The following is a 71,085-nucleotide window of genomic DNA, read 5'->3' as shown; positions in this document are numbered from 1 at the left end:
TGTGTGTGTGTGTGCGTGTGTGTGTGTGTAAGTGTGTCTGTGGTTTTTTTTTTGGTAGTCCTCTGCTTCGGCGACCCTTTAAAAAACAAACAAAAAAAAAAAAAAAAAAAACCCAAAAAACACCTAAAGCCGATCACGCAACATCGCGGCCAAGCGAGAGCGTCTTAATTCAGTCACATGATCGGAATCAATAACACAGCAAAACACGCAACGGTCTCGCAACACGATTTAAAAGCCCGGTGAGTGCCGCCTGCCTCGGAAATACTGTTAAACCCTCGGGGAGACGTGTGTGCGTGCGTGCGTGCGTGCGAGCGTGTACGCGGGCGCGCGTGTGTGTGCGTGCGTGCGTGAGGAACGGAGCAGAGCCACTAGACTGCTACGGGATCGTGTTGCTGCTCGCAGTGCAAACAGTGTTTTTCTTAAGTAAATATGTTCTAAAACGCGATTTTAAATATGGCCCTGGAGAACAATTATATAAGTGTATTTTTTTTTTTTTTGTTGAAACAAAAAAAGAAAATTAAAGGTGTGTCACGTCCACAGTTTAAGGTAAACTATCGTATAAATATTGTATCAAAAAAAAAAAAAACACAAGTCGAAAACAACACTATGCATGCCTTTTATTTTAACTACAGAACTTGCACTATAAACTTTTTTCAGTTGGATTATACTGTCATCTGGTGGTGGAGCCCTGCAACTACAAGCATTCTGGAGCTGAAGGTAGTGCGTTTAAACCAGTGGTTTTCAACGTTGGGGTCCGGGGGCCCCCGAGTAGAGGTTCCAGGGGGTACCAATCAAAAGGATTAGTAGTTAAACTTCCCAATTATGTAATTTACAAGACGCGAGCACCAATAAAGAATGCACAATAATAATAGACGGTGCCATGCTATTGTTCTGACGACACCTTGACCCTCACCTACTCTTACCTTACACATAAATATAATCATCTCCAAATTGACATTTTTCGGACTATTTGGGTTTCGAAATAGTAGGGCATCAGAACAATGGCGTGGCACGTCTACACTATAGCTGTTATAGTTCTATTATTGTCCAATGGCTCAAACGGTGCAGACAGGTATGTAAGTTTGGAATAACTCATACCTAATAATAACAACCTTCTCAGATTGGAGTCTCATCAAACCGTGTCCATCGTCCATCCCATATCAAACGAAGGCATAATGAAAAATATGTGAGAAAAAAAAGGTTGAGAATCACCGTTTTAAACGGCGCCGGGCCGCCCATTAATCCCCATCGTCGAACGTCCCGTGTGCATTTTTGTCCGTCGCCACGAGCAAGGAACACGTTTTGATCTCGAATCTTCCTCGAGTTCTTCCTACGCCGCGACGGGAGTGGCCGCCTGACCTGACGTTTCCACAGCAGCCTTTTATGCGGCCGGGCAGAAACCGACCGCCGGAGAAGCTTTGAGAGGAGCCCGTGTTGGACTGTTGAATCATGAATGAATATAAATATCTGTATAAAAATACGAATTAATTATTATATTTTAATATGTATCGTGGAGAGATTCACAATGGAAACGTGAGTCATCCGTCTTTAAGGACAGGAAAACAAGGCGAGCTGATCCATGGCAATCTACATTTCACACATATTCAGAGCCCTTGACCCCTTTCCTTTTTTATTTTTATTTTCATTTTCATATTTTTTTTTTATTTTATTTTATTTTATTTTTTTACATTCCAATACTCTGAGTAATAATAAAGTAAGTGACTTTGATTCGGGTTGCATTTACTATATTTTTAGTCGTGTACGGTCATTTCACAAGAGCTGCATTTTCTGCTCAACTAGCACACACACACACATGCACACGCACACTCACACACACACACACACACACACGCACACGCACACGCACACGCACACTCACACACACACACACACACACACACACACACACACACACACACACACACACACACACACACACACACACACACACCTGTAGGGACAGTGCGGGAGGAAAGGCACGATTCCCCCGAGTCATCCAGACTGTGTGTCTCTTGTGAGGGCCAAACTGAGGTTATTTTTGGGAGCAGCCCCTCCATTGCCCTGGCGCTCCCTTTTTCTGTGGCGGTTATTCATTTCCTTCATAGGTTTGAAAAAAGGAGACTTCTCCCTGAGGGAAGGCATACTTCAGCCATGAGTGGAATCCCGGCCTAATCCACAAAAGGTCACCCAGCTACCAACAGCCTGATGGAGTGGACACAAGTTTAGCCCTGCTGCGAAAAAAAGGCGCACGACACACACACACACACACACACACACACACACACACACACACACACACACACACACACCGTGGAGGTTTTCTTTTCATTGTCGCGTGCGCGATACGACAGCTTTCTGCGCCGACGCCGCGATCCGGACCGGTCGGATTTCCACCGCGCCGCCTTTCCACCGCGCCGCCTTTCCGTGGGAGTCGTTTTAAAAGGTCTCTCCGAGGCGCGGCCCATTTCCAACCCGGCCCGCAGGAACGCCCCTGGCGCTCCGGAGCGGACGGACTAGCGTCCGTTCCTCAGTGGTTTAAACCCAAGCGGACACCGCGGCGTATTTTTTCCGCCGACGAAATTGTGTTCTGATAGTGTCCTCTGCGTCTTTGTAGAGCGTAGGCTCCTTGACCAAACATAGCCGCGACATAACCCGCGTATATATTTCACTCACCCCAACCCATATTTTCCCATGTCATTTTGGAATGACACATCAATAGGGTGTCCGAAGGGGCCGCTGTGAGCAGCTGTCAAGGCGCTCGGGGAGCCAGAGGGAGGAGGCGGGGTGGCGCCCCTCCCCCTTGTGCCTCAGGAGGGTGTAGACAGGTGTGGATGGAGGTGGAGGGATGAGCCGGGGCACCCGGGAGCCGCGACCTCCCAGCTATCACTGTGGAATTTCGGAGGAGCCAGGCACAAAAGCGCAGGAGGGGAAGGGAGCAAAACAAAAAACAAAAAAGAGACGCAGGCCAGCGCACGCCCAGCCCCGGCGTCACGCCGCCATTTCTGATTTTTTGGTTTTATTTAGGGGCGTCTCCGGGCGCTCCCTCCCGTTTGTTCGCCGGCAGGGGTTCTCCGCTTCCAATTTGTCCGCATCCGACCCAAGGGCGTTAACTTCGGGAGCAACGTCGGGGGGTGGGGTGCGGGCCTCCACCCTGGGCTCTGGGGTGCCAACCCAGGGTTAAATGACGGTTTCTCCAGGATTTTATGAGGAAGAGCCCGAAACACCCCCATCCACGCGCCCCGGCTCCCGCGGCGGCCGAAACATGACATCATTCACTCGAGATACACTCGTAACCCGTCATTGCGTGGTTCTCCTGTTTGTGTTCGTGGCCGTGTGTCATGAGGCAAGTAAACTAAGATGGTTTGTTTTTTTTCTCATTTCCACACACCCCCCTCACCTCCACCTCCACCTCCACCAGCACCATCATCGTTTCTGCCTACTCTGGTATTTTCACCCCAGCTCTGCTCCCTCGCCGCTTTTACCTTTTGTCCTCTGACCGCGCGGCCTGGACCAGCTGTTTCCTAAGCCCCCGTCCCCCAGATCACACGCCCCGTGTTGCCGTTGCCTAATATCGGCTTAACAGTCAATTTCCTGCGAAATGGCTTTTTTAGGGACGCGCGGACAGATGTTTTCACTCACTGCTGTTACGGATTTGGATTTCTTTTGGACAAAGGTTTTGTAATAAGGGTAAAGAATGTTATTGATTTTTTTCCATTTTATTTATATGAATGATTTTACAAGTCACACGGTGCAATTCGGCACAAATATTGAGACAATGGATTTTTTTCGCGGTGAAAAAAAAACACGAAAAGCAAACCGGAAATTGCTTAAACTGTTGTTTCATATACAGTAGATTCTATATTTAGATCCGGCAGTTCCTTACTCATGTCTTGTTGTATTCTTTATTTTCATCATGTCTTTTATCTTTTAAACGTTGTTGAGAAAGGTGCAATGTCTTAGATAAAATAAGTTTATATTTTACTAAACTATTATTAATTATTATTAAGTGAGCTGAAACACTCACTTATTATTATTATTATTATTATTATTATTATTATTATTATTATTATTATTATTATTATTATTATTATTATTATATACTGTTGGTATTATTTATCTGATTATTTTTATTTCAAAATTATTACTTTTTTTTTTATACCAAGTGTTGTGTTACCACCATCTTAGTGAATGCTCAGGCCTTCCCCGTGGTGTCACCGGGACGCTCTGGATCGCAGACAGGCTCCAGCCGATGCCGCTGGAGGGACAGACTCTGGCTTTGTGTGAAAAGCCCAGAGGACTGGAATGTTTGCTGCAGGTCAGGAGTGGCGCTTTCCACTCTTTTGTGCGCAGTCTGCTGAGGAGGTGTGGAATGCAAACCTCTCCTTCGAACAGAAGAACAGAGGGAGGGGGATGAAGCACGGACAGACAGAGAGAAAGAAGCAAAGGAAGGAAGAAAGGAAGAAAGAAAGGACGGAAGAAAGAAAGGAAGGAAGGAGGGAAGGAAGAAAGAAAGAAAGGGAGAAAGGAGTGTTAAAAGACTATGGGAGTGAATGCAAAAGGGTGAGGAGGGAGGGTGCTGAAAAGAGAACATTTCCAGGGTCCCAGTTCCAGGGACACTGTTATTAAGAGAAAGTACTGCGTAATAAAGTAGCAGCAAATTGGATGCTGAGGAGCCTTTGGCCCCGGTGTCGTGTTGCGGCGAACCAGCGGGTTGAATGCATTTAAATACGCATTAATCACACACGACTTTATTTGGCTTCTGCCTCCGAAAAATGACCGCCAGCCTGCACGAGGATATTATATTCTCAAGGCGTTGCAGATATATTGTAATATTGGAATATATTGGAAGCGAGAGGAGGAGCGGCCCCGCCCCTGCACCGTGGGAAGGTTTTGGCGCGGGCCGCCCCACAACCCCGCGCCGCAGAAATGGCTTTCGCGAAAACCCCCCCGGGCGGGCAGGGCACGCAGACGGTCACCTGGGAGACGCCGTCGCCCTCCCGCCGCCGCGGCGCAGCGCCGGGGCGCCGCTTCAAAACCAGATCCCCCGATCCATCCCACCCCGGCGGAGAGTGTCTGGGTTCGCCCCGTTTCTTGTTAGATCTTTTAATCAGATTGAGGCTACTGATGTGGGAGCCTACAACAGTGAAAAAAACAACAAAAAAAACCCCAATTCCAGTCCCGTTTTGTTGCCGACACGTGTTTGAGTTTAACGTCAGCCCCGCTGTAAATACTGGCAGTCACTTAATTGCTCTGTTTTTTTTTTTTGTCTCTGTTTTTGTATTCTCGAGGATCAAAACACAATCACGGGGCGTTTTTTTATTGAACCGTTTCCCCAGCGGCGGAGCACCTCGCCGGAGCGGGAGCGGGGGCCCGATGTTTTTCAGCCGAGGCTTGTTTGGCTTGTTTTGTTTGAACAGCTTATTTGACAGACGTGGTCCTTAGATGTGAATGAGCTTAGTCTCCGCTCTTCTCTAATTATTATAATTATCGCCAGACTGCCAACTCTCCTGACGGGCGCTGCTCGGATGGAAAATCACTGCCCGGTTTTTTCTCACTCGCGGAGGTTCGAACGCGGCGGCGCCATTTGTTGGGTCGCGAGACGACTCGAGTCTTGCGCTGACTCCGGCCCCGTCTTTTTTTACCCTCGCTCCACCTTGAGGTCGGAGAAAGGAGGAGAAAAAAAAAAAATGCTCTTTCGTGCGTTTGTTGTTTATAGGTGTGTGTGGGTGCGGGTGTGGGTGGGTGGGTGTGGGTGTGGGTGGGTGGGTGGTTGTGTGTGGGGGTGGGTGAGCGAGAGAAAAACAAAGATGAAGCGATGGTGTTTATGTTGGCATGTGTGGGACAGAGAGCGCGAGTGATGGAGAGGGAGTGACAGAGACAGAAGGAGAGAGAGAGAAAATGCTGATGGAGGTGATGGAACACTGAGCTGTCGCTCAGCTCTGATGGGATGGATTTATATTCGCAGTGCGCGGTATGAGGACAGTCTGGTACACTGAGGCAACATTGGAGCAGTAAGTGGGCGGTGCAGCCATCTCTCTTCAGGGAGTGTGTGTGTGTGTGTGTGTGTGTGTGTGTGGGGTGTGTACACTTGTGCGTGTGTGTGTGTGTGTGTGTGTGTGTGTGTGTGTGTGAGTGTGTGTGTGTGTGGGGTGTGTACACTTGTGTGTGTGTGTGTGTGTGTGTGTGTGTGGGGTGTGTACACTTGTGCGTGTGTGTGTGTGTTAGTCTCTCAAAGCACTGGTACACCCCCTGATGTGTCATCCGCTGCAGACAGATGTTGCCAATTTCCTAAAATCTAATCGTGAAGAACAAACGGTGTTGTCTTATCTCTCGCATAGAACTGCAATACACACCGATCACTCACAGCATTAAAACCACTGACAGGTGAAGTGAACGACATTGCTCATTTGGTTCCAGTGTCACCCGTCAAGGGCTGGGATATATGAGGCAGCAAGTGAACAGTCAGTTCTTGAAGTTGATGTGTGGGAAGCAGGAAAAATGGGCAAGCGTAAGGATCTGAGCCACTTTGACATGGGACAAATAGTGATGGCTGGACGACTGGGTCAGAGGATCTCCGAAACCACAGGTCTTGTGGGATGTTCCTGGTATGCGGTGGTTAGTACCTACCAAAAGTGGTCCAAGGAAGGACAACCGGTGAACCGGTGACAGGGTCATGGACGCCCCAGGCTCATTGATGCGCGTCGGGAGCGCAGTCCAGCCCGTCTGGTTCGATCCCACAGAAGAGCTTCTGTAGCACAAATTGGTGAAAAAGTTAATGCTGCTATGATAGAAAGGTGTCACAACACACAGTGCATCACAGCTTGCTGCGAAAGGGGGTTCGTAGCCGCAGACCGGTCAGAGTGTCCACCGCTGAAAGCGCCTACAACGGGCACGTGAGCGTCAGAACTGGACCACGGAGCAATGTGAGAAGGTGGCCCGGTCTGATGAATCACGTTTTCTTCGACATCACGGTGATGGACGGGGTTAGGGTCCGATCCGATGGAGCATCTGTGGGATGTGCTGGAACAACAAGCCCGATCCATGGGGGCCCCACCTCGCAACTTCCAGGACTTAAAGGATCTGCTGCTAACGTCTTGGTGCCAGATACCACAGGACACCTTCAGAGGTCTGGTGGAGTCCAGGCCTCCACGGGTCAGAGCTGCTTTGGTGGCACATGGGGGGGCTACACCGTATTAGTGGTTATTAGTGCTGGTTTTTAATGTTGTGGCTGATCGGTGTATAATCAAGAACAAACCCTAATATCAACAACAAGTCTCCAAACTTACCTAATACGAATAACAAGAATAATAACATATGAAATATGTTCTTGAATAAAGCTCCTTGTGGAATACATCATATTCATAGTGACCTTTTAGAACTGTGCTAGACCCGAGATGCTTCGGTTTTTAAATTGACCGTGCACTACAACGGCATGACATCACAGGCTTATTAAACCGGTCTTATAAGTGTCGACGTAATGTGCAACGTGATTATGTCATGGCGGCTGCATTGAAAAAAATTAAATAAAATAAAAGCCCATCAACATAGCTTTGATTTTCCCTCCTCAAACACACATAAATCACAATTTGGCAAACGCAAAAAGGCTCTTTTGATCTGCAGACGCTCGGCCGGCGCTCGTGCCGGGGCACGTTCCGCGTCGCAGAGGGGCCGACCCCGGCGCGGTGAGGGCGGGCGGGGATCCCAAACCCTTTCATCCCAGGCCTCCTGAGGATTAATATCACAGTTAGGGTTTCACTCTGGCGGCGTGGGGCGATTCGTCAATTGCACCTCCACACCCTCAGCCCCTTCTGGAAAAGGATGAAGTGATAAGCAATGTTTGTCGACGCCAACCTCTCACACGGCCAATTAGACGAGGGAGCGGAGGAAATGTGTTCCCCGGTTCCGCTCTGCGGCGACGTGCCCTCAAAGGAGTTTGAAAAAATTATTTTACGCCGAAACTTGTCGTTTGTATTATTCAGACGGATCAGACACATTGATATTGATGGGAGATCCCTCAGTATCACACAGCATTCACAAGTCTCATTTATTACTTCACTCTTCACTCACATCCCCCCCCTCCTTGTCAAATGGTGCATTCATAAATCCCTCTTGTTTTCTAAATGGGGCAAGCGTAGGCAGAATAAAGGCATTCCGCCACTTTCTGCTGATTAATGCACTTTTAAGGGAATTAGCAAAATATTTGGCTTTCTGCGCCTTGAGAAGTTTGTTTTTAGTGATGTGCTCATTTCCATTTCTATTTTGTCCTTTTTCTCTCACACATGAGAGACCTTGAATTAGACCATTCCTGCACGGCATTGCCCCTTTGTGGATAATAATAATAATAATAATACTACTACTACTCCTAATAATAATAATAATAATAATAATAATAATAATAATGATAATAATAATAATAATAATAATAATAATAATAATATTACTTCTACTACTACTACTACTACTACTACTAATAATAATAATAATAATAATAATTATACTACTACTACTACTGCTACTACCACTACTACTACTACTACTACTACTACCAATAATAATAATAATAATAATAATAATAATAATAATAATAATAATAATAATAATAATAATAATAATAATAATAACATGTTTATATCACTTATATATATCACTACAAAGTGCTGCTCGCTATTATTTTGATTGTCGTTATATGATTATTTTCCAGTCTTTCCAAGGGTATTAAGCTTATGGGAACATTTGATTATTTTGTATGTTATTTTGGAGCGTATCACCTCTGACCTGAGGTGATGTCGTTGTGCTCCCCAGTCTGTGTAAAATGCAGATGTAGTCACTTCGGGGTAGTCACTTCTCTATAGTCAGAGCCAAATGCAAAACAAAAACCTCAGCCGTGAGTGCTTTGATGAGAACTAATCATCATGATGTTGATCGATGGGATGGGATATAGAATACATAGAATATGCTCTTTAAGTAGTTCTCACCCAGAGCTCAGACTACCCGCTCCCTTAGTAACTATCTGCTAAAAGCTGCTTGGAATGCGGCCCTGAACCGGGGCGGCGAAGCCAGTACCGAGGTGCAGCGAGAAAGGCGGTCGGGTGAGGCGAGGCGAGGCGAGGTGGGGGCGGGGGCGGGGGCGGGTCCCTTGTTTACCTTTGGGATCGACCTTAATCTGTCCAGCTATCTGGGCGTTGCTGTGGAGCCCTTTCCGCCCCTCGCTCGCCAGCCCTGACCTATCGCTCTCCTCCATAGCGTGACGGAGACCGATCTTCTCCCAGGCCCGGGGTCATGCTAATACCAGACACCGAATCCCTCCCCGTCGTCCTGTGATTGAAAAAGAAAAATCCCTATGGCTCTGTTTGCCGCTAATAAGTCACACTATGTATTTTGAGAATCAAAGCGCCACCTCCTCCGGAGCCTTTCAGTCCTCTGGAGTTGTAATCAGGCGTCCACCGTCGGATGATAATGAGTAGAATCAGTGGATGAACAATGGAGCTGTGGCTTCTGGACGGACTCTCTCCTGTCCGTCCGTCCGTCCGTCTCTCCGTGCGGTTGCAGTGCAATCCTCTCCTCCGAGCCCCTCTTAAGCCCCTCATCGCCAAGTGCATTCAGGGGGCTTCTTTTCTGGCACTTGTCTCTCACGGAGGCCGGTCACAGCCAGGATTCCAGCAGTGTTATCGTTGTTAATTTTCATATGAGACGAGCGCCCAACCCCCCCGCCGCTCCCGGAGCGTGTCTGAGCCGAAAAAAATCAAGACAGCCCCGATAATGGGATTCTTAGTTATTGGCACGACGATAACCTCTTTGTAAGATTTAGGGATTCAGACACAGATGGAGATAAGGGAAAAATCAGACGTGCTGGGGATTGAGTGGTCTGTTGTGTGAACTTGCCTGAACATACCGCAAGTTGTCCTCATGTTCGTTTTTTTGAAAATAAAAACCAAACTCTTTGCACAATAGAGATTCACTTAAAGCCACTGTTTCCATACGAGACCGACACAGACACTTTGTATGAGGTTATCACTGAAACAGAAAAGTGATTGGATTCAGTTGCAAAAAAAAAAAATGTGTGTGAGGCGTGCGCGCACCTTTAAGGTTTGCCCAACTTAAAATTGGGAAACTGAGGTGAAGATTTGAGATTGACAAAAAAAAAAAAACCCAAAAAAACCCCACAGGTTTAACAAATGAAAGCATTTTTGATTGCTCCAATGACTCCAATTAGCTAAGATGAGATAAGGATAATTTATTAAACCCCGAAGGGAAATTCCAGTGTTGCAGCGGCAGTGACACCCATGGCAAAACACACATCATCTACGATTACATATAAATACAATCTTATTCTAGCTGTATTATTATTAGTATTATTTTTATATTCGGTGTAGAAAACGTAACTACCGCCAACTCTAAGGTACCTTACAAGGTGGGCTGCTCCGTACAATCAAACAAACGTCAGGCTGCACAACGCTGATTATAGAGCGGTCGCTTTTAAAGACGAGGTGAGCAATCCTGTCACCCAGGGAGCTCTTCAGGGTGAGTCCTAAACTGATTAGAGCCAGCGACCTCTGACCCCAGGCCAGGCAGCTCCCGGCCCTTAGACCAGTCACGCCGCTGCTTGCACAAGTGTTCCAGAAGCATCGGCTGATGGTGGAGATAGCGGGGGACGCGGGGGTACGGCCCCGCCGAGATAGTGCGCCGTCTTTCAAATGCATTCCGCCGACATAATTTAATCTCCAGAAAGGTGGCTCGGCCTCCGTTTCCCGCCGTCGCCGCAATTAGAATCTCCCTAAGTGACTTAGCGGTGTGGGCAAATGATTTGTTCAAATTGAATAGTACCGGGGTGCAGCCCGTGAGTCCACCAATGCCGGCCTCAAATTCACATACTTTATTATTATTAAAGGCTTTGTTACATCGGGGCTCTGCATATAGTGGTATAGTAGTAGTATACCACTTTACTTTATAACCCATAACATCGTTTGGACCAAGAACTCCAGTCAAAAAGGCAAGGTTTGTTGTTCCAACATCTGAATTCCCCCTCGTCCTCGCTCCAGGAGGGTTAAATGTGCTTTTTTTTTCTTTCCTCGGTCACTTTTTTCCCTCGGAGGGAGCTGCTCTTATTTGCTAACCAACGCTGCCTACGATGCTTCAGGATGGTCCGGGACCTGGTCGTCGCATTCCTGCCGGGAAATGTTAAACAGCATTCCAAGTAGAGCAATGCAAACGTAACACAAATTGAATGACTGTTTCTTGAAAAATGCCACCTAAAAAAAAAAAAAAATATATATATATATATATATATATATATATATATATATATATATATATATATACATACAGTATTATTGCAAAATAATTATACAGATTATCATTTTAAGTACTTTTAAGTACCCTGTCTTGTTTTTCTATCTACCCTGTCTTGTTTGTTTTTTGTTTTTCCATCGTAAAGTGTCCCTGGGTTCCTGAAAGGCGCTATATAAATCCCAGTTATTATTATTATCATCATTATTATTATTATTATTATTATTATTATTTTTTTTTTTTTTATGAGCAATTACTTGATATAGAGGCTATTTAAGTAAAACAATTATTTCAATGCGGTGCTCTCACTTTTTACCAGTGTAAGCCTGTGAAAATAACAGTTGTGCTCTCAAGGTTTTCAGCGGTAAGAGGAAGGCGCCAGGGGAGAGCTGTGACCCGCGATGGAGCCTCCGCGCAGCCTCCTCTCATCCAGACACCGCCCTGTGGGAGAGGAGAGGGAGGAGAGGGGAGGAGAGGGAGGAGAGGGGAGGAGAGGGAGGAGAGGGGAGGGAGAGATTGAATGAGAAGGACAGAGAAGTTGAGAGAAACATAAAACTTCTCGAACGTCCAGCAAGGTGGAACTACAGACCGTGCAGTTCCTCCTCCCTCTCTCTCTCTCTCTCTCTCTCTCTCCATCTCTCCCTCCCTCCCTCCCTCCCTCTCTCCCTCTCTCTCTCCGCATGGCCGCTTAGCTCCCCCGAAACTTTTTTTTTTTTAACTTTCGTTTGTTTCCTCATTTCCAAGTTGTGCAGCGGCGGAGGCGAGAGCTCGCTCCCCCCCGCGCCCGACGATGGACCGAGCGGCGAGGAGGGCGCCGCTCTTCTTGCTCCACATCGTCCTGCTCCACGCCGGTAAAGTATCCCCTCGCACCTGCGGAGAAAAACCAAAAAACAAACCAAAAAAAAAAAAAAAACACAAAAAAAACCCCAAAAAACAAAACACAACGCGCACCGACGCGACGTCGGCGGACGTCGCGTCGGTGCGGCTCGGCGCACGATTTTGCAACGCAACGATGCACGTCCCCCTCCCCCTTTTTTAAAATTATTATTATTATTTTTATTTTTATTTTTCCTGCTCAAACTTACGGCCGTTTCCGTCCCGTGTTTGTCGCGAGCGGTGTGAGTTGGCGTTCGGCCTCCCAAATTATTATAAGGAATTTAAAAAAAACGGGCTTTATTTGTGTGTGTGTGTGTGTGTGTGTGTGTGTGTGTGTGTGTGTGTGTGTGTGTGTGTTGGCCCTGCTTGTAAACCCCCGCGTCGGGGTGATACCTCCCTCTGCGGATCTTCGGGGATATTCTGGGATGCTGCCGGTTCCAACTTGCCCGGTCAGGATTAAAAAGTGAGCTCAGGCTCAAATTACTTTTTTTTTTCTTTTTTATGCTGAAGTTGTCGGAACTTGTCAAATGTGTGTAATGACACTTTGGGTTGTTGATACAGAGGTTTATGGCTTTTTTGTTTCCACTTTTTTTCACATTCATTTTTTATTGTTTACTGTACATTTTCTGCTTCATTGTTTGTTTCCAATTTTAATGTAGTCTGTTCATCTATTTATCTATCTATCTATCTATCTGTCTATCTATCTGTCTGTCTGTCTGTCTGTCTGTCTGTCTGTCTGTCTGTCTGTCTGTCTGTCTGTCTGTCTGTCTGTCTGTCTGTCTGTCTATCTATCTGTCTGTCTGTCTTTCTGTCACTCTATCTATCTGTCTATCTGTCTGTCTATCTATCTATCAATCTATCTATCTATTGATGTCTGTCTGTCTGTCTGCTGGTCTGTCTGTCTATCTATCCATCTATCTATCTATCTGCCAATCTGTCAATCGGTCTGTCTGTGTATCAGTCTATCTGTCTATCTATTATCTATCGATCTATCTATCTGTCTCTGTCTGTCTGTCTGTGTCTGTCTGTCTGTCTATCTATCTATGTCTGTCTGTCTGCCGCTCTGTCTGTCTGTCTGTCTGTATCTATCTATCTATCTATCTATTTATTGATGTCTGTCTGTCTGTCTGTCTGCCCGTCTATCTATCTATCTATCTATCTATCTATCTATCTATCTATCTATCTATCTATCAGTCTGTCTGTCTGTCTGTCTGTCTGTCTGTCTGTCTGTCTGTCTGTCTGTCTATCTACCAAATGACTCAATGTAGGCTGAATTTCTACACAGAGCATGATATAGAAGTGCATTTTGCCATTGTTTTAAATGGTGCCGATACATTTTTTTCCCTTTGAATACAATGTAAATGACGACGTCAGGCCGCCCCGCCCCCCTCGGGTCTCTGCGTCAGGTGCGCGGGGCGTGCGTGCCGCCGGGGGCTTCCTCCCCTGTGTGAATCGGTGACGTCATGCTTGAGTGTGCTCGTGACCACTGTCGGTTTACCGTGAAGAGGTTTAGCGTGGGTTCGAGAAGGAGGCTGAACGGCTGAACACTGAGCCCAAGTGAGCAGATTAAAATTCCTGTCATGGATCCGTTTAATGTGCCCGCACGGGGCCTCAAGGAGAGCCCGGCTTTTTTTAAACGGGACCCTTTAAATATATTCCTGGGACGCGCATTTATGCGTCGTCTTGCACGCGATCACATCATGTTTGTTTTTTTTTAAAATCAATGCTCGACCAGTGGGGTGACCAGCTTTGTGGGTGGGTGGATGTGCGCGCACAACAATCCCACAGCATTTGCTGTTTTTGGGCTCGCTCCGGGCATTTTTTTTCATCCCCTATTTCGAGTTCAGCCCCGAACAATCGGCGTGTTGTGTGTTTCATTTGGCCCATTACTACGCGCCACCCACACGGAAACGCTGTTTTTTTCAAGGCCTCCGATCGAAGAAATGGAAGGAGCCTCACGCCCGGCGGCCGCGTCCCCGGCGTCGTCCGCCCACAGCGGGCCGTTCCCCCGTGCAGGTGCTGCCCCCAGGGATGGGCTGCCATGGAGACGTGCCACAGCGGCAGGTTAACCATCTGGTCGCCGGGACGCGCATCGGATGCGTCTCGTTCTCGCCGATGACCCTTTTGGATGCACTTTTTTTTGTATTTTGTATTTTGTATTTTTTTTACATACACATGGAGCATATGATTGAATTCTTGGCGCCGATGGTGGAAGGGGAGAACGGCGCTGGTAGCAACTTAAACATCACGGCCCCCACGGTCCTAAGACGCGCTGACACACATGGCGCTGTGGATATCACAGCCGGCGCTTTGGGTGGTTTGACTTTGGTTGCGTGTGTGCCTGTCAGCATGTTCGTATATATTTTTATATTTTTTAGCTGAAGAATGTTTTCCCATATGCCTCGGCTGTGAGTTTTGGAGAGATGAGAGGGGGCGTCGCAGTCGCTCCTTGCACAGACGCACGGTTTTGGGGCGAGCTTTGATCTTTTGCCTCTTTTTCTTTTTTTCTTTTTTTTTCGGAGGGAGGGGGCAGGAGATAAAAAAACAACAAAAAAAAAAACAACACGAAACCGCGAAGGCAGGGGGTATTTATGCGACACGCTCAATATCTCCATCTACATCTACCACACACTCCCACGCCCCTGCGCCCCCCCCCCCCGACCCCCCGCTGTGTGGGAGGGTGGATTTCACGCGTGCGACTCCCTCTCCCGCGTCCCGTTTGATGCAGTCCTCGTTGCCGAATCCCGAGCCAGGCTCCCGCAACCAGGTCGGGCAGTCGAGCCTGGTTCCCCTTCTATCCAGACGGAAAATTAGCAGGCGAATGCGAAACAAATGGGGGGGGGGAACGAATTCAGCGTCGGAGAGAGAGAGAGAGAGAGAGAGAAGATGACGGGAAACCCCAGCCGCCTTTTGTTTTTCACAGCGGTCGACTCGGCAACATCAGTTTGTGTTTCTTGGGGCGGGGGTTTCTCTCTCCACCGGATGTTGATGTGTGTGTCCCCGGCTGCCGCCGCTGCTGCTGCCGCTGGTTTATCATCCGGCCGCCTCTCAGGGAGAGGAAATCTCTGTTTTGGAATTTGCCCAGCGTTTCACATGTAGAGACCGTGCCTAAACGCCTCGTGGTGCCTCTCCCCGATATACAGTATAATGTGCCGTAAACATCTGGCCCCCAGAAACCCAGCAACCCTCCCGAAACCCCCTCTCCTAGTTGCCAGGACCTTGTGTTTCCTTTTTGCTTTTTTTTTTTGCAAGCTGTCTTGTGTGACGGGATCCTTCTCTGCGGACCAGTTAAGAACACAACAGGCAGTGTGTCTGCCTCCGTTGTGCCTTGTGTGTGGTTTTTTTAAATTCAGGTTATTAGACGTGCATCGTGCTTGTCCCCGCCATTAGGCTTCCGCACAGTAGCCGACACCTTCTTTTCCAAAGAAAACCCATTTTCGACACTGTATAGTGTCTCTTGTGACACCGCTGACCCGGCGTCTTTATCACTTCGGCCTCTTTGAACCCCTTCCTTTCGGCACGGACAGCCGGCCGCCACCGCTGCTGCCGCCGCCGCCGCCGCCGCCGCCGCCGCCGCCGCCGCCGCCCTCCGGAGAGCACGGTTCCGTTGTCAAAACAGCCACAGCTCGTCAGGAATTGTTTTCAAGTCACGACCGAACAGATGTCCGAGAAGAATGTGTCCGAGAACCGTTATGGGCTTGAACTTGGCAAACACCGGTAGCCGTCTTAGTGTTATGATATCTGAGACGGTGAGAAATGGCTTTCGGGGGATTGACCTTAAAAACGGCATTGTGGGTCCATATGCATGCATGCATGAATGTGCGTGTGTGTGTGTGTGCGTGCGTATAGATACTCCCTTATGCCTCTGGCGCTTATTCATGTGTTTATGTTGCACACATGTGTCCAACCCTGCTGGTGCGTGGCCGGAACCGGGCCTTGAGGGGCAGGTGTTTTCTCCACGGACTAAGCCGCTCTTGGCCCGCTGGCCCGTCACGCTGCGCACGAGCCCCAGTACAACCGCGTGCACGGCGGAAGAATGCGGGGCCCGACTCGTATTGCAAAACGGAAATGTCTCATCACACTTCCCGCGGACGGGGCTCCCATGCCAGCGCTCCCGGGTTCCCAGCGACCGGGAGGCACCGGGTGTTACGGACCGCGCCGGTGTCAAATATTCACCGTAAAATGTATTTTCCGTCCGTGACCCCGTGAAGCGTGAAAGCGAAGCTCAGGCCAGTGGTCCCCCCCCCCCCCAAAAAACCCCCACGGGTTCGACCGGCGACACCCCACCTGTGAGCAACAACCCAGAAGCGGACCCAGTCACCCTGATAAATATCTCCCCCCCCTCCTGTTTAACCGTTCTCCTGGCCCGACCAAATCCTTCCCTCTCCAGGTAAACCTCACCTGGGCTTTTGGTTAGACGCTTATTCGGCGGTCTCGTGATCCCAGTTTCCTGAACCGCCGCTGAGAAGCCGTGGAGTCATGCGAGTGGGCGCTGTGTCTTCGATAGGCAGGCACAGGCACAGAGGGGAAAGCCCGGGAGAGAATAGGAAGGTGGAAGGGTGTGTCTATTATGCGGGTGTGTCATGCATCATGCTTGTTCATGCTGTGGTGTGTGCCCGCGGGTCGGCTCCAATTTTATTTCTGATCTTTTGGTTGTGTGTTTTTTTTATATGAATTTATGTGTGTGTGTGTGTGTGTGTGTGTGTGTGTGTGTGTGTGTGTGTGCCCCATGTCCCATTTCCCTCTCACCCTGTCACCTCTCCATCGGCGCCCGGGCCATCCGTCTCACCCACAGCAAATTAGATTAAGAAAATTCTCTACCAAACCTTTAACCTCTTTTTTGCGGAATCTTATGATTATGCACCGTCAGCATTTAATCCTAAGAATTATAATGTCCTTTTTGAGAAACCCACCCCCTCCCTTTTTTTTTTTTTTAGCCAGTATCCTCCTACTCGTGTTCAGCGAATGACAGAAAGTTCAGAATATCTCCGAAAACCCCAGATTTGCTCCGTTTCCTTTCAGGGTGTGGTCTTTTATACTGTGGGAATCGATCTGAACTCTCCGCTCAGTTGCATTGAGAAATTCCCTCTGTTTCTAGGATGTGCAGACTATTATTGTGTGGGAAAAGGGATATTTCCAAGGGAAACTGGGAGTGTAGGTGGTGTGAGCATGGAACAATGTCCTCACAGGCATGAGGCGCGGAGGCCCGGGGAACACACCGCGCAGTGTTCCAGCTCGGACGGGGGATGAAGCCTTGTGTGATGCCCGTCGGAGCGCGGAAAACACAGCGTCCGAGTGTCACACAGCTGCGGAGCACTTGGTGACATTTCAAAACGCGTGACGCAGGGTGAGCGCTATTCAGGCACTCTGTTTCCAAAAAAAAAAAAAAAAAAAAAATGGTGATCATTGTGCCCGTTTGGCTAAAGTGATTCTCTCACGGAGAAAGCTACGGAACAGAGCGAAAAACCGAGAACAGCTGCGAAAATACGTTTTGTCTGAGGGCATTCGTTACTTAGCATAGAATATAAATAGGACAGAATGGTTGAATAGAAAGCCACCCCACCCCTCTTCCCACACTTCCACTGTCTACAAACTTGGATCTTAAGTCTTATAATAGTGGAAATAAACCACTCAAGAAAGCACCTTTGACACACTTTTACAGCCTGTTGAGTCACCCGCCACAAAATAATCCGGGCAGATCATTTAATGACCACTTTCAAGTGGATAAAATTGGTGTTATTACACTGGAGAGCGGGGGGTTGCCATTTGCCAGGAACGGTTGAGACCCGGGTCGGGTTTCGGCCTCTCGCTTCGGCGTCCCGGAGCGAGACGCCGAAGCTGTTTTCTCCTGCCCGGCGAAGCGCAGACAGGTAAGGGGTGAGAACACCCTCGCGCCCGGAGAAGGAGGATCCGGGGTCGATGCCCGCCCGGGCAAGCAGCGCTGCGTGGGCAGGTAGCTTGGCACGCGCTAACGAAGCGCAGACGGATCCGAGGGAATGTGTAAATTGCGCGCCGTTATTGGATCTTTGGACTGATCCAAGCCTCCCGTGGCGCTCGGCCACGGGAGGCTTGGATGCCTCAAAAAAAATAAAATCCCCATTTGGTTGCGTTTTCCTATGACATAGAAGCAAAAGTAAAGAAAAGTCGAAAAGACTTCCTGCTTCTTCAGTGTAAGAAGAGAATATTAGTATTATTAACAGCCTTTTCCTCTTGGTTCTGCACATGTGGATACAGTATGTTTTATTCAGTCGGTCATTTTAGCTGGCACATCACTGTGCATGTGGAGACTCTTTTCTCTTCCAATGCAACGTGCCACTCCCTGTCGCTGCACCCCATTCCCCCATGTGCCAAGTCAACTCATGAGGGCTCCGACAATCAAGCTTTGTTCAGCGGGTGATGGCTCAACAGCCCCTCGAAAACATCCCGAGGGGACGGAGGACGGCGTTTGCCGAGGCATTTGAAATGCAAACAAACGTCCCGCGCTTGCCTTATCGGCAAAATAGACGAGGAATCAAATATCCCCGCTGATAAAACGGTTTGTCGGATGCGGGCGATCAGATTGCGTAATCGCCGAAGAATGCTTGGAACGAAGCGAGCCATGTACACGGGTGGATTTTTGAATTCCCACAAGGCCCGGCAAGGATTGAAAAAGTCAGATCCAGAATAGTTGATGAAGTTAGATTTTAGTTTTTTTTTTTTTGTTATTTTTTTGGCCATTTCTCAGGCGCTCTTCATGACAGCGGCCCAAGGGGTCTGGTATAATGCGAACCATGCTCCTTCAAATTAGAACGTCGCCCGGGCCGTTATGAACGTCGGCATGCCGTGACCTTTTCCGTCCCGCATGCATGTAATGTATGAATCAGGGCATGTGTGAGAGAGAGGAAAAGAATGAGGCGGGAGAGGGATGGGCTGGAGTCGGAGGCTGAATTCTTCATCTGCAGTTAGTTCTCAGTTTAACTTTCACAATTTTGACTTCTCATAAATGGCGGCGGGTCTGCAAATGTTCATCAAGCCCCTTTCCCACTTGCACTGAAAGCCGTAAATGTACTGGCAATGTTCCATATTGGCGTCGTGCGGGAACGGGAGGCGGTCACGATGTTCCGTGTATGTCGTTCCCTGAATTTCCCCACTCGCGAAGTAATATAATTTCCAGCAAATTGCCGGAACGGCTGTGAATCTAAGTGTGTGGAAATGGTAACTTCTCTCTGTAAAGCGGGGCTGGAGCCCAATCGAAATGAGGCACAAACAGTGGAATATTTATTTTCTACGAATATCTCGAAATTGATTTGTTTTCGGGAAGAAGAAAAAAAAAAAAAGAAAGCGGGTCCGCTCCGAACCGTGGAGCTCGGCTGATCCTGATCTTCTTAAATTGTCTTATTTTTCTCCTTCAAAATGCCACTCGGACCTGGCGACCGGTGGCACAAGCGCTGCTCCGAGGGAGCGAGCGGACAGGGAGAGGGAGAACAGGGGGAGAAGGTTCCTTTCTCCGGAGGCAGAGGAGTGGAGGACGGGTGGAAAATGATGGCGCCGATTTTAACAACTTCGGCTTCAGGGTTACCGCGTCGGGGGGACGGGGACGGGGTGGACGCAACAACTGTCAATATCTGTCCCCCGTCAGTGAGCGGAGGGAGGAGTCCGGCGGGACGGGGAGCGAAGCGCCGGTCTGAAAACCGGCCCGATGTTAGACACCCCACGCGTCGTCCACGTGGGAGCAGACCGCACAGGGAACTATTCCCGAAAAGGCGGCGACCACTTCTGCCTTTTCCGGATATGCTACGGATCCCAGGTGGGAAAGGCGCTTTAGTGACACCCGGCGCATCTGAATCCGACCGTGTCGAGGACGGAGCTTTTGTGTTTTTGAGGGGCCTGCAACGGCATCTGCCGTGTTTTTACATGGCTTGTTTACAACTCTGCGTCCGTTTATAAAACGTGTTTGTGTATCTGTACCTTCTGTAATCCTGCGTAAAGAGCCGTATGGTAATTTCCCCGCTTAAACTATTTACCGGCCCGTCGCCTCGCTGGGGGGGCCCGGCAAATGAGCTCGGAGCTGCTCTGAATAAACGGCTCCGCCAAATAAACAACGCCATCGAGTGCGAGTCGGGATTTTTTTCCCGACGACGAATATAACGGAATCGGCAAACTCCCCCCGCATCTTTAATTGAACAGAAGGAATGCGCAGGCCGGAGCGCGGCGGGAGGCGGGGGGGGGGGTTGGAAGCTGCGGGAGGCGATTTCTCTTTAGGATCCTCATTTGGAGTGTCTGGAATGCTAAGTGCCTCGCTGCCGTGAGCGGGTTCCCTCCGGCAGCCGGCGGAGCCCTGATCCGGGCTCACGCTCGCGGCAGCACTTTGTCAACAGAGCATCTAATAAGATGACCAGTCCACCCAAGGCTCTCCGTAATGAGATACAGGCTCGCCACTGTGAGACTTATTGTACCCGCGTGGTCTCTCCGCTGATTAGTAATACAGTAAGCAAGCATCCATCCTGATATATATATATATATATATATATATATATATATATATATTTTGTTTTTTATATATCGGGCCTGAAAGTCGAATTTGATATCGAGGTAACGGCGATGCAGACAGTGCTGCCGGGGCCGGGCCGTAGCACGCAGGTGGCAGCTGTCAGGTGTGCTGCGCGAGGATTATGGCTTAGGCCCGGCGCTACCTCCAGCCTATAATAACAGCCGCAGACGGCCGGCCACCTGCAGCCACTTCTTGGGGGGGGGCGTCTCGCCCGATTCTCAGAAACAGGAAGCCGCGCTTTAAAAGGCATTTTCGGGGCCCACTAAACAGCCCGTTCCGTAACAAATAGCACTTACCGAGCCAGACGATGATAAAACTTGCTGAAATTGTAAGAGCAATTCACTCTAACGTCCAGTTGCAATATGCCACTTGTATGCCACAGTGGAGCTTGTTGCTGAGAGCTTTGAAATTGGGATGAAAATTGTTTGACAAATGTTCCCCTTCGCTACGTATACACTGCATTTATTTGATTTTGTATGTGCTGTTTTTGTATATCTCACCATTCACCCCCCCCCCCTCTCTTTCTCTCTCTCTCTCCCTCCTTTCCCCTCGCCCTCAGCCCACGCCGTGGATGTGCTCCGTCTGCTGGGGCTGTCGGAGGACCTGGAGGGGGTGTCCGCCGGCGTGGGCCTCTGCGCCGGCAGGAGCGGCGCCGAAGGGGCGGACCCGGCGTACAGGGTGGACCGAAAGATCCAGCTCGCCGCTCCCACCAAGCAGCTCTTCCCCGGTAGTGGAAAACTCTATCAGACATGGCGTGGAGGCCCGGAAAGAAATGCTCGGAGCCCGGATGCACAGACGGGGCTAAACGGGGGGCTGTTAGACTACACCAGACTAAAATATGGGTATTTGAGAATAGTCGATGCCGTCCAACAAAAAGAATGTGTCGGAGCACAACTTTGTATCGGCTGATTCTTTAAAGTTTTTTGTTCGCACTCGGAATCCGAAATCAGCCCATTCTAATTTGGACTCGCTGCGGCGCCATCAAAGGCTCCTCAATGTGGCCTTTTTTCTTTATTCTTTTTTTTTTTTTTTGTGACAGACGCCTCGGATTTGTCTTCCCAGACCTTTTGAGATTTTAAATAGAACTCCCCCCTTTTAAATCACCTCCTTGTTCTGGCTGCCTTCATGGATTATAGATGCCCTGGTTATTATGCTTTCCGCGGTCGGTGACGGGGATCCTGCGTGTCTGCTACCTGCTGTGCTCCCTCTGCCGTGACTCAAACATGCCTCCTCTCTTTGTCTCTGCTCCTCTTCTTGGTTTGTTTTTTTGGTCATTTTTTCTTCTTCTTCTTCTTCTTCTTCTTCTTCTTCCTCTTCTTCCCGTATTCCGCTTGAACTCCTCCAGATTCCCCATTTCCTGAGGATTTCTCCCTGATGGCCACAGTGCGCGCTAAGGAGGGCACCCGGTTCTTCCTGCTGTCGGTGTACGACGAGCAGGGCGTGCAGCAGCTGGGTCTGGAGGTGGGGCGTTCGCCTGTTCTCCTGTACGAGGACCACCGGGGGCAGCCTTCGCCGCAGCTCTACCCTACCTTCAAGGAAATCAACCTGGCGGATGGAAAGTGGGTAGCGCCCGGTGGCCTCCGCCGTCCCTAAATTCAGTCATTTACACGGTCGGTTATGTGCGGTACGGTGCAGTGAAAATCACTCTGTGTTTTTTTTTGGTTTTTTTTTTCATTACACCCGCCTGCTGGGTTCCAGGAACCAAGCGTAAAAGATTCTGGCCTCATCTGATACTTAGCGCTGGTCCCTTTTATAACCGGGCCTCAGGGGCGGGACTAAATATTATATCACCCCACTCGCTTTTCTGTCTCTGTCATTAATTAATGGGCCTTTGGATGACACTGTGGACAATCCAACCACTAAATCCAAGTCCTCCATCTTCCACATTTCTGGAAAATGTCCCGTCATTACTTTATTAGTGAGCTCCAATTTGGCTACAGACAAAGAATTGGTTGGATTTATCGAGATCCACCAGAACCTGTGTGTGCACATGACAAAATAAGCGGCGACAATAGATGCAAAGAGGCGTCGATGATTGTCCAAATCTTTATTTGTATTAACTTGCCCGTTGACCCAAAAATAGAGGACTCTGAAAAATGCCTTCCTGAATAATTGGAAATAAATCCTCTTTCCGCATCACTCATTTGGTGGTGGTCCGTTTGCTCATGAACGTGAATTTTTACAACAGTGTAAAATTGACTTTTCTTTCAGGTGGCACAGGATCGCCTACAGCGTGCAGGGCAAAACAGTCACGCTCTACCTGGACTGCCGAAAGGTGGAAACTCTGGACTTGCTGCGGGGGGACGGCGCTGTGATCAGCACGGAGGGCGTCACCGTGTTTGGGAGGCGGCTGCTGGACGCAGAAGTGTTTGAGGTAGGACGTTCCCAGCGATTAATGGCGCGGATGGCTAGGCCTGCGTTGCTAATGATGCCTTTCTCAAATATTTCCCGTGACTAAATATCTTGATGAAACCGACAGTCATCCCCAAATATCATCAGATGAACAAATGAACAAATACTGCGATTACTTTTTCGTGTTTGTATTCGATTGGCATTCGATTTTGTTAGCGCCGCCCATCTCTGTTCAAAGCGGTTAGGAGTCTTCGGACAAAGAAGTTTCCCTCTCGCCCCCTGCTAAAACCCGGCCCCGCGATTTTTCAAGCTCAAGCCCCCTCCCCATTCAAACACACGTTATCTCCACTTGAGCCGGTGAGGAGTGAGTGCTGTCGGGCCGAGCAGGGCCGCCTTGCGAGCCAGACGGGCGCCCGGGGTCCTCTCGTCAGTCCGGACCGACGAGACGGACGAGGGGCGGCGGTGGTGGTGGGGGCAGGGGGCGAGGAGGGCTGGGTGCTGTTCTGGACACGCCCCTGCGGTCGTCCTTGCTGAGATTGTCAAGCTCGCTCGAAGGACGTTTTGGTATATTGTATATCTTTAGGACACAAGTTGCATTGTGGGTGTGTGTGTATTAGAATCAATGACCAAGACGGTTTCCCGCCCAGGTGGGCCGTGCGTCGTCCCCCTTGCGGCTTTTTTTTTCCTTGGCGCCGTTTCCCCCCCCGGCGACACGCGTCGGAGCTTTTGTCCTCATTACCCCTCGCGTTTTTGGAAGGACGAGCATCATCGGGAAAATTACCCTCAAGATCCTCGCGCGGCAATCATTTGGGCTCTTTGAAGTGGAGGAGGATTTCCCAAAAAAAAAAAAAAAGGGTGTTTGCATGCCGGTGATGCGGGATACGCCGGGGAAAAAAAACCAAAAAAAAACCTGGAAATGAAATTCCGTTTCTGCCAATTCCTCTGTTTTCATTTCGGAAAGCGTTATTGTCATAAGTCGCTGTCTGTGCTTCCCATGGCAATACGCAACCCCTGCCCCATTGTCATTCCCCATGAGACGTCGCTCTAAATCACTCGCCCACAGCATGGAGCAGATCGGCTTAAGCCCCCCTCTCCCTCCGACCGTGTCCTCGGGCGCTGTGTCTGTTCAGGATGAAAAGCAGGGGAGACGGAGAGATAGAGGGGGAAAGTGGAGGGAAGTTCAGCAGGCCGCCTCCCCATCCCTCTCTCTCTCTCTCTCTCACTCTCTGTCTCCCTCCATCTCTCTCCCCATTTCAGGAGCCCGGCAAAAAAAAAAATGGCGGAGGAGGGGTTATTATGGCGGCTTTTAGCTTAATGGACGCACACTTCACCCTATCTCCGCTTTCACCAGGATAGAACCAGATGTCCGTGGTGTCGACAGCAGGGCGCCCCCGCCCCCGCACGCCCCGTGGTCGGGGTTTACTCACCTAGTCGATAACTCAGAGTCCTTAACCGCGTCCGCACAATGGCCCCGCCTCTGCAAATTCACCCGAGTCCTATCATTACCCCAATTGCCCCTCCTGTGCCCGGAGTCATTCCCCTCCTTGACTCCTCCTTGTCACTCACACTGTGACAGGCAATCCAGCGTTTTAATTATTTAAACGCTCAACGACATCTATGGGACCGCGTCCCAGCAGCAATTAAGCAAATTTGTGCCCTTGCGGGCCCTATAAATTGCAATCCTTAATAGCTTGGAAAGCCATTTGTCACCGCATACCAAAAACCCAAGGCTCCAGCTGGTTGTTTATCATCCCATCGACTGGGAAGGAATGATGGCATTTGTGGTGATGACTAATATCTTTCCCCTGCTAAGCGGATCCATCCATGATTCACATATCCAAACAATTTATTTATTTGATGTTGATATTTAATGGATGAACAACCCCCGTTCCGCGTGTTTCCAGGGCACCGCCATGTGCACCGGTGTTTATTTGTGGCTTTGCGTTGTGTGACCTGTGTCAGACTCGTACCAGGGGAGAAGAGCCGGCGGAGCGGTCCGTTCTCAGGCCTGGCCCCCGGGCCCCTATTCCCAGGCCCTGGTTCTGGGGGAGGAGGCCGGGGTTCCGGCCCAGTTCTCCCAGCGTGGGAGCTCAGCGTGAGAGCCATGGGACTGTGGTCAGTCCCTAATGTCTTTATTGCTTCCAGATTGCTTGAAATCGTCTGCAAAACGTCAGTGCACATACTGGAGACTGCGCGTGAATTTGCAGGAAAGCAAACATCGAAATGTCCACAAGTTGTGCTCCTTTTTTTTCCCCTCTTAGCCCCTCGTCCCCCCTCCAACACGCCGGCTGCCCTGATCCAACCCAGGGAAGTGTTTATTTGTGGAGAAATTCACATCATTTCTGTCTGAATTGATATTGAAAAAATAAAAAAACGCCTTTGGCTCACTGGCAAAGGCATGTCGGGGCCCGGACTTGTCGAGCATGTCATTAAAGCCCTTGCCTTTGTTTGAACTCTCAGATTCCTGTAGAAACAGATTACCACACATAGAGAAACACATTCTGTTGGTCAAGGTCCGCCGTGGATGCTTTCTCCCCCTGGCAACGATGTCTGTATAATTTTGGTCAGATGTTTTTAGTTAGTCACGAGCATCCTTTGCACTTTAGGCGAAAAATAAATAAAAATAACGATCAACAATGTGCTGTTTCATTGCAGTGGGCTTTCCTGTTTATTATAAATCTCTGGACTTTCCTTCATCCACAGGGATGCTGGACGCGACCGGGGTGACTCATTCCAGTTGCGTTTTAGGGCTTAGCACTTATTCGAGTGAGGGGGGAGCCAAGAGAGTGCCACAGATGGAGCTGGCGGGTTTGAGATGCGATGAGCAGAGAGCCGGTTTGCCGGAGCCGGGATGGAACGGGGCCCTCCATTTCAAAACACACGGCGCTCCATGGTTTACGGAACCAGATACGTTTACTTACAACAATCTCTGTGTTTCGGAGGGCTTCGGATTCCTCTCTGGACCGCGAGCGCCAAACGGCGCCGAAAGCGACGGGGACCCCGAGCGGCTAAACCGTACCGATGCGTCACCAAAGCACCGCAAAGCTGTCAACGGAGAACAGTTAACCCCGCCGTCTGATTGTGGCTGCCTGTTGTTTTTGTAGAGCCTCATCGTCGATCTGATCTCGTCGATAGAATACTTCAATTATCCGCCCCCCCGGGGGGTCATTTGAATTTGGTTTACATGAAGTAACTAGGCCATAGCTGTCAACCCCCTCCCGGTTTTTTCCCGGGATTCTCCTGTATTTCAACCCTCCTTTCCCGCTGCCCTCCTGGATGTTAACATTCTTTCTAAATAAATAAACAAATAAACAAACAAAAAAATAAATAAATAGATAAATAAACAAATAAACAAACAAACAAACAAACAAATAAATAAATAAATAAATAAATAGATAAATAACTAAATAAGGACGTTTGGCACGATCCGCCCTGTGTCCCCATTCCCCCGTTCCTCCAAACAAAAACCAATGATAAGTGCGTTTCAACGGGGACACTTTCAGTCACTCTCTCACCCGCCGCCGCCAACGCTGCGCCACTGGGACGGAAAATTTCCCTCGGTTTCAAATCCCAGCGTTGACAGGCATGAACTAGACATATCCACGACTCGTGTCCTGGAAGAACCTCCCTCTGATGTATTGTGTAATCATGTGAAGTTAATAAAAAAAAGGGCTTTTTTTGAGCCATTAGAGGTGCTCCGGGGACAGGAGAGCGGGGACCAGCGGCGTCCTGTCTGTGTGTGTGTGTTTATGTGTACACACCGGCTCAGCCTCCGGGGCGCAATGAGAAGTGAAATGTCCCGACGGAGGGGTGAGAGGGAGGTATTTGAGCGCCCTGCGTGGACTGAGGATACGGAGGGGGCAGGAGAGCGGCAGGAGCGAACCCGCGCTCCAGTTTAACCCTTTGCCTCACCTATGGGCGTGCCCGCGCCGCCTTCCGTGCTCGGGAGGCGCTCCCGTCGGAACTGCGGAAGGGTTCATTTGACTTCTCGACTCCAAGTTGTTATATTATTGTCCTCGTCTGTTTCCCAGGGTGACATCCAGCAACTGCTGCTTGTGGGCGATCCCCGGGCGGCTGCTGACTACTGTCTGAACTACGTTCCAGACTGTGACTCGACTTTGCCGTACGGCACCCAGGTCCTGGACACCCACGAGGTCAGTGCGTTTCGACAGAGTGACACCACGGGAACCAGTGCTCATCTCCAGACACACACACACACGCACGCACGCACACACACACACACACACACACACACACACACACACACACACACACACACACACACACACACACACACACACACACACACACACACACACACACACACACACACACACACACACACACACACACACACACAGACCAGGACATTTTATGCTGACACAGAAGTTGATAGAACAGGGCTTCAATGATCCGCCCATAAAACACAGTCAGTTGGCCACTGTTCAAATTTTTGTATTGAGCCCAGATGCAGTTATGAAAATCAGAGACCTGACATGACTTGCTCAGAGCCTGGAAACGCTCGACTCCAGCAGAATGTTTTCACTGAATAGAAATGTACATTTAAGCTCTCACCTCAACACGCTCTGCGATTTAGTCCAAGCACCCATCGTTACTATGTCTTGCCATCGATAGAGATCAGGTGCTTGTCGGCTTCGGCTTCCAGACCGCTCGAGGCTCGCTGGGGCGCCTGTTTGGGAGCCAACTAATAAAAGGCGGAACGGGCCGCGTGTTATTAGAATTGTCTCAGAGCCTTACCAAAAACCCAGTTTATTATGTGATTTACAAGCATCCTGTCTCCCTGGCTTAGTAGGGGGCTGAACAGCGTGGTGATGCACCCAGAGGGGGGTTGTAGGAGGCCAGCGCTGGGTCTACCTGAGGGCAGGTGTTACTTTGGTATTTTTTACTGTGGCTTTAAAAGATGTAAACACACGCACAGACGCACGCACGCACGCACGCACGCACACACACACACACACACACACACACACACACACACAAATCTTACAGGATAACGCAGCTCTTCCCCTCATCGGGGCTTGTTTCGGCGATATAATCAATCATGAAGATGAATTACTTTATATTCCTTTGGCTGCGTGTCACAGGAAGAAAGATAGCACGAGAGGAAAAGTCCAAGAGGGTGAAGCAGAGAAATACGTGTGTGAGACACAGCCATATTGATTCTCGCGGGGGGTGGGGAATCTTGGAAGGAGCAGGCAGTTCCGATTGAATACACTTCCGCCTGGCGTCGTGTTTGTGTGTGTGTGTGTGTGTGTGTGTGTGTGTCTGTGTGTGTGCGTGTATCTTGTAACGCGCATGTCGCTGGCGCGAATCCGCGATTTCAAGTGTGTGTGAGAGTGTGCATGTGCGTGCGAGTATATTCTCCTGTGGCACCGGGGATGGTCCATCACCGCTAATGTGAGGCTATTTAGACACTCAGCCAATTGGCTTTTACAGAGGCACAGCTGAGCGATGAGTCCATATCCAGACATGGTTGGCCTCGCCGCTGACCTACTTCCCATCATTCTCTCCCACACGCTGACCTTGTTTACAAATGGATCCTAATCGCATCATCAATGCCTCACGCGGTTCGGGGGTTCGCGACAGCGCTCTCGGACTCGGGGCCATTCATATTGCCCGTCCGCTCGCTCGGAAGTTGACACGACACATATTTGCTCACTCCGCTGGGGCCGCGCGGAGAATTAGCACTTGCGGGGGATAATAAGCGCCGTGACCCCTGACCCCGACGGCAAATTTGTCCTCCCCTCCGACCGAGAGGACTCGCCAGTGATGACTTTATAACTGTTTGTCCATCCTCATTTATTGTTTGCGTTGGCTTTTTACTGGTGCGGTGCGAGTCACACTGTGTCTGACCCTGGAGAGAGAAAGAGAGAGAGAGAGAGGTGGGGTTTGCAGTGCTCTCCCTTTCTATTCCTGGTCGTTGACTAAAACTGCACCCATGCATCTGTGTTCACAACAATCTTGATGTTTTTTCTTCCCCAACCCCCCTTCCTGCTCCCCATCTCTACCCTCACCTTTGAATGTTTTAAATTTTTAATCCGCAAAAGATTTTGCGACCGCAGCCTGAACCCTCGATGCAAAGCCTGCCGCCGGAACCGAGGAAAGGCTCCAAAAAAGACAGGAAAGGCAAGAAGAACAAAAAGAAGAGGGACAGGGGCTCCAAGGGCAAAGGCAAAGGCAAGGGGAAGAAGGGGTCGAGGAAGAGGAAGCACCAGGAGGAGGCTCTGGAGGAGGGCCTCCTCGGGGTCTCCACCGCCCTGCCCGGCCACCCCTCGCAGGAGCCCTTCCGGCCCACGGCGCCCCTCGCAACCGAACCGACCGCGCCCGTCGCGCGCAGCGAAGCCCCCGAAATGACCCTCCGGGAGATGCCCGTGCACGGGCCCGGTTCCACACCCGAGGCGGCACCCACCGCTGCGGTTCCCACCGCCACGCTGCCCACCACCGCGGCGCCCACCGCCGCGGCGCCCTCCGCCGCCGTGCTGCCCGAGCCCGAGGTTGCGCAGGAGGTAGACGCGTCTCCCAGCGGCCGACCCCCGTCCCTTCCCCCCCTGCCTCCTGAATGATATCCCTAACCAAGAGATCCCTTAATTCACCCGCTAACCATAGAGAGCACTCCTTCCCTCCCCCAACCGCTTGCCACCGCCACCGCCACTAACCAGCACCATCCTACTCACCACCTTCTGGTGGCAATGCGGAGGATGCCTCCTACGCGGAGAGAAACTAGTTAATCCGAGATAGGATCGCTGGCTATCACATCCTAGTTGTGCTGCTGTTGTTGTTGTTGTTGTTGTTGTTGTTGTTGTTGTTGTTGTTTGTTGTTGGGTTCAGTGTGTATCATTTTGTGCGTGTGTGTGTTTAGTACAAGTGTACAGCGCTGCGCTACATCCACACTTGTGATCTTTCGACGTGCGGTCTGCGCTGTACCGATGCTCCTCAGTGTTGTTGTGTAACACTGTAGTTTATTCAATGTGCGGATTAAACCCAAATCCCCGGGTTCCTCCCCCTAGGACTAATTCTTATCTCGTCTTATCTTACGCTCTCATAGTCCTCACAAAAAAACATTGAAGTCTCCCTTTATGTACGTCGTTTGAATCTTGCTTTTATTGATATTTATTTATCTAGAAATACATTTCCCCTTTACAACAATAACAAAAAAATGCAAACACGCCACTTTTCTCATTTCCATGTTGGACTCATTTGCCTCCCCAAGCCGTACCGGTCTTTCCGCCATATGGCTGCGATGTACCGCATCCGCTAATTACACCGCAGCATCTCCTAAACCGCACACCTGACACCCTGCATTATGTATAATGAACATATTTCTGCCAGAGCCACCCCGTTCTGCTCTAACACTCACACTAAACCGCGGAATGTAAAAAAGCCTCGACCCAGGCACCGCGCGCGAGCCGACGGGGACGCGCTCCCCGGGCGAAACACGCCGTGACTCTGATATGAGCCCGTGTGCCGGCGTGCAGGAGGGCCGACCAATCGGGAAGCCCGCGGCGGAGGACTACGGAGATGACTTCTACGGCGACCTCTACGGCGATCTTTCTGTTTCCACGGTAACCGCCGGCCCCAATCTCACCGAGTACGAGGTAGGTCGCCCGGCGGCTCGGAGGCTTTCGGCGGCGGGCGCCGTGAACCGCGAATCCGTGGAAGGCGTCTTGCCTCTTGAGTCTGACGTTTGACACATCCCGCAGGTCCTGGAGTACGAGGACTACAAGAACGACACGGCGTCAGAGTACGAAGTGTACGAGGACGCCTACGGCTTTGCCGAGCGCGAGGGGGCGGAGACGTGGGACGGAGAGGTGAGCCGCTCGGGAACCTTGAGCTCGCGCGCCACCCTTCAACCTTCCGTTCAGAGAGCCGCGTCGCCAGCCCAGCTCAGCCGAAGCCACGCAAAACTTTTTTATCTATCTATTTATTTATTTACTTTTTAATTGATCTGTGTGTTGCTCATCAGGCGGAGGGCGGCAGATTTGAGAAGGGCCAGAAGGGGGAGCCGGCGGAACTGGTGAGATAAGTTGATGTTCGGGAATTGCGGCCCTACGTGCTCAACCGGTGATCCTCAAACCTTCGTCATATCGATGACTCTCACTTTGATTGGCCGAAACCACAGACTCCAATGGACTCCAAACCTGTCGTTGCTATGGTTACGCAGATTAACACTGAAACTAGGATCACAAGAGTCATTATTTTTCATTCTGCTTACATCTTGGTAGTTACGTAATGGTGAGGTTTAATGATTAGACATGACACGCACCGCAATGTTGAGAACCACTGTTGGCGCCATCATGCGTCTCACGGAAATTGTGTTTATTTACAGGGAAGCTTAGTAGGACCTTCCGGCCCACCGGGACCAGAGGTACGTCGGCCCGTCAGCCCCTCTGTGTAATTGTACGGCATTTTACGCCATTCTTCGTGAACTCATCCCTCCCTGCTGTGTGTGTGTGTTTCTAATGCAGGGTCTTCCTGGTATATCGGGACCAACGGGCCCTCCGGGACCCTGGGGAGATCCCGGCGAAGTGGTGAGTGTCCTTGCACTGGGGCGTGCAAAATCGGAGCGTTATCGGTTTCGCTGTCCGAGGGCTTCGCATAAGCTCAGCTGGAACGCGGGGGCGCGGGCGCGTGGGCGGGTGGCACCCGGGGGGGGGGGGGGGGCGAAGCGCAGAGTTTGGCCATGACCCCGGTTTTGAGACGCCTCCGTGGAAAAGCAGCGACCTGGCTGAGTTGAGCGGCCCTGCCGGGGTTCAGCAATGTATGATGACTCACATCTGTTTGACCGCATTTTATTATTATTTGTTTGTGTGTGTGTGTGTGTGTGTGTGTGTGTGTGTGTGTGTTTGTATAGCACATTGACAGATGCTCTAGCTGGCATTTTACTCGTTTTCCATTTGTCTTTTAGAAATAACCAAATGTTGTCGCTATAGAAGCATTTCAGCTATTTCAAAACTATTTTTACTGGCGTTGAGTTGGAGTTTGTAAAACAAACAAGGCTCATTTCCTTTTTCGGAAGGTGACATATGCCTGAAGGCCCATCTGATGTCAATCCCTCGGGAGAACACTTGTTGTCTTATGTTGTGTCTCCATTCAAGTCTCCTTGAAAAGGGAGCGCATCAAATGGGCCCACAAAGGGAACACGTGTTGGGATCGGGAACATCGCACCATTGGAGTTCATTAAATAATGTTCCCCATCTTTTTCCCTTTGCGAACCAATTTGGGACCTTGATTCCCCCGTCGTATTTACTGCAGGAGCAGTGCGCGGCCGGTGCTGTGGTCTAGGGTTACGCTTATTGTGTAAACATCCAGGGTGTTTATATAGCGCCTCCGTCTGGTTCCGATGTGGAGGACGTGGTGTGACGCGTGCGTGGCGCAGGGAGCGGCGTCTCCTGCTCCACCTCCATCTATGCGGCGGCCGACCTCCGTTTACATAACCGGTGATTGACACGTATGGATCGGCTAATGTCTTTAACGTGTTATGTAACGCTCATGGCTCCCGCCGAGCATTCATTGGAGGCACCGGGGGCTTGAGCGGCGCGCCCCGTGGAAGCGGAGCGAGGGATGTTTTTAAAAGGATTGGATTATGGGCGTGTGTGTCTATTGTGCAGACCCTCTATCTCTCTCTCTCTCCATCTCTCTCTCTCTCTCTCTCTCTCTCTCTCTCTCTTTCTCTTTCTCTCTCTCGCCATAACACACACACACACACACACACACACACACTCACACAGATAAGAATATAGTATACAGTATATGTTGATGTCCTGCTGTCGGCTTCTTCTCTCTCAGGGTCCCCCCGGACGTGCTGGTCTAGCCGGTGCAGATGGGATTCCAGGTCCTCCGGGCACCATGTTGATGTTACCAGTAAGAGGAGTAACATATTTAAACGGGGCTTTTCCCCATTAGCCGCATGATATGAAGCGTCCTGCGGCGCAGGGAGTGCACCACAAGGGGGAGCTGTGTGCTTGAGCGTCATTTGCATTCTGCTAAAGCCGCGGGGGCCGCTCTGTCTGCTCTCTGCCGCCAGTTCCAGCACGGAGGGGATTCTCAGAAGGGCCCCGTGGTGTCTCCCCAGGAGGCGCAGGCGCAGGCCATCCTGCAGCAGACAAAGGTATGAGGAAAATGCAATCAGCCGGAGCGGGGATATTCTGACTCCAACAAACGGTGCGATGACGTCACGGCAGCAGGCGTCAAACATTCGTTTCCATGTTTTTTTTTTTTTGTTTTCAGCTGTCGCTGAGGGGCCCTCCAGGTCCACTGGGCCTCACGGGGAGACCGGGCCCGGTGGTAAGAAACGCCGTTCTTCACGCCAAAACACTGAAGCTTTCCAATCCATTTACCCGAGGACAATGTCTTCCCAATTCACGTTGCATCTCCCTTCCTGTTCCATTTTGCTGTAGTTATGAGATAGTTATGAAGTGGGGTGAGATTGTTCATTTAAGTGACGGAAACTAAAAGGTCCAATTTACGACACTTATGGTGAGATGTACGCGGTAGAGATTGAAACCTACAGCTAGTATGGCAGCATGTGTGTGTGTGTGTGTGTGTGTATGTGTGTGTTGTACACACACATCTACAGTTACATCCATGTGCTGCTAAACACACACCAGACTTCAATGATGCATATGACAACACACAGAACCAACCCACCAGCGACATCGAAAAAAATCGATGCTCTTGTGCTCAAAATAAGCCATGGCAAGACTAATAACTATGCAGTCAATAATTGACGGGTCGTACCGTTCCACTTGTTTCAGTTTAATGGTTTGGTCACCGGAAGGTGGTGATGTGAAAACACGAACCTCCCTCTAGGCGGAAGACCCCCAGTGCTCCGTTCACGAACATGGTTTTCGCCTTTTTTTTTTTTTCTTCATTAAAACGAATCGTGAAATTTTTCCCCTTCCGCCTCAGGCCTTGATACGCTCGTGTTTCTGTCCTGCAGGGGCTCCCAGGGGCCGCCGGGCTGAAAGGAGACGGAGGAGAGAACGGCCCCGCGGTACGCCACCGCCATATTTATTCTACATGATCAGCTTCCATTACAGCGAACTGTCTTTGTGGTTTTATTTTCCCCCACCTTTTTTTTTCCCCCACATTTCAATATTTGCATTTATTCATCAGACGCTTTTGTCCAAAGCGACTTACACGAGAGGCTAGGAAAACGATCGAAGCAGACGCCGACCAATGGAGCAACCCCAATTTTTTTTTCCTTTTTCGTTCCTCCCTCTCTCACCCTCTTATTATTCTCTCTCTCTCTCTCCCTCCCAGGGTCCCCGTGGTTTACCAGGCTCGGCAGGTGGCCTGGGAAAGCTGGGGAAACGGGTGAGATATGTGGCGAGCGTCGCGGTCGGGCGCGCTCGACGATGTTCCAGCGTTGTTTGACATTTTCTGGGACCGCGTTGACCCGCTGTGTCTCTCCAGGGCCGTGCGGGAGCGGACGGAGGCCGTGGAGCACCGGGCGAAACAGGCTCCAAGGTGAGCCGCCCTGAACGCCCAGCCCAGCGCACTGCATTGCGCTTGGCGACGGTCTAATGTCAGCTAATGCGGCAGCCAAAAAAAAAAAAAAAAAAAAGATTGATGATTGATTTGTTTTCCTGCGAAAATCACTCCGTCGTCGGCTCGTTTTTATTTATTTATCTATTTATTTATTTTTATCGCTCCTAAACTGTAAGAGGCTTCGTTTTGCCTCTTTCGCTTTTGCGTCTCGTCACGTGCACGGCCGTGAAGCTGTTGTTCTCCCACGCCAGTGTCAAGAGCGTTCAAGTATCCGGCGCCATGAGCTTTTTACATCTATTGACGGCAAAGCAAGTCAATACCTAACAGCTGCAGGAAGAGCTCAGTAAATAAATCAGGCTCCCCTGATATTAGACGTGATGGAGCAACAGGTCTTTATCAGTCAAAGCAGCGTTTTAGCAGACCTAAAGCAAATTTGAGAGCTCCCTTTCCCTGCCGGAGCCACAGACTTCGCAGCAGATGGAGGCCTTCATCACAAGGCGTCGAGTTTTCAGGATGTTGGGGGGAGTGTGGGGGCCGGGGGGTCGTGTGTATGTGTGAGCGCGTCCACCTATGTTTCGGTCAGCGCAAGCAGTCCGTACGTACGCATAGTCTACATCGATTGTTCATCCACGTTGTATATACATGTCCACTTCTTCTTCTTCTTCATATAAATATATTGTGTTTACTTGGAAACAGTGTTTATGACACCGTTTCCAACCGTGGAGTGTGGCTGTCGTGACGTCATTTTACCATCGCCCCCACCATCATACACATATCATTTAAAAAAATTTACGAAAAAAAACCCGCCATTATAAGGGTGTTGGCCAGGTGGAATGCACGGAAGCAATGCGGACTAGGGTTACTTTCTGAAAAGAAAAAGAAAAATTATAATCATAAAAAATATATACATTTAAATGTAATAGAATAAAAATAGAATACATTAAAAAACTAAAATACCAATATTCATCCTGAGCCTAGATTAGTTGAGAAACCAATGGTCTATACAGTATGACCATATATGGTAATATAAACCAGATATAGACCATATATGGTCATATAAACAGGATATAGACCATATATGGTCATATAAACAAGATATAAATCATATATGGTCATATAAACCAGATAGAGACCATTGATGGTCTACATGTTTCCTTTTCCACTGGCGAATGCATATGTGTAATGGCGTCCAATCCACTTTGTTTTTTATTTCTTCTCAGGGCGACAGGGGCTTTGATGGGCTGCCAGGTCTCCCAGGAAACAAGGGTCACAGAGTGAGTGAGCCCTCATAACTTCACATTTACAGCGTCCTTTTGAGCGTGGTGTGCGGGGACGCTTGTGAAGATCATAAGAAACCTTTTAACATATTGTGTCACATCATGCGTTTCGACAGGGGGAGAGGGGGAAACCCGGTTTTCATGGTCCTTTTGGAGAGACGGGAGAAAAGGTGAGCGCAGACCCACTCACAGTATTCCACCCTGACTTTCAGCCACTCAGCTATTCTTAAGCCATTAATTGAACAAGAATTAACGCTGCGCAAAGACTTTAAAAGTATTTTTTCCTTTTCGTTTAAATTTAAAAGAGATATTTCCTCGATCGATGGATGTGTTTTACAACCATAATTAATAGTGGAATGCCAGGGGTCAAACCAACTGAATACTGCAATGAAAGGAAATAGAGCGTCTACATTTTTAATTTTCCATCTCCCATGTTGCCATCTTGTAGTCAGTACGAAGTTCTTAAATATTCTTTGAAAAATGTAATATATCTTAAACTGATGGTTGTGTTGGAACTTGATCCTTGGACTTGTGAAGGCTCGTGTTTCCAAATGTAGCCGAGCCTGATGTTGAGACTCAGAGACGGGATATGAGAATGAGCAGCATCAGCAGATTGATCCTCTTCTTTTAACTTTAGGGTCCTGACGGGCCAGCAGGTCCAAGAGGGCAGCCGGGCGAACCGGTGAGTAACCGGAAGAGAAAACACACACACACACACACGCACACACACGCACACACACGCACACACACACACACACACACACACACACACACACACACACACATATATATATACATTCTATGGACATTATTGCAGATCCGACATAAAAAATATCAAACATACTTTTATTTATTTTACCCATCGGCACCAACACTAACAACGTCAGTGATGAATGAATTCTGTGGGATTAAGTTATAAAGCTTAAGCTCTCTGAATAAACGATCTTCACCAACACACTTAACACACGCTCTCCAATGTATTGTGAATTGGGTGCAGGACATTTTCGGTGACGTATTTTCACGCAGGGTGACCGGTGGCCGAATGTCTCCAAACTTCTTCAATTCAGTTTTACGAATATTTGGGCCTCGGAAGTCATTAAATAGTCTTACATTTGAATTTACTTAATTTCAACATTTTACCATTTTATTCATGTAAATACACGCATGTATTTCATTAACCCCCGGCCTGAACCTTATACTCGGCAAACGATTTGTCCATAACATGTGTCTTAAATCTTGTTTAAATTTGTCTGAACAGAGCGTTTAAAAAGTATAAAATGTCCCCGATTCCCGCGGGCGCCCTGTCACGCGTGGTTCCCAAGCGTCACTGACATGCAAAATGTAGATAAATAAATAAGCGAAAACCTTCAATTCCGCAAAAAAAAAAACAACAAAAAAAACCCCCACCAGCACGTTTCTGTCATTTCCACCCGACCGTTCCCGCCCATCTGTCATCTTCGAGTCACGCCGAGGGTCTCGGAGGCACCTTTCCGCCATCTCTCCCTCCGTACCCCGATCGGCCGCGAGTCACACTCCATTTCTCGCCCGGTGGGCGAGGACGGGGGCTCGGTGGGCTCCCGTCCCTCCCTCGGAACGGGAGAAAAAGAGGGAGGACGTGAGGAAGAGCTTTGTGAGGCGTGCTCGGAGGGCTGTGTTCGGAAAGCACAAAGGCGCAGGTAGGCAGCGGCGTCGGATGTTTTTTCGCCGGAGAGAGAAAGAGAAATAGAGCGAGAGAGAGAGAGAGGGGGGGGGGGGGGAGAGGGAGAGAGAGAGAGGGAGAGAGAGGGAGAGTGAGAGAGGGAGATGGAGAGAGGGGGGGAGGGAGGGAGAGAGAGAGGGAGGGGGAGGGGGCGGCGGCGCAGAGAGAAAATGGATAAATGAGATTTGGTGATTAGATGGCGAGAGAGATGAAGGGGAGAGAGGGAGAAGGGAAGCGGGAGGGTAGGGTGAGGGTATAGATAAAATCCTGGCCCTGAATGATTATATTTCCATATCAATCGCTTCCCTGGAGATCACAGGTGTGGCTCTGGAACAGGTGGCTTGGCCGCCACTCAAAGAGAGAGAGAGAGAGAGATGGATGGGGGAACAAGATAAAACCCCAGATTGCACGTTACACACAGCCGAGCACAGTCTGCACGGTCTAAAAAACAACCACCAGAACACACACACACAGACACACACACACACACACACACACACACACACACACACACACACACACACACACACACACACACACACACACACACACACACACACACACACACACACATTCACACATTTGTAAAAAAAAAAAAAAAAACGTCTCGCTCCTTCTCTCTTTTCATGCACCCACTCTCTCTCTCTCTCTCTCTCTCCCCCCTCCATCGCTGGACGGGTGGGATCTGTGCTTTAGTATTCCGCACCCACACCACGGCTCTTCACGGGTCCACCCGAGCTCCCGTTGCCGACCGTTTCCCTTCTCTTCTTTTGTTTTTTATCTCCCCCCCCCCCCAGGGTGCGCGGGGTCTCGTCGGACCGCGGGGGTCGCCCGGACCCACCGGACAACCCGTAAGTCATGGGCCAAAAGTGAAAACCTCAGTCGCTATCTTTCAGGTTTCATCAACACCTTATTAAAATTTTATTGAAATGCTGTAACCCCCCCCCCCCCACCTCCAATTTTAGGGCATCCGTGGCATCGATGGAGTTCAAGGATCAAAGGGCAACCTGGTCAGTATTACCGTCATTAAGCCCACATTTACCGCGTCGTTTTCATATGAACGCGTTTGCGCTGACGAACACCTCTCCAGGCGCGGGAAATGTGAAGTCGAGCGTTGAAACTCAGAGTGGGAGGAGGAGGGGATGTTTGGAGAAAAAACGAAATGACCCAAAACAACGGCTCCCTCGCTGTTTTCTCAGGGTCCACCTGGAGAGGTCGGACCGGCGGGGCAACAGGGAAACCCCGGCTTGCAGGTACCCCAAAAACACGACAACACTAGAAGACAGCCACTCTATTCACATTATACGCATACTGTTCATTAATATTCCCTGGTACACTGTACATATATACTAAATACATATATTCATATATACATATACTGTACATGTAGATACATGTGTATTCTGACTATACCGGCTATTTCTTTGCTCATATTTTTTATTTAATATCATATGCATAAATTCTGCATATTATTGTATCATTGAACAATGTTATTATTATTGTAGTATATTTCGACATACCACTTCCAACTAGTACTATCATTACACATTGTTCCTATGCACTATTTGTGATAGACTTATACTGCACTTTACCCTAGCGTACCTGGCAAAGTGAATCTCTTAATCGTATACATACACACATACATACTGTACATACACATTAGGTAGTTGTTAATATTCTTTGCACACATTTAAAAAAAATAGACTTATAGTAAACTCTCACAGGTTCCTCTCCCAGTCTGTAATTCCTCACCTGACTGACACCTTGTTCTGCTCCAGGGCTTGCCCGGACCCCAAGGTCCCATCGGATTGCCAGGAGAGAAGGTAGGCGCCCTCGCCTCCCTCCTAATCCCAGAATTAAAGCTGCGAACCCCCCGGCCCCGACCCTTGTCATCGCGTCCCCCAGGGCGGGGGGAGGCCGGGGCTGAGCGCAGCGACGTGACCCGGCCTCTTCTGGCTCCCACTCAGAGGAGAGACGGGGGAGGAGGATGTGGGAGGAGGACGGGGCGGGGGTGGGGGGGCAGGAAATCAATACCCAAGGAACACACACCACAACATCCAGGCACTGGGGAACACACTCAAGTCAGTCCGAGGCGGGAGACTAGATTAATAAAGGAAATAAAAAACAACAAAAAAAAAAACCCAACAAACCCATGAATTTATTCAGCGTGGGCCGTGGCCGAGGCGAGCGGGAGGTTTTTCGCGGCGGTTTAGCGCCCCGGCGTTTCACGTTCCCCTTTTTGTTTCTGTTTATCCTACGCAGGGTCCCCAGGGGAAGGGAGGCATGCAGGGCTTACCTGGTATCGACGGCCCCACTGTGAGTACCAGTGCATGCAACCAATATGCTCCAGATTTCTGCCGCTTTGTTCCATCCCTTTTAACGTTTTAACTTAAAGTTGTGGTTTTTTTTTTTCATATTTTTATGTTCAGTGCTTGGTCCTTTGACCGTATATAGTGCTTGATGTTTTGGAATTTTACTTGTTACTATTTTATTACCTTAACCTATTCTCCTAGTTGGCACAAGGACTAAGCATTTCATTCGTTTCAACATGACACTTGCTGTAACTGTATAAACATTTTATATATTTGACTGTTCTTTTATCTATATTTGACTATTTCGCTTTTTTTGACTATTTTTATTATTATTATTATTATTATTATTATTATTATTATTATTATTATTATTATATTATTGTTATTTATTATTATTATTGTAATCATTGTATTACTTTTATTATTATTATTTATTTATTTATTTGATTCTATATAATTTTTTATTTTATTATTATTGTTGTTTTTTTTCTCAGACCGATTTTTTATGCTAATCCTCTGTAGATACACACCAATAATCAACAAATTCCTAGTACATGCAAATGCACCCGGTGAGATAAAGTCATTCAGATTTTGATTCTGATTCTGATGACTATGACCTTCAAACTCGAAATTACGCCTCTATGCACGGGCGTGAACCACCACGCGCATACACATTTACACACGTAGAATCATCACAATCGCACATACATGCTGATATGCCTACATTAACAAAACAAAAACATTCAAATATGGCCGCAGAGAAACACACACAAATGGGAACTCATACACACACACACACACACACACACACACACATTCACGCACAAAGACAAAATGACAAGCAATAGCTCAGAGTAGTCCAACCTTTAGGGTCGCGGGGGCAAGACGCGTTTCTGAAAGTGACCCAATCCAGTTATTTCAGTTGCAAAGCAGTAGAAGGTTTTCTCATAATGAGGCTTTTCTCGCGCCTCAGGCTCAAGCTCAGGATGCGGTCGGACACATTCGAAACCGTTCCACCTCGACATCCTCGGCGGCGTCTGTCTGGTTTGTCTAGACCCTAGGCCACGGTCTCAGATTCTCAATGTTTTTCGTGGCGCTTTCCTCTCGAAGCCGCCGCTCATTTATCTTCCCTTCTTGTGCGGGCCCCCCCCTGGGCGCAGAGAGATTCCAATATAGATACCAACGGTAACCGCGTCTGTTTTCCTTCCTTCCTGGCACCAGGGTCACCCGGGGAGAGAGGGCCCGGCGGGAGAGAAGGGCCACCAAGTGAGTATCTCCCCATCGCATCAGACGAGGCCTATTAACCGCCGCGTGCACGCCGTCCCTCACGTCCCATAGTCAATTATTACAAGTGGGACGATGTCTGGGCTGGTATCCGTGCGGAGGGTCCCCTCGTTCAGCGTCGGCCGCGGCCGCGCCCGCTGACGTCACGTTGTTACTGTTTTATTACCTATAACTTATTCTTATAGTACCTATTACTTATTCTCCTAGTTGGCACAAGGACTAAGCATTTTATTCATTTCAACACTTGCTGTAACTTTATGAACATTTTACATATTTGACTGTTCTTTTATCTATATTTGACTATTTTCGCTTTTTTCGACAATTTTTATTATTATTATTATTATTATTATTATTATTATTATTGTTGGTATTATTATTATTGGTATTATTATTATTATTATTATTATTATAATAATAATAATTATTATTATTATTATTAGTGTGAACATGAGTGGACGCATATAAGTGTGTGTGTGTGTGTGTGTGTGTCACGCGCGTTTCCTTGTGTTTGTTCTCCAATTCACCTACAGTTTCATGTAAGTTTCGATGTGTGATTATGACCGTACCGAGCACGCTGAGTCAGTACAAACGCAAACGCCGATTCTTCCTCCCCCTCCTTGTGTTTGTTTGTCCCCCCCCCCCCCGCAGGGCGTAGCAGGCACCCAGGGGCCCGTGGGATACCCGGGGACCCGCGGTGTCAAGGTGAGACGCTCGCACGTCGCCCGTCTGGGAGCCTCTCGGACTCTTTTTTTTTGTTTTTTCCCCCGTGACGGACGGGTTTCGGGAGGGAGAGAGAGAGAGAGAGAGAGAGAGAGAGAGAGAGAGAGAGAGAGAGAGAGAGAGAGATTGACAAGTGACGGGCGGCGGAGGAACACCTCGCTTCTCCAGGGGGGGAGACGCTAACAACGCAGTTCGCCGCGTTTGATGGACGTGGGGGGGGGGGGGGGAGTGTGCGCTTCCGTGTGTCAAACTCCATTTTGAACGAAATCATTTTTGTTGCCGGGGAAGCGTTTGTAAAGGTTTTTTTTTTTTTTTTTTTTTTTTTTTTTTTTCCCACGCTTGTTGTCACGCAACGGACGTCGTCCTCTCGCCTCTCGTCCGGCTCGACATCCACCACCGGAAAGTCTGACCTTGTGGAGGAGGGTGGGGGCGGCGGGGGGCGTGGGGGGGGGGATCATTGGTATAAAATGAGTGCAGGGTCAATAACCGCTCAATAGCGGAGCAATGTCGAGTCAAGAGTAAGTCAGTACGCATTTATAAATAATTTCTTAGCTTTGAGCCTGAGCTTTTTCTCAGAAAAAAGGCAACGGGCCCTTTCCCTTTCCTTTCCTTTCCTTTCCTTTCCTTTCCCTTTCCCTTTCCCTTTCCCTTTCCCTTTCCCTTTCTTTTCCTTTCCCTTTCCTTTACTTTCCTTTCCTTTCCTTTCCTTTCCTTTCCTTTCCTTTCCCTTTCTCTTTCCCTTTCCTTTCCTTTCCTTTCCTTTCCTTTCCTCTCCTTTCCCCTCCTTTCCTTTCCTTTCCTTTCCTTTCCTTTCCTTTCCTTTCCTTTCACTTCCTTTCCCTTATTTTCCTTTCCTTTCCTTTCCTTTCCTTTCCTTTCCTTTCCTTTCCTTTCCTTTGATGGTGATGTGAACACGTTGAGTAAGTCGCTGATTTAGCCGTCCTCTCTCTTTCCCGCAGGGAGCTGACGGAGTGAGGGGCCTGAAGGGGAGCAAAGGAGAGAAGGTGGGAGAGAAAATGCGACACCGCCCTTGAGATTTGCCGCAGAGAAAAAAACCAATGACGTGCCCACGTGTTGATCTTTAATGGCGGCGGCCTGCGACGGGCGCGTGGCGGCGGACGCGGCGCCATAATGATCGATCAATGGTTTTGCGAGCTGTCGCCCCCTTGTCATCGCCTCTCCTTCCCTTCACTGTCGCAGGGTGAAGACGGCTTCCCCGGGTTCAAAGGTGACATGGGCCTCAAGGGAGACAGGGTGAGACATGACACACGGCCCCTCATCACTTTTTTTCTGGGCCCTCGTTCTTCCCCCGATCGGGAGCCGCCTCCTTCTCCTCCTCCTCCTCCTTCTCCTCCTCCTCCTCCTCTTCCCCCTCCTCCTCCTCCACCTCCTTCTTCGCTCTTACCGTTTACCCTCCCGTTGTCCCTTTCAGGGTGACAACGGCGTTCTAGGGGGGCGTGGAGAGGACGGGCCGGAGGGACCCAAGGGCCAATCTGGGCTCCTGGGGGACCATGGTGCTCCTGGGACGGCCGGCGAGAAGGTGCACTATTTACTAGACTGATGTGTTATGTTCTGTATGCATTGTCTCTCTCTCGCTCTCCTCCTCTCTCTGTCTCGCTCTCTCTCTCTCTCCCTCTCTCTCTCTCCTTCTCCCTCTCTGTCTCTCTGTCTCTGTCTCCCTCTCTCTCCCTCTCTCTCCCCTTCTCCCCCCGTCTCTCTCTCTCTCTCTCTCTCTCTCTCTCTCTCTCTCTCTCTCTCTCTGTCTCAGCTCTCGTGGTAACGAGGTGGAATCACCGTCGCGTCTCACTCCAGGACCCTCTCCCCCGGCTCGTCCCCTCGTCTCATTTCCCGTCTCTCCCTCTCCGCAGGGCAAGCTTGGCGTGCCGGGGTTGCCAGGATACCCAGGAAGACAAGGGCCCAAGGTGATTAACGCAGATGAGCCATCACGATGCATTTATGCGCCCGCTGCTTCCTTGATCCAAGTTTAAAGCGGAAATATGTCTTTGGCCCGAGCTGCTTCCTGTTCCTGATTAAAAGTAAAGGATGATAAATGGCTGTTTTAAAAAAACCTGACTGTTTTATTAATAGTTCATTAGTGACATCAAATCGTTAAGTGTTGATAAATGGTGTCTTTAAAGGCTGTGTTTTCGTTGGTGGATTAGATTTACTTTAATTCAATGTAGTAGTTAATGATATGTTAATGAAACGCTGCGGCTGATGCGTGATGAATGGAGGGCGCTGGATGATTAACCCCCGTGTTGCTCGACAGGGGTCGGGCGGCTTCCCCGGCGGGGCCGGCGTCGTGGGAGAGAAAGGACGGAGGGTGAGGACCCCGCCCCGACACCGTCGCACGGTTCACACTCGGGTGGTGGGGGGCCGGGCGGGCGAGACGCCACCGGTCGCGTTCATTTTTGGAAACCCGGAAATCACCAAAACTCCGGACCGTAGCCCAGTTTGACATCACGATTTTATGACGATCCATCGCCCCGCCCTAGTTTACGACCTCATGTAATGTGGATTTCATTTTGTCTATTGTTGTGATTTATTATTATTTTCTTCACGATTAAAGGGTCCAGCCGGTCAGCCGGGACCCGGGGGCGAGAGAGGTGCTAATGTGAGTATTGTCATCCACCCGCCGAAGATGAAGCGCGGTCCTGTGATTCAGTCCTCCGCTGCCCGCCATCCAGCGGCGCACGCCGGCGATTTCTGCGACACTCAGGGTGTTGTTTGCTTTTCAAATAGGGGGTGAGGGGGGGCCGAGGAGCCAGAGGCCCCACTGGAAAGCCCGGAGACAAGGTGAGGCACACCCACACACACACACACACACACACCCTGAAGGAAGGACATAATACGGACTGCCTCAAAGATTATGGATGCGCGTGGCGGCCGACTCGGAGCCGGTTCCCGCTCGCGTTTCGGTCTCCTTCCGACGGCGCAATGCAACGACGGTTTGCGCTCCTTGGCGTCGACGTCCGCCGTGGAGAACACCTCGAAGCACAAAACGGGGAGGGATGACCGGCGGATACGCCACGGTGTGCTGAGGCAGTAACCGTGTTTTCTCTTTCCTCTTTCCTATCGCTGCCCCGTTTGTTCCCGCCCTCCAGGGCACTGCCGGACATGACGGCGCCCCGGGAGCCACCGGAGAACAGGTACGGTTTACATTTACATTTAGTCATTTAGCAGACGCTTTTATCCAAAGCGACTTACAATTGTTCAAACACCGACGGATGCAGCCATCAGGAGCAATTAGGGGTTAATTGTCTTGCTCAAGGACACTACAGCATGCTAGCAGGAGGAGCCTGGGATCGAACCAGCAACCTTTAGATCACCAGACCACCAGCTCTACCTCCTGAGCTACCATCCCCCTGGTTTACTCTTTTCTTGCGGGTGTGTCAGAACCGTTTCTGAGGCACCGACTGTATAGAACGTGGCCATTCGGCGAGGAAATCTATATATATATATATATATACTGTATATATATATATCTATATAATGACACCTCGATGTTCAAACCATTGCCACGGGATAGGATTCTTCCAGAATGGCATCCAGATCCGATAACAACATGACACTACATTTCAGAAAATGACCTGTCAGACACTACATATCTCACCTTTCTCTATGGAAAGAGGACGAAGAGAAGTGCTCGTACATGCTTTAAAATGGAAGTGGACAAAACTAACAACACCCCTTAGCCAGGCCCGACACTGTTTAATAAACTGTTGGAGTAGGGTTTGATTTTCTTTCCATAGAACTCTTATATTTCTTGTCTTCAAGGCGGAACAGTGTGTTCCGTTGTTCATATTTGTGTTTTAATGATCTACGTTCCAGGGCCCCCAAGGACCACAAGGGAGAAATGGAGATGCGGGACCTAAAGGGCCGAACGTAAATTGGATGAATTGAGTTTTTAAGTTTTTTTTAACGCATTATTATTCCCGCTTCTGGATTTTTGTTTGCTCCAGTAAATAATGATTCATGTTCTCTTCAGGGTCCGGGGGGAAAAGATGGATTACCAGGTCACCCGGGTCAGCGAGGGGAACCGGTAAGTCGCATTTAAGCTCAAACAAAATAGAGCAGATTACATTTTTTTTTTTCCTCAATTACCTATAAGTATATGAGGCAACTCAGTGGGGCGCGCCACATCCAGCAGCGGCCAACGTGACCCGTATAACACCACAGTGAGCATGTCAGAAGCAATGGCTTTTGCATTGAATTATTGAAGCGCCCGGCAGAGTGCAAAGCTGAGGGGCCTTGACCAAATTCAATAAAATACCTCGCCTGCAGTCAACAGATAACACCAGCCTGCATCGTGCAGGCCGGTGTTCCAGCTGCTCTGAGGGTCGTAGATGTACTTGCCTGTGCCGTTTCTCATTTCTCAGGGCTTCCAAGGCAAGACCGGACCACCGGGGCCCGCCGGGGTTGTCGGACCACAGGTAAGAAGTCAGGAAAATTCTTAGATATACGCCGGCTGTAAAAAAGGAAGGAGCAGAACTAGGAATATGGACAAAATGTATAGAAATAAAAATCTAAAAAAATATATAATATTGCAGTATGCTATATAAATCTAGTGCAAATGGGTTTAAGCAGCAGGGATATGCATCGCAGATGTAGAATATGTAAAAATGGCCTTGAAATGTTGGCCATGTGTTTTTTTATTCTATTACATTAAATTAAATTGAATTAAATTACTGTTTCTGTTTTATTTTGGGACTTTTTAGGGAAAATCGGGTGAGACAGGGCCAACGGGAGACAGAGGCCACCCTGGGTCTCCAGGACCACCCGGAGAACAGGGTTTACCTGGAGCTGCGGGGAAAGAAGGACCTAAGGTATGTTGATTTTTACATTTATTTTCATTATATGTAAGAATTATAATTGGACTGTGAAACGTTTAATCATCATAACAAATTATCATCAATCAATCATGACAAAATAATTATTATAATATTTATTATTATTATAACTATACTATTATAAGATAAAACTTAAAGTCGGAACCCAAAATTATTCCAACAATATTTTCTACCTTTACTTACAACTTTTACTCTTCATCCATTTTGTTCTGTTTACTCCACTTTGAAAAAAAGAAGTGACGTATAAAAGGTAGAAGTTTGTATTCTACCTTTCATTCAATCTCAGCAAAAAAAATTCTGAATGTCATGACATCATCGAATCACGTAGTACCATACAGCCAATCAGATCACACCATGACATTAAGAAAGCCAGGCCCGCATGGAGAAGCCCGGCCGCTGGCCTGAGCTTGCTCTACAAGAACCTTTTTTGATCAATTCTCACTTTCTCACCGCCGCACTGGAGCACTCCCTCTCAGCTCTGGAGATGACTGAGACTCCGTTATTGATATAACTACAGAGAGCATAACATCGGTCGTTTACAACTGAAAAGGCGTTGCCGACTGTTTTACGCCGCATTGAAGGTTCGTAGATGTAAAAAAGTTACTCTGAGTTATGACATCAGTCCTTCTAAAATTATGGGATACACGCTGATCCCCGCGCATCTGATCTCATCCTCTGGGCCTCACCACTAATTTGCCAATAAATAACATGGGAGGCCTCTCCATGCTGAGTAGATTACGGCTCATAAAAGATGAATGTTCCCTGGTGGAGTGACCTGCGCGGCTGCCGTGATTAATGCCTGCGTAAGATCCTGCAATCTCCTGCTTCCTTGCATGTACTCCACTGCATGTTATTTATTTGTGTGTGTGTGTGTGTGTGTGTGTGTGTGTGTGTGTGTGTGTGTGTCGTGTGTGTCTGTGTGTGTGTGTCCGCGGCTCCCAGGGAGACCCGGGTCCGCCAGGAGCTCCGGGAAAGAGCGGCCCCACCGGGCTGCGTGGCTTCAGAGGCAGTCGGGGCAGCCCCGGAGCCACGGTAACCGAGCGCTCCACGTCTCCTTTACCCCCCGGGAACCCGTTTATACACTTTGAATCATTCTGGTAACGTCCGCTCTCTGGTGGAATATGTAACGTCTACTCTTCTCCTAGATAGATTAGTCTTAGGCTGATAAATCTACCGGCGAAAGGGCGTATTATTATTGCCTGCGGCCCCCGACTGGCTGTGACTTGATTGTGAAGTTGTCCCGTTTTCCTCTGTCTCCCCAGGGACCCGCAGGTCTGAAAGGAGGAGAGGGTCCATCTGGCGTTCCTGGGGCAATTGTGAGTGCAATTGTCAATTGTTGAATCCCCCTCCGCCCCCACCGCCCGGATCCTTTGCTCTAGCTCTCCTCCAACCCCCGCCAGCATCCACTTACATGTCACATAACACAGTCAAGGATATGTAGAGGGCATCTCTGTTTCCATGGTGATCAGTCATGGTGTCCAGGGTGTAAATCTGAAGTGTGAATCACATTATGCGCTCGCTACTTTCCTCATCCTCACTCTGGTTCCCAGGGAGCCGGCGGTGAGAGGGGTCCCGCCGGGGCGGTCGGCGCTATTGGACAGCCTGGGCGACCCGGGGGCGTGGGCCCCGGCGGGCCGGCCGGAGAGAAGGGAGAGCCGGTGAGATCTGGAAGATGTTTTCTTTACCGCTGCCATCGACGATTGCCGTCACCTGTTTGATACCGTAAAACCAGGGGTGTCAAAGATATCGAAGACACGGCATGAAGATCTGCAGGATTTGGGGGATAAAATGTGAAAAAGCCGGGTAATAAGAGTGATCATGTTTAGTAAGATGAGATAAAAATTTGTGAAGTGAGACACTGGCATGAAGCCGCATTCTGACCAATCAGCCCCGTGATCTAAAATGAGTTTGACACCCCTGCAGTGTAAACAGTCTCCTTATGGATGCATCACCGGAGCCAGAGGGAAACAAGTGTGTGTGTGTGTGTGTGTGTGTGTGTGTGTGTGTGTGCGTGCGTGCGTGCGTGCGTGTGTGTGCTCGTACACGGTTTTCTGTGTTTTTTTTTTCTTTTCTCCTTGGTCTATTTATTTTTTCTTTGTGTGTCTATGAAAAGAGAGAGGAACACAACGCTTGTCTCTTCAGTGTTTTTCCTCCGTCTTTTCCGCGTTTTTCGTGTCAATCAATGTGTCATGTGGCCGTGTGTGAATAATGAGTCTTGTGGTATTGGTTGAATGTGCGCCGTTTCCCCGTCTGTTCCCCCAGGGAGAGAAGGGACTCGCGGGGCCCGCCGGGCACGACGGAGAACAGGGACCCGCCGGCCTGCCGGGGGCGGCTGGACCGGCCGGACCCCCGGGAGAGGACGGGGACAAGGTAGTTACACGAGATAGCTCTATACACAGTTTACACAGTGGTCACTCGTTTATCCATCTTTGGCAATATCGTGTTTGAAACATGTTTGTTTGTGTGTGTGTGTGTGTGTGTATGTGCGTGCGTGCTTGCGTGTGTGTGCACGTCATTAGGGAGAGACGGGCGGTCCAGGTCAGAAAGGAAGCAAAGGAGACAAAGGAGAATCTGTGAGTTTGAAATTTTAAAATAATATTCATCAGGAGGCAGATGAACAAATGGCTGATAATTGTTCCTGGGTTAGTCACAGTAATAACTGTTTGCCTGCCGCTGTAATGAACTGTGTGGAATAGATGTGGGTTTTCCTCCGATTAACAACTTCACACGTATTTAACTGTTTCTTATGCTCTCCCAGGGCCCCCCAGGACCCACTGGGATCCAGGGACCCGTTGGCCAGTCAGGACCGACGGTGGGTCAACTCGGAATGTGCCCAATACGCAGTGCATGTCAAATGTATTTATTCCTTCATTCATGTGTTTGTTTATTCTTTTGTCATTGACCATGTACAACACTGAGCGTAAATGCTGCCATTTGTTGTATTTTATCAGGTTTAGCTTCATCAAATGTTGCATCATTGTTTGACGTTCCTTGGCAGGTTACAATTTATACAATTAAATATATCTATACACACACACACACACACATACACACACACACACACACACACACACACACACACACACACACTTATTTATTTATTTATTTATACAGGTACAAAAACGTGTGTGTGTATATATATATATATGTATATATACAGGTACAAAAAACATGTACAAAAAAATATACATATATATATATATATATATATATATATATATATATATATATATATATATATATAGGTACTCCTCACTTAACAACCTAGATTAGACACTGCGGGATACAAAAGTGTATCAAGATTAAAAGGTGCACATGCGTTAAGTGTTAAAGTACATTAAAACGACACCCTCAGATTCAATGTAGACATGAATGATTTGCTGTCATGAACGTCATTATGAGTTAGGACTCCTTTTAAAGGGTCGTTATCAAACAAACCCCCGGGAGGGAGGAGATTACACCAACAGAAGAAAAATATGTTTATGATATTTAATGATAAATACATAAAAGCATCATTATTGTGAAAATGTTATATTTGAAGGGTGTAAGGGTTCCTATTTTTCTTATTCGGCCACATCTTCTAAAGAAGAAGTGATTTTGAGTATATTATATGTTTGTTGCAGTCAAGCCTTGATATATATATATATCTATAGATATATATATATATATATATATATATTAGGGGTGTCATGATTCGATTTGACTTTCGATTTTAAGGTCACGTTTCGATTTCATTTTCAATTTAACATTTTCTTTTTCAGCGCTGACGGCCATGCCACTGCTCCGAGTCGAGTCTCGATTTGTAATCATCGAGTCTCAATTTGTAAAGGAAACCTCTTGCTACTCAAGTGGCAGCTTTTATTTGAATATTTAAAATGATAAATAATAGCAAAAACATGAGAATACTTAAGCAACACACCTAAACAGTTTTGAGCTTTAGCAAAACTAGACTTTAGAATAATAAACAATAGGTCACTTCTTGCTCTACGGAGCTGACCGCAGTCGGCTCGGAGCCGCAGTCGACTCGGCGGAGGGCCCCGCACCCCCTGGCGCAGGCTCTCGAGCTCCCCAATGCGCCAACGACGTCGGACAATATTACCCACAAAAATACGGGGAGAATCACAAACCAGCTTCTGATTTAGAGGTTCAAAAGCGAAAAAACGTTTGAAATCAGCATTCGATTTCGAACTCCGAAATCGAATGCAGGTCCGAGCAGCAGCGGGAAACGGAGTAAATTAAATACTTCTCGAGTTTTTATTTGCCTTGTTTGGAGAAAATGTCGCTGTGAACGGAGCTGCAGGTAGTTCTTTTCCCTTTACTACCAGCGCTCCCCTCTGGCAAAAATAGCATCCGTTTTTCTGGGTTTATTTTGGTGAGTAACTTAAAAGTAGTGTAATACAGAACTTTTTGTTTATAATTCTAAAGTCTAGTTTTGCTAAAGCTCTTAACTGCAAAAAAGGCAATGCTGTGGGCTGGGACAGAGTGCTGTCGTTATCAATCCATAATGTTATAACGCAACATTTATACATAGAGCAAATGTTGACATTTTGCTCGATTTCTATTTCTTCCACACATCTGGTCAGAGGTATATTTTTGCCCCGTTTTTCAAGTTGGTTTCATTTCGGTTTTTCAGTAACTTTTTTTTGGAAAACTATATTTGGTTTTCAAATTTTAGTCATAGGGTTAGTTTTAGACTTTTATTCAAATTTTCCTGGTTTAGTGCACCAAAATGATCAAGAATTTTCGTCGACAATGGTGGATAGACGGTGCTGCGTTAGAACCCAATCCAACCGAATAATAAATAGTCGGATAGAACAGTCTCGGATTCCTCATTTACCTCATTTACATTTTGGCTAATTCCACTTGGTGGGCAGATGTCTCTTGTTGAGTTTGCTCATTCATTTTCATTATCCACTTGTATCTGCTCAGTGCCTTGTGGTCGACGTTGCTGTTTACCCTCTGCAGCCTCATGTGCAGCTGCAGTGTTGTTGTGATTAGGTTTCAAAGGAAACTGACTGTGTAGGCAGAAGCTCAATCCCCAGGTCGCTTGAACCCCCCCCCCCCCCCCCCCCCCCCCAAAAAAAAATAAAAACAGGTTAGCAGCGAGCATCCCTGTTGTGTTCACAATTTGGAACGTTTGCATTTTCCACGCGGTCGGAACCGGGAGTTAGTTTCTTCGTCGTTAGTTTCTTCGTCGTTACTCGACTATTGCGTCCGTTCGCTCACGTCCGTGCGTGTGTGCCCTCAGGGTGTCGACGGAGAGCCGGGCCCCCGCGGGCAGCAGGGGATGTACGGCGCCAAGGGAGACGAAGGATCCAGGGGCTTCAAGGGGGCCGCGGGGCCGCTGGGACTACAGGTGGGAATTCTGAGAGTCGCTCCACCCGGTAACCCGGGGTTGTAGCTGGGGTCGGAGTGGTGGGTGCACTGTCAAGAAGGGGGTGGATCACTGAGGAGGTAGGTCGGTCGGTGTACTGTCCGAGTTTTTTTCATGGATGTCGCACCTGCCCCCCGCCGGTATCTCAGTCCCTGGCAGATTCCGCGACCGGTGGCAAGGTGAAAATAACCGGAGGCAAAAATGGAAGCGATGATATATTTTCTTATATAACCTGTAAATGTTAATGATGCAGCACTCAGTACTTTTTTTTGCCCGAGGCCGTGCCGCTAATCCCACCTGTGTGTGCAGGGAATGCCGGGGCCTCCCGGTGAGAAGGGGGAGAGTGGACACGTGGGTCTGATGGTGAGTACTCGGCACGCGAGGCAATGTGTAAAGGCAAAATCGAATTCGAAGGCATTGGGGGAAAAAAAGGGGCCACGTCAATATGGAGCGGGCGTGGTCGTCACGGACAAATATGGATAACCGTGGGATAATAAAGGCCTGGATGACGAGCGGAATGAACGAGGGGATCTGAACGCCCGCGATCGTCTCGTCGCAGGGCCCCCCCGGCGCGGGTGCGCGACGCCATTGCCGATGCGGCTGCGTTCCGACGAGCGGGAATGGAACAAGATTCGCGACCGGGTTCGACGGGGAAGCCCGGGCCGGATTACCGATGGCGGCTGTGGAGGGAAAATGGAACAGGCAGGGAGGAGGAGGAGGAGGAGGAGGGGGAGGAGGGGGAGGAGGGGTGGGGGGCGGGCGCCAATTGTGAGCCAGAAGACAGTGTGACAGCTGCTAATCAGATTAGCCCCAGCCTTGGCTGTCTAATGAGCATCCTCCTTTGTGACAGTCATCTCAGAACGCTGTCAACCATGAACACACGCTCAACAAGATTCTCTACAGCTCCTCTGTGGCTTTTTTTTTTTTTTTTTTTTTTTTTCCACCGCCAGATTAGGGAAGGGAACGCTTTAAAGGGGAACCAAAACAAAAGATGGAGAGAGGGAGGAAAGGACTGAGGGAGAGAAGAAAAGAGAGAGAGAGAGAGAGCTGCTCGGAGGTAAAGCTTCATTCATGTGCGAGCGTCGTGGATCATAGGATTCTCTCCTTTAATGCTCGAACATCTCTCCAGGAGGAGGATCTGTGTCTCCTCAAGCTGTGCTCCCTCTCCCTCTTGCTCTCTCTCTCCCTTTCTCTCCCTGCCTCTCCATCTCTCTCTCTCTCTCTCTCTGTCTCTCTTTCTCTCTCTCTCCCTCCATCGCTCTTTCTCTCTCTCCCTCTCTCTCTCTCTCTCTCTCTCTCTCTCTCTCTCTCTCTCTCTCTCTCTCTCTCTCTCTGCCTCTCTCTCTACGGGGCCGACGCTCTGCCCCTCTCTGTCCCCGTCTTGTTTCAACACAGGGCCGTCTCCAAGACTACAGTGTTTTGGCGCTCGGCTCAGCATCTGCTCAACCTAGACAGGAGCCAAGCGGAGTGAAGATTAATTGCTTGTCGCTCTCTCGAGGCTCGCACAAGAGTTGAATCACTTCAGCATTCTCATTTCCACCGCAGCCGAGAGAATACAGTGTTGCATCTCGCTGGCTGGAGGTTGCTCATTAGGAATAGAGCGAACCAGAGAGAGAGGGGGGAGGGGGGGGGGGGGGGGCGAGAGAGAGAGAGAGAGAGAGGAGGCGTATCAGAGCCAGTGTCATATTGAGGGTAATGGCCTGTCCAGGACGTCTTCATCATGTCACTGTGATAATGAACATTGTCGCTTGCCGCAGCCCTGGCCGGATTTAAAGCACACGCTGCGGCTTTTTAATACCCTTGTTTGTTGGCGTACGGGCGCTCGCCCTGCATCGATCATCAAGAAATCAAACTTTATTTTATATTATTATTATTATTATTATTATTATCATTATTATTATTATTATTATTATTATTATTATTATTATTTTATTATGTGTTTGTTTATATTGCAATGCACTTTACATAGAATAACATCAATAATAAGAATAATAATAATAATATATAACAGTAATAATGATACAATGATGATCATTATAATAATAATACCAACAATAATAATGACTAATAATAATGATATTAATAATAATAATAATAATAATAATAATAATAATAATAAAGAAATTATAATAATAAATTATATAAAAAATTCACATACATAATAAAACAATAATAATAACAATAATTAACAATAATTAATAAATTAATTAATCAATAGAAAATCCTCAGAAAATGCAAAGCTAAGCAAGGCTTATACGTGTGTGTACATGCATGCATGTTCTTAATGTGTTAATAGGTGCAATGCACTGTGTGTATCCTGAATGTACATGTTTGATGTGTTCAATTGTTACTATTATTATTGTCTGCACTGCCCTGAATGAAATATCCACCCTTCTCTCCGCAGGGTCCCCCAGGACAGCACGGGCCACGAGGCCCTCAGGGACCAATTGGTGCAGAGGTACACAACAGCATGTATTCATGCCTCATTTCATTTCTTCTTCACATACATTTAGAATTAGAGGTGGCCATTAAACAGTGTGGTTGCCATACACAGCAGAGATAGAAGGCAAGTGGGAGCAGCCCATTACTGGGTTCAGGCTCCCAACACTGTCAGCAAACCTCTCTCCTGCCACGGTGCTCTTGAGCGAGACACCGACTCCCCACTCAGCAGCAAGAGCATTGTTCTACAACTGACCCTACACGCTGACCTACCTAATGAGAGTCCCACGCGAAAAAGAGAAAGCCCCTACGGAGACGAATTAAGTACCAAACTATTTATATCATGTGCACACTAACCTTCTGGCTTTGAATTACATCCTGGTTTGTTCTACAGTAGATACGGCGACTAAAAGGCGATTCTAAAGCCTGCAATAACCACGGAACAGATGAGGGATGCAGAAACCCAAATGAAAGCATCTACTCCGTAAATGCAGTATGCGGATGAATAACTCTGTGGAGATGCTTTTGTTTTTTGTTTTTTGATGTTATTTCCTATGAGCTGCAAAATTAAAGTTTCCGTAACCACAGGGGAAGAGAGCCTCTCAGAAACCCTTTTACTGTCCGATTTGGGTAACTTCCACGTCCAACTCAGATTCCTGACATTACAGACTCGGGGGCTACGTGCTCCTACGGCGGGAGGAAAATGACGGAACAAAAAAAATGTCGGCCGCGGTGTGAGGCAAAGCTTGCATTATCCACTGAATCTATCTGGAAAAATAGAAAACATCTCAAGGAAAGTCCCACTTGGAATGAGCAGAAGAGGATTTCAGTTCTGTCGTTTCTTTAAATCTATCGACATAGAATCACGCAACAGGTTTCATGAGGCATGAAAATACCAGCGCGACTCCATCAATATGGAGATATATTTTCTAAAATAATTACACGTGATGTTAGGGACGTGAGGGTGGGCTCTTTTTTTGGGGGGGGGTTTGGGTCGTCGGCGAATCTCTCGGTAAAAAGTGTCGTTTCGCTATCCGGACTCTCTGTCCATTTGATGGAGTCTGGACTACCCGTGAACATGGCCGGAGCGTCGGCCGGCTCCGTTGAGCCGTGAACGGAATTCCCACAGGGATCCCTCGGCCCTGGGTCCTTCAGCCTAATTCCGTCCAAATTATTTTTTTTTACTGTAGAAAGGTGTCGGTCTTAAAAACAAACTTCATAAAGTGTAAATCGCATTCAGTACGAATAATGCCAAAGCGCTCTGGCCTTTTTCCCCACGTTCATCCTATATTACTCGATTCCACATCCATTGCAGGAAATATTTCCGGTTCACGGCTTGAGGATTCGCCCGATAAGCTTGAATGTTATTCTCCCTTGTAAGTCGCTTTGGATAAAAGCGTCTGCTAAATGACTAAATGTAAATGTAAATGTAAAAAGATTTGTTCGCCGCAGGCCAAATCGTTCGCGATCCCACCGTCGCTGTGCGAAACAAACACGTCTTTTTCGCCATCGTTTACGTCTTAAATGGTGTTGTCAGTGTGCGGTCCCCAAAACGCGATGGCTATCTGACACATTTGAAACCCGACCGGAGAGAACACCAACCGCCGCGCGGAACCGCGGGAACCACGGGTCACCGACAGATCGCCCTTCCCCGATGTTGCTTCTCTCTCTCTCTCCCTCTCTCTCTCTCTCTCTCTCTTTCTCTCTCCTGCGCACGAGGCGTCCTCTTTGTTTACAGCCGAGCCCTTCTCCACGTCCTCAGACCCTCCGCTCCGTTTGAAATCTGAATTATTGAATGTCATGAGAATATAATCCTTTGGGGAGGGGGAGAGAGAGAGAGAGAGAGAGAGAGAGAGAGAGAGAGAGAGAGAGAGAGAGAGAGAGAGAGAGCGAGAGAGAGAGAGAGAGTTATATTTACCACTCTTATGAATCATTAAGGACTATTAGATTATCATCTCTAAGAAGTGGTTATATTTACCTCTCGTAATGGCCGCCTCTCAGCAGCATCTCCCACCGGTCAATTATTTAGAGAGCCGCAGAGCCCCCGCCCGGACTGACGCTCACGCGCCGCGGGGAAGCACGGCGCGGGAGCGGGCGGGAGAGGACGCCGGTTGGCGTGGCGGAGCGGCGGGAGGGAGGTGGAGGGCGGCGGGGGCGGAGCAGTGGACAGCGGGGGAGCCGGGAAGCGGCGCCCGGCTCCACTCAGCCCCCGTGTTCTGTGCGCCCGACCGAAAACCGCTTTTTTTGTGTGCGTGTGTTTGCACGCACACACACACGCACACACACACACACACACACACATACACACACACACACACACACACACGGAGTGGGAAGCCGGACAGGGCGACGGAGCGGGGAAATCGACCGCGCCCCGCCACGTCGGGAAACCCGACACCCGATATTTTCTGCTGGTTTCGCGACGGCGCCGCCTCAATTCCCCCTCCGGGCCCTCTTTAGAGCAGGGCGGGGCAGAACTGCCGACAAACAAGATGGGAGGAAAACGAAAAATGAAAACAAAACTTTCGGCGAGAACTGGATTTCGGAAAAATCGCACGAATATTTTGAACTGGCCCCTTTTTTTTTAATTTTGATGATGACGGTTCAAACTGTTCTCTCTCCTCCTGCCACAGGGTGCAGCTGGGCTGACGGGCGGGGTCGGTCAGCCTGGACTTGTTGGAGAGAAGGTCAGTATTTGACATTAGTGGCTACAGTAGACAGTGTGTGTGTGTGTGTGTGTGTGTGTGTGTGTGTGTGTGTGTGTGTGTGTGTGTGTGTGTGTGTGTGTGTGTGTGTGTGTGTGTGTGTGTGTGTGCGTGCGTGCGTAGGGTGCTTCTCGGCCCAAGCAGCCACGAGGAAAAATGCAGGAGAGGGAGGAGAGGGGGTTTGCATTACGCATGGAGAGGGAGCGATTGAGGCTCAATTTGCTCCTGTGTGCAGCCCCCGTGCCCCGGTGCGCCGCTGTGCTTCCCCCCGCACACACACACACACGCACGTGCGCACACACACTGTTGTGATCTCAGTCAGCAGCGGCAGATCTCATTCTGTAATAGATTTGATCAATGTTTTAATGGGTTATGTGGGATCATTTTAAATGAGAAAAAGTTGATCTACAGGAGAATGAATATCTGAAAGCAATACAGAACGTGTGAGAGCCTACATTACATTCCATTATATTTCTCAGTGGTCACCTGGTGCTCGAATTTTGTGTCTTCCGTTACACAAAAATAAAGACATTTCCACCATAAATTGATCCACAAATTGGTGCCTAAGCATTCACCGGAATGCAGGAAATGAAGTGTTTGACACTCAACACTTCCTGAGGGAGAACGCCCAGACCTGCCAGTTACAGTGATGTGTCCCGCCCCTCAACGCTCAAATAAGACCTGCGACACTGTGTGTGTGTGTGTGCGTGTGTGTGTGCGTGCGTGTGCGTGCGTGTGCGTGCGTGCGTGCGTGCGTGTGTGTTTGTGAGGAGGATGGCCTCCAACCAAACTCTGTCTGTGGTTCTGGCTGTGGTTCAGATTGGATGCACAGCTACACAGGCCTGGTCCTGCAGCACCCTGGACCCGAGCTGAGCCCTGACAGGTGCTGCAGAAAACAGCACCAGTGCGTGCGTGCGTGCGTGCGTGCATGTGTATTTGTTTAAACTCACACCTGGTGTATCTCTTCTCACAGGGTGAGGATGGAGAAGCTGGAGGCCCTGGACAAGTTGGAGAGCCTGGCATTGCTGTAAGACACACTGTCTCTCCCTCTCCCTCTCTCTCTCTCTCCATGTCCATCTAAACCTCATGTACTTTCCAAGCGTTTCCTCTTGCTCTCCTCTCAACCGTGGCGCGTTTCAGGGAGATAAAGGCGACTTGGGGGAGAAGGGTGACTCCGGGCCCCCCGGGGCCGCCGGACCTCCGGGAGCTAGGGGAACACCGGGGGAGGACGGGTCTAAAGGCAACCCTGTGAGTCTCACTCCTCGTTTCAGTCCACATAGGATATTTTTATGTCAAACATTTCCCCAAATCTGCTCTCCAACTCGCTCCTCCTCTCCATGTAGGGGCCCATTGGATTTCCCGGAGATTCAGGACCACCGGGGGAGTCAGGTCTCAATGTAAGCTGCTTCGATAAACCTAATGCCCCTATTTTGTCAATTGTACTCTTCATTTGAAATTATTAAATGTTTCCTGTGACTTTTCGGTTTTCAACTGTTTTGATTTTGTCCAGGGAGTAGATGGTGGGCCGGGTGCTAAGGGAGAAAACGGAGAGCCTGGTAAATCAGTGAGTACCCTCCTTACTTTGGTCCCCCATCGTCCTCATGTATGCTCGGCTATGGGCTTTGTTCCCTGTCACGTAGTGAGGGCTTTTACTTATTCATTGTTGTGGCGCAGATATTCTTTCGGCAATCTTCTTGTAAAATCTGTTTTAAGTTGAATGCTTCATTCTTTGCTCCACAGGGACCGCCGGGAGCCTCTGGAGAGCCAGGCCCTTCCGGACCACCAGGACGAAGGGTGAGTCTGCCTCTCTAAGTGTGTTTAGTGGTGCAGGTTTTTGGGTTTCTTTATGTTTTTGCTGTATGTGTTATATGATTGTTTGCATTCAGGGATCTCAGGGAGGTATCTTGAATTGACCACTGTAATAATCATTGTCAAGAAACTTTCAGATTACAAGTGAACCATGTTTTGCCTAAATTGAACTGTGTACACCCTCCATGTGATTTTGTATTAGAAAACGAAGAATCCTTAGGGGAATCCCCAAGTGAATCCATATCTGCTTACATGTCTTCTCCACATCACACTTCAATTCTCTCCACCCAGGGTCACGTGGGAACGGCGGGAAAAGAAGGGAAGCAGGGAATGAAGGGAGCAAAGGTAAGACGAGGGCCCCGGACAGGCGGAGTACCAGTGTTTGTGCTGTTAAGCTGAAGAACGGGATAACAAACATGATCCTGAAAGTTTGCCTCACTGCCGGCCTCGCATCACTTTTCCCACCCAGGGGGCAATGGGTCCCGAAGGTCCTGTTGGAAAGACCGGCCCCGTCGGACCTCAAGGACATCCAGGGAAGCCTGGTCCAGAGGGCCTCAGAGGCATCCCGGGATCTGCAGTCAGTATACACTCATACAGTCGATTATAAACTAAAGCTGTATTCCTTAAGAGTGCAGTATAGGATTAAACATTTTCAACAGTGTTGCAACCCTCTATAGCCACTCATGGTCTTTATGTTGTTTTTGTGTAATTGCACCTTTAACTCTCTTTTTTTTTCTCTAGGGGGAGCAAGGGTTAAACGGGCCACCTGGACAAACAGGGCCCCCAGGACCCCTGGTGAGTGCTGAGCATTTATTCTAGGAGAGTTCTTCTAGGAGACATTGCACATTCAAATAAAGCTAAGTGCATTTCACACGCCACCTTCAAGAACCTCAAATTGTTTCACAGGGACCATCGGGACTCCCAGGACTGAAGGGAGATCCGGGGAACAAGGGAGATAAAGTGAGTGTGAATAATGTCTTACACTGGAGTGAGAGAACCTGCTGGTGGTGTGGTCCGAGTTGAGGTTGAGTTTGGGACTACGCCGGTGATATAAATCCATTTTTGTCATTTATCATCTTCAGCGGTTTGATATTGTCATAAAGTCTGACCCGACCGATCTTTTTTGGGAGGGGGGCTTGTTTGAGATCCTACTTTATTTGATCCTTTAGCTCTACGTATTGAACCTCATCCGGATCAACATGTGATTTTGAATCACCATGTGCGTCATTACTTTGATATATATCGTATATCAGTATGAACGTATATTGTATCGCCCCAGTGGCCCCAGTAACACTCCTCCCCGCAGGGCCACGGAGGGCTGATCGGGCTGATCGGGCCCCCAGGCGAGCACGGAGAGAAGGGAGACCGGGGCCTGCCGGGGACACAGGGCACACAGGGAACCAAAGGAGACGTGGTACGCACCGCGCCCGCTCGTCATTCCTCAGATGCAGAGTTTTTGTGAATCCGATCGGCCGTTGGGTTTTGTGACGGGGAAAAACCAAGCGTGTTTGTGTTTGCACTCCAGGGCACCGTCGGCTTCGCTGGTCCCACCGGACCCCCGGGACAACCGGGACTGTCTGTAAGTCACCCTCTTTGGCATCTCGTACGCCTGCTTCTCCGGTGCATCTTTCTCACTTGATGTCTGACCAAGTATAGAGTTTGTTGTTGTGTATTGTAAGGTTTTGGTTTTATGTTTATTTTTATATTGCCAATTTATTGTAGTTTATTCTTGGTAATTTTTATGTTAATCGTATATTGTCGACTTTATCTATTTTTTTTTTACGCTAATTTAGGTAAACCTTAAGTTGGTAAGTTTGAATGGGAACAAATTACTGTATAACTTCATTATTCGTCGGGCATTAAATAAAGTAATACACTAAAAACAATGAATTCAAGTATAACAATTTCTACAGTTATACTATAATTTCTTCTATTCGTTTTTGTTTCTTATGTAGGTTTAAGTGCAAATAATCAACTCTCTTCTGAGCTCAACCAGCTCATGAAATGTTGATGTTGTCTGGATGAAATCGTTTCCGAGCTCTTAAATTCTAATGCTCGGCTTTTTATCTTTCGCCCGCCGCCTTGTTATAGGAAGTGAAGCTGCAAATACGACCGATGCCAGGGTTGTTTGGCCTTCGGTTAATTTAATGCTTCCATTTCAATCTGGATGGAAATTTCCCTGCCACCATATATCACTACGCCCTTATACTTAGTTTAGTTTTTTTTTTTTTTTTTTTTTTTTGATTAAATTCGGCGGAGGCTTCTTTCCGTCCTTAACCACCGCCCTGCCTTGGAAAAGGGATAATACATCCTTCCAGAACTAGACACTGGATACCGCGAACACCCATCGTTACCCGGCAAGGAAAACAATAATCAGGGGCCTCGTCTCCGCTGCTGCCAATGAAAACAATGTTGTTATCGTAAATGTCTGATTCATCTTTTTCTTTTTCTTTTTTTGCTGTATTTATTGTTGAAATGACACAGTCGATGTGAAGACTGCTCTCAGGAGCGGAGTACGCGCGTTCTTACACTTTCTTCATCTTTCGCCAGGGTTCGGTCGGAGAGAAAGGATCGAAGGGGGCCCTGGTGAGTTCATTGATCTCTTTCGGTTTCCCCATTTCCGCTGTTGTTCGCACACACGCACGCACGTGTGCACACGCACACGTACAGACAAACACACACACACATACACACACACATGCACACAGACACACACCAGCCCGGCTCGCATCTGTCGGTAGCATATGCCTAAGACTAGGGTGAGAGGGTTTCTGTGTGTGCACTGGTTTCAATGGACCCTGCTTCATAATCATACTGCTGTACTGTATTTACCGCATGTCTAGGACTCAGAGATTGCTGTACAGCCACGAGTCCCTTCTGTGTGATTTTTTCCAGTGGGCCTTTTGTAATAGGATTCAGTTCGGCTGTATGTGATGTTATGAAAACCACTATAGTGTGTCTTGAGAGCCAGGGCTTTGACCAAAGAGTGCTGATGCACATAGCTGGATAATCCTATAATGTGGCAACCACATCTGTGTGGATGAAAGGGGGGATTTAGCTAACTGGCGTGTGAGGGCTTCCAGGTGAAAAATGATTGACACTGAGCTTTGTCCTCTCTCGCTCCACAGGGTGCCGTCGGTCCCCAAGGTGATACCGGCCCTGTCGGCCCTCCCGGACCCCCGGTAAGTACCCCTGATTATTGACCGTACGCCCTTTTCTTCTCCGTGCCAGTCGGTCTCTTTCTCCCTTTCCTCTGTTGATCATTCACCTCCTCTCCAGGGGCCCCCGGCGACCATGGTCCAGCCTCTGCCCATGTGGGAGGGAAGGGGGAAGAGGAGGCGGTACGCGGCCCACGGTGGCGGATGGGACCCGCAGAGGGAGGACGAGGACCTGGCGGACCTGGCCGCGGAGGAGTTCCTCCAGGCGGACCAGCCTCTGGAGGACGCGGAGGGCATGGAGGAGGTCTTCGCCTCCCTCAACTCCATGAAGACGGAGGTGGAGCTGATGAGGAGGCCCCTCGGCACATTCCAGAGCCCCGCCCGCACCTGCAAGGAGCTAATGATGGTCCAGCCCGACTACAAAGACGGTCAGCAAAGGGATTGATTTGCGATAGATCTGTATCCACCCTTTCAGAGTACCCCAGCCAGTCTAAAAGCTGCTCTATCATTACGGCCGTGCCGTAGCCACGCGCGCCTCTTTCTCCGGCGTATCCCCATTAGGTTGCTATGCAGTTCATCATCTCACCTATGTTGTCAACATCTTCTCCGGGATGTGTCTGTCACCGTTACATATGGCGCGTGATGGATGTATTTTCTCTCTGCCGCTCCCAGGAGAGTACTGGATAGATCCTAACCAAGGCTGTCACCGAGACTCCATCAAGGTTTACTGCAACTTCACAGCTGATGGGGAAACCTGTCTCTACCCCGACAAGAGGATTGAGATTGTAAGTCTCCGATCTCCCGCTGCCTGTCAGCGGCGGTACCGCTGACTTTTTGTCATATTGCGGCAGAGCGCAGATCGCGCCGCTGTGTCCCCGGAGCCCCCGGAATTCCGGTTAACAACGTCTCCCCCCTGTGCGCGTGTGTGTGTGCGTCCAGGTGAAATTAGCCGCGTGGAACAAGGAGAAGCCAGGAAGCTGGTTCAGCCAGTACAGGAAAGGCAAACAGGTAGAAAGATCACCTCCTACTCATCTCCAACGCCTCACAATATCAGATGGCTCTTTTTTCAGCTCACTCCCTCCTCCTCAGAGTGCTTGAATGATGTTTGTGTGCTCATATGCGCGTCGGCGCGTGAGCCAGAGCAGGCGTGCGCTTTTCCCGCGCTTCTTTCCTGATCCATGTTGCTCATACGCGTTTGCGCTGCCGCTCACTTTTTTTTTTTTTTTTTTTTTTTTTTTTAACCTGCGAGATCACGTGCGACGGGGAAAATGCCGGCTGCACTTTTTGAAAGCGGTTAATTTCGGCCGTCGGGATGACGCACACAAAGCCATTTGCGGCGGGGCTCCTTCGCCTGGCATCCTTCGCCTGGAGTGCTGCGCCCCCCAGCACCGTGGCTTTCATCTCCGCCCGATCACAGGTCTCGTACCGCACTCACATAATCACCGCTCTGCCCCGGCCGATCGCAATTGCTCTGAAAAAGAAAAAAAAACAAAAACCTCTCCCTCCTAGTCCCTGGTCTCCGCTGTTTTCTTTTTTTCACCCTTTTCTTTTCCGTCTCTTCCTACCTCTATACTTTCCTCCGACAAACTCTTGTTCCTGATTTGGAGAGGGTTATCTTAACCTATTCTATCATTCACCCTCCCACCTGAATAAATTTATTCATGAGCACGGGTGGGGAGATTTGTAAATGAGAGCCAAGGTTGATGGAAATAGAATTGGAATTCTCGGGGCGCATTCAGACTTGCGGTTGGTTTGACTTCTTTTTCCAGATTCGGGGAAAAATATCGTTTAATATGTCGCACTCGGACCTCGCTTCCGTTCGTGTTCGCACGGCAACGCTTAAAAATAAGAACGAATGTCACGCGCTTGCAAACTGTCTTGTGATCGGAATGGGCGTGGTCCGAATTTTTCGTCGCATTTTTCGGAGAAACGCTCCAGGAATGCAGGAACGAAAATGCTCCAAACGTCCGAGTCACCTGATGCTCGGAGTTTGGGCGCGGCCAGGCTTTCGCTCCCGTTGTGATTGCGGGTCTGATCGCGGCGCAGTGTCAATTTTTTTTCCCCCTCTGATCCCTGTACATCTGTGCCCGCTCCCCGCAGTTCTCCTACATCGACAGCGATGGGAACCCGGTTCACGTGGTCCAGTTGACCTTCCTCAAGCTCCTGAGCGCCACGGCCAAGCAGAGCTTCACCTACACCTGCCAGAACTCCGCCGGCTGGTTCGACAGCGCCGGCGGCTCCCACGGACGCGCCCTGCGCTTCCGAGCCGCCAACGGCGAGGAGCTGACGCACGCCAAGAGCCCCTTCATCCGTCCGCTGCACGACGGCTGCCAGGTCAGCGCCGGGCGGGGCCAGGGCGGGCGGGGGCAACGGGCTGGCCTGCCAAATTTAAATTAGCCGCGATGAAGCTGATGTGCTCGTCAACTCTGCCGCCGTTGTCGACCGGTGTTTTAGTTGATGAGAGTCTCACAGATGTTAGGCACAAGATCATTGGCTCGTGTGTGAATTGGGGGAAACCTGGCCAAAGTGTGTGTCTGTGTGTGTGTGTGTGTGTGTGTGTGTGTGTGTGTGTGTGTGTGTGTGTGTGTGTGTGTGTGTGTGTGTGTGTGTGTGTGTGCGTGCGTGCGTGCGTGTGTGTGGGAGGTCTGGTTAGACATGCCAGGCCGAGCCGATTCTAACGGCTTTCTGTTTGTGTTTTTCTCCCCGCAGTCCCGGAAAGGTCAGGAACGGACGGTTTTGGAGTTGGACTCGCCTTCGGCAGAGCTGTTGCCCATCATGGACTTGGCCGCTGTAGACTTTGGGAGCAACAACCAAAAGTTTGGCTTTCAGGTCGGACGCGTATGCTTCAACGGTTGAGATCTGACCAACCGCACCGAAAAAAACAGAAATAAAATAAAAGACCCGCACAGCAAGTTGTCTGAGGACAAAATGGACCCCACCACTACCCTTATCAATATTTATTACATATGTTCCCATAAGAGGTGTGGTACTCTCCCATAACCCATGGACCGCTTGACTCGGAATAAGCAGAAGATGAACCACCGCAGGAACAAAGCACGTTTACCAAAAGGGAACTCTTCCACTTTATAGTAATATTTGATTTTTAGGATTTTTTTTTTTTTTTTTTTTTCCTCTCTCAAATTGTTTCCCATTTTATTTTGAGTGTGTTGTAATTCGAGGGCTTCAAACTGAGAGGACCGCACCGCTTGACGACGCCCAATTCAAGAATGATAAAAAATGACGGCTTTCATTTATCGAGCGCCCTTCGAGGGCCCCGAGCTCCCTTTGCACACGGGCGCGCGCGCTCACACACACACACACACACACACACACACACACACAGTCTCGTAGTCTCATAGAGCGGCGATCTGCGACTCTGATTTGAGATCAGGAGGACCCACCTCCAACGCATCGACGTGAACCCCGAACACGCACGCCTTTTGACACGTGTTCAAAGTGACAGCTGACGGAAAACAGTCCGTCATTCTGTGGGATACTGCAGGCCGGTCGACGGGGAACATTTTCAAGATTTCGGTGCGAATCAATGGCCGGGAAGACTGCGACGGCTGGGATATAATAAACCGGAGACGCTGTTTTACTAAATTGCATTCTCTGATGTCCCCCGTTATGACAATTTCCTCGCTGGTTGTCAAGCCGCAGTAGCCTATTAATTCCACGCAAGTACCGTATTTAATTTCCTTGGGTGCAGCGGTGATAAATTGTCTTTTTTTTTTTACCCTTCAACCGCAGTGATTGACCTTGATTAGTATTCAATCTGTGTCGCTGGTTAGCGAGCCTGAGACTTACTTGAACGAACAGGGCTGTTTCCCATCATCGGACCCGCTCCGTCGGCGGAGCCGGCGTTCGGGCACAAGGGGCCTGACGTTTCCGCGGCACCACATTACTGTCGGCCCTACACCCCTTCCATTGCATGCACTCGACGTCGCGAGCCGCGGGGGTCGAGGACGGGGAAACGTCGGGGGCGAGGACGGAATTTTCCGTCCTCGTAATAAGAGGCGCGTCTCTCCCAGGGCATGTTGTAATTGCTTACCCGGGTCACCCCTCTCTCTCGCCGTGTGTTGGAACAAAGACGGTTGTCCTCCCACCTCTCCCGTTTTTGTCGATACGTTGACATTTTTGTTTGCATGTTACCCCGGTGCTTATTTTTCACCTGTTATGCAATTCGATGGTGCTAAAGATGTCTTCTTTTTTTTTTGCGTATCCACGGGGCAGGATTAGGAGGCCGAAGCGATGAGAGAGTTATCGGTGCTTTAATGGCGGCGGCTCGATAGATCAGACGATCAAAGGAGAGAGGGTCCCGGAGAAATAATTAGAAAAACTCTAGACTTGAGACTATTGCACATATTCAGCGGTGTGTACGTCTCATCGCCGCTGAAGGGTCGTTGCTGGGTTTAGTTCCTGAAACCTCTTCCTATTTTTCTCTCCCAGCGAAACACCAGACTATTTATCCGGCGTATGGTGTAACGCAGCAATTAATTCACATCGCTCTTCCTTTCCACACAATGACTGCTCCGTTTCATCCGGTCTAATCCTGCCCCGCCCATCCTGTGTATAGTGTTTTGTTGTATTCATTTTATAAACTGTACAGTTATTCTAAGGATTTGAGTATGAGAAATAATCAGCTGCCCGAATGAAAAACAATTTCACTTTTCTTTTTGGAAAAAAAGAGATGTATTATATAGATAATAATAAAAAAAAAACGGAAAAAAAAAAAAACCCTAAATCAAGCTGTTTAATTGTCTACCCGCTGGGTATAGTGACATTTGTAGGACCATCTGCAAAGTCGACTTAGAGCGTAATAGACAAACAAGCCTCTTTATTGTCAAGCAACGTTGCCGCCGCCGCCAACATCCCAACGCGGCAAATGCAATCAAGTCCGATCCACTCCCCAGTTCATTTATTTCAATTAGCCGGCGTTTTATTCCTCGGGAGGGCGGCGGAAAGAAGACGGAAGCAAAGGGAAGGGCGGAAGGATGAACGAGAGAGAGAGAGAGAGAGAGAGAGAGAGAGAGAGAGAGAGAGAGAGAGCAGGGCCAGGTAGGTCGGCCTCAAACGAAACGGCCCCGGCGTTCAGACGCGCCGTGGAGGCGGTGGTCCCCGCGCCGGGGGTGGCGAGCGATGTGCCTGGCGTGCAAAGAGACTGCTCGAGAGGCGGGGGGCGGGGGGGTCGGGGGGCGGACGGAGGGGGTGACCCGCGAGGGTGAAGAAAAGAACGGGCGAGTCGGGGACTACACACCTAGATTAAGGTGTTTTCTTCATCTTTTTTCTTTCTTTTTTTTTCCCCCGGTTGACGTGAACCCGGGCTCTCTCACTGTCAAGCTCAGTATCGTTTTGTCTCCGCTGCCGACGTGCTCACATGCACGCACACACACACACACACACACACACACACACACACACGCACACTAATTACTTTTTGCTCAAGTTGAGGTGCACACGCCCATCCACGCGCCCGCGGCCCCGCTCTCCCGCTCTCTCTCTCTCTCTCTCTCTCTCTCTCTCGCACATCAAAGTACAAAGCCGCTCATCCCCGCTGGGGCTGTTTCTTCAAGGTTAGCGTCAATGGCAGAATAAAGGTTACCATGTATATATATATATATATTTTTTTTTTTTCTCCCCCTCCTCAGTGCTCTCTTCCACTCAATTGAATTTTAACCACGCTAAGCTCTTGACCAGGAAAGGTCATCCTCCGCCACTGCCTCGGAATAATGATCAAGCTAAAGAGCATCGGGACCGTCGATACAGTATTCCCGCAGCGCCGCGCCCTTTCCTCTTCCCCCTCCCCGCCCACCGCCCGCCCCCCCCCCGGAACGCGCCGACGTTCCGGGGGGTTTTTCCGACTTCATTCCCCTGCTACTCGACGCGCCTTTAGTTTTTAAGATCAGCGCCGCGGTGATGTATATCATCGACGTTAACCTTCAATTAACCTTTCATCTTCCCAGCTTGTTCCCGAGGACCCATTGCCGCGCGCTCCTCCTCATCGATAGAGATAAAATTCCAGGCGCGCGCTGGGCGAGTTCCGGTGAAACAAGGAGAAAGTGTAAACAAAGATTAAAATGATCCGGCGGGAATCGCGGTGAGCCGGATCCGAACAACGCTTGCCCCGGTCTGCTCTCCTGAAATAACGCTCGCTCCAGAATAAATTTGTATTAATTTATCAAAATCAGCATGTCTACGCCGACAGTAAAATATACCCTAAAATACGTGCGTGAATGCGCGGAGAAGAGCTGAAAAAATGAAATAAGCCTTAAAGAAAACTATTTCAGTAATTATGATTTCAATATTAGTGTTCAGTTCTGAGGATTTATTTGCTTTTGGATTAAAACCGAGACGTGGCGGTTGGTGGGAAAACTTTCCACTTGATAACCTTGGAAATAGTTGACAAATAGATGAGAATTGAAGGAGCCTTGCAGAACACCCTCAAGGTCACTGTGGCGTATTGACTGGAGCTTGAGGACACAGAATCCAAAGTGGAAGGGTTTAAAAAAACAGACAATAACACACTGGCGGCCGCCGGCAGCGATAATGTTGAATTGGTAAACTGGTAAAACCCAAACAGTTACAAGATACATCATAATTATTGTTATTATTATATCTTGCGCAGAAAAAAGGGTTCCGGTCAATGGAGTTGAATTAATTAATTAATTAATTAATTAATTAATTTAATTTGTAAACCATATAAATACAATAAACTACAATAGTAATTATAAATATAGCTGCAGGTGGCAATAGATGGGGTGCAATTTATTCGTTTCAGGTACGTGCTACAGCTATTATGGCAGAACTTGCCAATACTTAACAGTCCAGTGTCGTCGCGTTTTTCGGTTTCCAGGGTTTTCTGAAACGCGGCACAATTTTATGAGTTTACTTGAACGCAGCGTGCCTCCCCCCCCCCCAGGTCCGTCGTCTCCCGGTTGCTTGTCTCGTTTTTTCAGTACTTTTTTTTCTTTTTATATTGTGACAGACCTTGACGACCGGATTTTTCGCCAATGACTTCTTTATTGTCTTCGTTTTCAGCGATATTCCCGTGGGTAATAACCATTGCTCGGCTCCTGTTTTTCCGACGCCACCTTGGATTTTTAATTTTTAAGTGGACATTTCAAGGATGAGTTTATGTTATTATGTTTTTCACTCATCCGGCAGAGTCATGTGCACCACGGGTTTAATATATCAATCGAACAGATCTGCTGACATCTACCAGGTAAGAAGCTGTATAAATATACACGTAAATCGGTAGTTTGGTCATTTCTACAAAGACTACACAGGAACCCATTCCACGGCGTCCAGCGGACACGGTCCAACTGGACATTCTCAATCGGAATCTGTACATTTATATTAATAATAATATGATGATGTCATAAAGTGTCTTACTGTAAATCTCATCTCCTTCATTTTCGAGCGACGCTTGTGACGTGTCATATAACTAGAAATACTGAATATTTTTCACTAATATCTGGTCCGTATGTGGATCGATTTAGATTAAATTTAAACAATGAGATCCTTGTTATAAAGCTGTTTAAACGATACCTCAACCGTGTTTCTAGAAGTATTTCTTCCAGGTAGTGTTAACCGGGTTCGACATTTTGGTTTTTCCATAATATCTGCTCCGTATGTGGATCGATTTGGATGAGACGTCAACCACGAGGTCTTTGTGACAGCGCGGTTCAAACAAGACATAACCGTGTTTGTGTGTTATGTGGAAGTTGGTTTTCCAGATAGTTTTTTGACTTCAAAATTCAGAGAATTTGGGGTTCTTTTTCCTCTTACAATAACAAAAAGGGGCTGCCATTATTGCTATAATTGGGTGCTAATAATAATAATAATATAAAAAATATATTATAAATAATAATAATAATAATAATAATAATAATAAAAATTATTATTATAAACTCTACATAATAAAAAACAAACAAGATCATTATCGCTTTGTTGATGTAGATAGATAATAATAAGATAATAATCACCTTCCTAAGGGACTGAAGCATAAGCACAGCTTCATAGTTGATACATTGCAATAGCAATCATTAAATCTCCTGCAGCAGAGGAAAAAGAAATGAGTCACCATCCAGTGCAATGTGACCCTACGCAAACATTTCTTTCTCTGAATGGTTGATGACTGTCCCACTCCCACTGGAATCATGAGCACAGTTTCAGCACTTCACTGATTTTTCTCTAAAAATTACATGTTTTCCTATTCACACATGGCCACTGTCTCCTTTCAGACTAAATGCAGATGTTCAATATTTCCTTGATTTCAGCTAACAAGAGGTCAAAGGTTAATAAATACAGTATATGACCAAGTGTAATACAATGTCTTATACAGATTGTTTTCTGGATTTGTTATTAACTTAATCAGTTGCTAGTTTCAATTACTTTTCAGCGGACGCAGATTTTCTTCCAGTGGCGTGCATCTTTTAGACTTTGAGTAAACCTTCAGGTTCACCTTTGATCATCTAATTGGAAGCGCTTTTTTCCCGCTTCTAGCCTTCGCAGCGTCACGCGTCCATGATATTTGCACCGTTAAAAGAAGTAGAAGAAAAAAAAAAAAAGAAAAAAAAACGAGTTTCCCTGCATGTAGGAGCATGTCTCCTCTGTGGCGCGTGTATAGCTGGATCAAACCACGCTGTGATCTGAGATCTGAGATGGCGAGTTATCTCTCCCTCTCTCTCTCTCTCTCTCTCTCTCTCTCTCCGGCGACGTGGGAGATCTACAAGCGCGTGGAGGGGAGGAGCCACACGTGCGGATCAGTTCCGTGTCGCGCACGCAAGTGCCGTGGTTGTGCCGAGGTGCCGCCGCTTTCTTCTCCTCCTCCTCCTCCTCCGGCTCCGGAGCCCCCCCGGAGGACGGCCGGGCGGGTCCACGGGCGGCTGGGCTCTTCGGCG

At 48.7% G+C, this 71,085-nt stretch overlaps 2 protein-coding genes across 2 annotated transcripts in view; one reads left to right on the top strand and one right to left on the bottom strand.

Annotated features, from left to right (window-relative positions):
• The window catches only part of rdh8a (retinol dehydrogenase 8a), a 5,737-nt gene extending 5,692 nt beyond the window's left edge, over positions 1 to 45 (bottom strand). Inside the window, exon 1 of the mRNA XM_080009233.1 lies at positions 1 to 45. This exon is cut by the window's left edge and continues 151 nt beyond it. The gene's annotated coding sequence lies outside the window, so the exon portion shown is untranslated.
• Positions 46 to 12,041: 11,996 nt separating this feature from the next.
• col5a3a (collagen, type V, alpha 3a) lies at positions 12,042 to 66,473 on the top strand. The gene is made up of 67 exons (XM_080009116.1): positions 12,042 to 12,137; positions 21,252 to 21,419; positions 22,038 to 22,251; positions 22,904 to 23,066; positions 27,076 to 27,198; positions 29,113 to 29,571; positions 30,541 to 30,660; positions 30,766 to 30,873; positions 31,029 to 31,079; positions 31,392 to 31,430; positions 31,531 to 31,593; positions 32,852 to 32,926; positions 33,090 to 33,173; positions 33,293 to 33,349; positions 34,005 to 34,058; positions 34,328 to 34,381; positions 34,481 to 34,534; positions 35,776 to 35,829; positions 35,949 to 36,002; positions 36,470 to 36,514; positions 38,329 to 38,382; positions 38,497 to 38,541; positions 38,731 to 38,784; positions 39,310 to 39,354; positions 39,794 to 39,847; positions 41,065 to 41,109; positions 41,776 to 41,829; positions 42,807 to 42,851; positions 43,048 to 43,101; positions 43,280 to 43,387; positions 43,716 to 43,769; positions 44,117 to 44,170; positions 44,417 to 44,461; positions 44,590 to 44,643; positions 44,952 to 44,996; positions 45,679 to 45,732; positions 45,836 to 45,889; positions 46,227 to 46,280; positions 46,566 to 46,673; positions 47,640 to 47,729; positions 47,960 to 48,013; positions 48,248 to 48,355; positions 48,960 to 49,067; positions 49,217 to 49,270; positions 49,456 to 49,509; positions 51,946 to 52,053; positions 52,381 to 52,434; positions 54,476 to 54,529; positions 57,144 to 57,197; positions 58,189 to 58,242; positions 58,356 to 58,463; positions 58,559 to 58,612; positions 58,726 to 58,779; positions 58,956 to 59,009; positions 59,316 to 59,369; positions 59,494 to 59,601; positions 59,766 to 59,819; positions 59,931 to 59,984; positions 60,331 to 60,438; positions 60,550 to 60,603; positions 61,575 to 61,610; positions 62,153 to 62,206; positions 62,304 to 62,610; positions 62,855 to 62,967; positions 63,122 to 63,190; positions 64,283 to 64,516; positions 64,892 to 66,473. The coding sequence occupies exons 1-67, from the start codon at positions 12,077 to 12,079 to the stop codon at positions 65,036 to 65,038; spliced, it is 5,634 nt and encodes a 1,877-aa protein (XP_079865242.1). The 5' UTR covers positions 12,042 to 12,076; the 3' UTR covers positions 65,039 to 66,473.
• Positions 66,474 to 71,085: the final 4,612 nt, after the last annotated feature.

This window comes from Zeus faber (assembly GCF_960531495.2).
Source record: "Zeus faber genome assembly, chromosome: 11".
Classification (NCBI taxonomy): Eukaryota; Metazoa; Chordata; class Actinopteri; order Zeiformes; family Zeidae; genus Zeus; species Zeus faber.
The sequence above is the reverse complement of the archived record's forward strand: the minus strand, read 5'-3'. Positions and strand labels throughout refer to the sequence as shown.

What these genes read in the sequence shown, in the direction of transcription:
- col5a3a (XM_080009116.1), top strand. Translation starts at nt 12,077, where the DNA reads ATGGACCGAGCGGCGAGGAGGGCGCCGCTCTTCTTGCTCCACATCGTC. An exon ending in CGGGCGAAACAGGCTCCAAG is followed by an intron (nt 34,535 to 35,775) that starts GTGAGCCGCCCT and finishes ATTTCTTCTCAG; the next exon opens with GGCGACAGGGGCTTTGATGG. An exon ending in CGGGGGAGTCAGGTCTCAAT is followed by an intron (nt 58,613 to 58,725) that starts GTAAGCTGCTTC and finishes GATTTTGTCCAG; the next exon opens with GGAGTAGATGGTGGGCCGGG.